At 42.6% G+C, this 60,948-nt stretch overlaps 1 protein-coding gene, 1 long non-coding RNA gene and 2 pseudogenes across 4 annotated transcripts in view; all 4 read left to right on the forward strand.

Moving 5' to 3' along the window:
* Window positions 1–14,343, forward strand: part of LOC309499362 (myosin-4-like) — a 14,857-nt pseudogene extending 514 nt beyond the window's left edge. The window contains exons 3-28 of the transcript XR_014211792.1: window positions 1,804–1,960; window positions 2,063–2,090; window positions 2,198–2,312; window positions 2,467–2,559; window positions 2,698–2,761; window positions 2,855–2,954; window positions 3,031–3,134; window positions 3,227–3,365; window positions 8,727–8,845; window positions 8,942–9,091; window positions 9,179–9,651; window positions 9,771–9,841; window positions 9,993–10,080; window positions 10,189–10,312; window positions 10,416–10,552; window positions 10,824–11,079; window positions 11,170–11,412; window positions 11,529–11,705; window positions 11,785–11,930; window positions 12,015–12,105; window positions 12,186–12,575; window positions 12,669–12,795; window positions 13,168–13,286; window positions 13,373–13,569; window positions 13,653–14,109; window positions 14,222–14,343. The product of XR_014211792.1 is annotated as a myosin-4-like (transcript). The remainder of the gene's footprint in view (window positions 1–1,803; window positions 1,961–2,062; window positions 2,091–2,197; window positions 2,313–2,466; window positions 2,560–2,697; window positions 2,762–2,854; window positions 2,955–3,030; window positions 3,135–3,226; window positions 3,366–8,726; window positions 8,846–8,941; window positions 9,092–9,178; window positions 9,652–9,770; window positions 9,842–9,992; window positions 10,081–10,188; window positions 10,313–10,415; window positions 10,553–10,823; window positions 11,080–11,169; window positions 11,413–11,528; window positions 11,706–11,784; window positions 11,931–12,014; window positions 12,106–12,185; window positions 12,576–12,668; window positions 12,796–13,167; window positions 13,287–13,372; window positions 13,570–13,652; window positions 14,110–14,221) is intronic.
* A 6,270-nt stretch (window positions 14,344–20,613) lies between these two features.
* On the forward strand, window positions 20,614–47,856 carry LOC309500132 (myosin-4-like; annotated as a pseudogene). The gene is made up of 40 exons (XR_014211793.1): window positions 20,614–21,214; window positions 21,418–21,561; window positions 21,645–21,801; window positions 21,883–21,910; window positions 22,020–22,134; window positions 22,307–22,399; window positions 22,547–22,610; window positions 22,704–22,802; window positions 22,879–22,983; window positions 23,045–23,209; window positions 23,369–23,487; window positions 23,582–23,731; window positions 23,817–23,836; window positions 25,702–25,865; window positions 25,918–26,208; window positions 26,317–26,387; window positions 26,542–26,629; window positions 26,738–26,855; window positions 26,950–27,073; window positions 27,180–27,316; window positions 37,768–38,023; window positions 38,114–38,356; window positions 38,468–38,644; window positions 38,724–38,869; window positions 38,953–39,046; window positions 39,126–39,512; window positions 39,598–39,724; window positions 44,147–44,265; window positions 44,358–44,554; window positions 44,638–44,821; window positions 44,928–45,093; window positions 45,204–45,328; window positions 45,433–45,741; window positions 45,862–46,065; window positions 46,151–46,276; window positions 46,368–46,538; window positions 46,667–46,771; window positions 46,850–46,945; window positions 47,028–47,577; window positions 47,670–47,856. The product of XR_014211793.1 is annotated as a myosin-4-like (transcript).
* On the forward strand, window positions 30,240–31,982 carry LOC309499386. Its single transcript, XR_014206230.1, has 2 exons — window positions 30,240–30,373; window positions 31,064–31,982. It is a non-coding gene; the product is annotated as an uncharacterized lncRNA (long non-coding RNA).
* A 2,194-nt stretch (window positions 47,857–50,050) lies between the features above and the next one.
* On the forward strand, window positions 50,051–59,072 carry LOC309500133 (myosin-2-like; the record flags this gene model as incomplete). Its single annotated transcript, XM_082171697.1, has 4 exons — window positions 50,051–50,086; window positions 57,036–57,185; window positions 57,289–57,432; window positions 57,517–59,072. 4 exons carry the CDS (start codon window positions 50,051–50,053, stop codon window positions 57,664–57,666), a joined length of 480 nt encoding a protein of 159 aa, XP_082027823.1. The 3' UTR covers window positions 57,667–59,072.
* Window positions 59,073–60,948: the final 1,876 nt, after the last annotated feature.

A 60,948-nucleotide genomic window follows, 5' to 3' on the forward strand; every position in this document is an offset into this window, starting at 1 on the left:
CTGATCCACATCTACCTATAGTAATACGACACCTATCACCATATACATACAGGGAACTACACTAACCTTTTCCACTGGTGGCACTTGCGCTACTAACTTTTTCAGTTACTGGCGCGAAACATGATTTGGTCGCACAAATTATTTATAGTAAGCCGCTCTGGATAATAATGAACAATAATGAAACTGTATTGCATACAGATGTGATTTTTATTTTACTTGCCATCTTTTAAACCACATGCCTTCTTGTTTTTGTTTTCTTTAACATTGGTTGGGATAGATTTACTGCAATAGAAAATACAGTACACAATAAAGTGCAAAATGGATTTCAACATGCTATGGTTTGCACAGATGGGCAGACTCCTGAACTCTTAAGTAGTGATGCACCGATGTGAAAATTGTGGCCGATACCGATAATAACCGATATTAATATTGCTGTTATGGGCGATACCGATATCGATATCTCTGTATAGAAAACAAATTTACTGATAATCAAATAAAGAGATATTTTCCAAAACATGTTTTCTTTTTTTCTTTTTTACTTTAGAAATGACTTATGTTGGGCACCTTTACCTGTGTGCAAAATATGTCACACATAGGACACACATGCCTTATATTGCATTGCATATAATGTGTGCTGGTCAACTTGTCTAAAATTAAGAAACCCCTAGAAAACAGTAAAAAACAAAACAAAACAAAAAACAGGTGTACAATAAAGATAGCACAGGGAAAAGGGCTTCTATTTGTGACGTGCTGTCTTTGCATTTGAACATTGCACATTTTAAACAGGACACGCATTAACCGCATAAATGTTAGCCGTACAAACATATTTATAGAAAACAGTTGACAATGAATAGACAGGAGTCCAATAATAGCATAACGAATCACTAATTCTAAAAATAATATCAAGTAGGCTAAGTTAGACGAATGCGACATATAACGAGGGCTGTGTTGTAAAACGTCCGTCATTTAACGAATTTTAAAAACACGGATGGATAATACAAAATGCTTTCCGACATTTTGACAGAAAAAAAACAAGCAAGAACAAAATTTAAACTATTGCCCGTCAATTTTCATTTTACAATTATCTTCTCTCTCTGTGTGCGCGCGTGTCCGTATTTGTGTGTGAGAGAGAGAGCTCGCGCAACAGATACAATGGTTGTATCCAACTTGATGTGTTGAATGCTCAAAGCACGTTATAAAACGTATTCTTAACATACACATTTCTGTTTTAATAAATGCTCATAGTAAATCATAGAATATTGCCTAAAACATAGGTACAAAAATAATCAGTGATACATTTGCGACCCATTTAAAAATTTGGTCGCAATGGCATTTCAAAAGGTCGCATATGCGACCATTTTGGTCGCAGTGTAGTTCCCTGACATATATAAGCTCCTTCAGTATTATCAGCAGCAGCTATCGCGTTTCTCAGGAGCTAATTACCCTCCTCCATCCCCAGCTCCTCCTCTCGCCCAGTCAGGATTTGACATTCTGATTCCCCTTGAATCAGAATAATTATCGAATAATGTTGTACTTTAAAATCTTGAATTAAATATATTTGCAAATTTTCATGTTGGTTCTGTTCTGTTTACCCCAAGGGGGATTATTGCTGCTCTCCCTGCTCTTATCCATGCTAGGCTGCATGGATGCGCAGGGAGTTCTCGCCCAGAACGGAACCATACCGCCAATCCAAACTGTATGCTAATTGTCAATCATATTTGACGGTAGTGGTCCTGACAGAAAAGCATTTAAGTTAATTGTGTCTGTGTTGTTGCAATCTGACCACGTCTCTGCTCATTTCAGACCTACTCTGGACTCTTCTGCGCAACTGTGAACCCCTACAAGTGGCTCCCAGTGTATGATGCAGAAGTGGTGTCTGCCTACAGAGGCAAAAAGCGTATGGAGGCCCCACCCCACATCTTCTCTGTCTCTGACAACGCATATCAGTTCATGCTGACTGGTAAGATCTGATTAAGGAGATCTGAATAAAATTTCAGCTGAAATTCACATTCACAGTTTTTTATAAAACAATTGCTAAAACATTATTACCCTTTGAATTAACACAGAGAGAACCAGTCTGTCCTGAATACGTATGTATCAAACCTTCAATTAGAGTTGTTGAGAACAGTTACATTTTCCTCTTGTGGAACTTCCACATGTCTTATCATCTTCTGTCTTCTGATCTCTCATAAACCAGTGGAGAATCTGGTGCTGGAAAGACTGTGAACACCAAACGTGTCATCCAGTACTTTGCCACAGTTGCACTGTCAGGTGGTGAAAAGAAGAAAGATACTACTCCTGGCAAAATGCAGGTATGAGATATAAAACTACACACATATTATTTTGAATGATGGTGATTTACACTTATCTCACATGATATGTGAATTTGTGAAGTGCCTTTAAAGAGTGTTTAGTCATTAAATAGAAAATAAATGAAAATAACTGAAAACCCTTCAAACATCACAGGGCTCTCTTGAGGACCAGATCATTGCTGCCAACCCTCTGCTTGAGGCTTATGGTAATGCCAAGACTGTGAGAAATGACAACTCCTCTCGTTTTGTAAGTTCACTACTTCTTATTTACATGTAGTTCAATTAGTCAGTTGGTTTGGATTTTTTTATAAAGAGATTTTGTTTTATTGTTATCATCATTAATAATAATAATAATAATAATAATTTTTTATTTTGTTTTAAACAGGGTAAATTAATCAGAATTCACTTCCGCACCACTGGAAAACTGGCTAGTGCTGACATTGAGACATGTAGGTGGACATGATTTCATTGATCCATCCTGAACATTTGTCTTTATCTGTCACTCTTCAGATGATTGTGACTCAAGTACATTGTCTCAACAGATCTGCTGGAGAAGTCTAGAGTGTCATTCCAGCTTACAGATGAGAGAGGCTACCACATCTTCTACCAGATGATGACCAACCAATAAGCCGGAGCTGATTGGTAGGTGCACATATTTCATTAAATGTTTCAGATAATATTGTAAGATGCTCTTTCATAAATGCTGTGTATTTTACAGACATGACGCTCATCACCACCAACCCCTATGACTTCCCCATGTGCAGTCAGGGTCAGATCACAGTGGCCAGCATTGATGATAAAGAGGAGCTGGATGCTACTGATGTGAGTCATTGCTGTTTGAATATTTACATATTCTATTTCAATATACAGTAGCAAAAAAGTTCCTAGAGCTCATTCTTCTCTGTAATTTTCAGAGCGCTATTGACATTCTGGGCTTTAGTAATGAGGAAAAGATGAGCATCTACAAGTTCACTGGAGCGGTGCTTCATCATGGCAACATGAAGTTCAAGCAGAAGCAGCGTGAGGAGCAGGCTGAGCCTGATGGCACAGAGGGTGAGACTACATTGTACTAATGTGTGTCATAACATGCAGTGCTTTGAATTGAGAGATCCGTATTTCTATTTTCACAAAGAAAAGGGTGGTTCCCTTTCAAGGGAACTCCCGTTGCGTCGAAAAGCTGACGCTATGGGAACGCTTTGCGTGATGACGTCTTGAAGCACATGTAAAATCAGTCCAATGGTGTGGCGGAACGTCAGAGGCGGGTGACGTCACGTACCAGGAAGCTATAAAAGCCGGCCCGAAACAGAAAACGAAAGCTTTCTGAGTCTTCAGTTGCGCTCTGTGTTGAATCTGTCCTTGTTATTTGGTGTTGTCTGTCTATATTATATATATATATTCAGTATGGCGAGCAAGCAGCAGTTTAGAGTGTGTGTCCATCCCTGCCCGCGTTATTTAACGGGAGGTGATACTCACACTCTTTGTGTTGTTTGTTTGGGTGAGGAGCATGCCCAGTCAGCACTCGAGGGTGGTGACTGTGTGCATTGCGACGCGCTTCCATTGCGCACGCTCCGATCCCGCTTGGCTCGGTTCAATCCCGATCGCGTTCCCGAGGGCTCGGGTCCCGCCGCGGCTGAGGCTCGGCGGCGATCTCAGACCTGGGGTTCGCAAATGGATCTGTCAGTGGATGTTGAGACGGGCTCTGCCTTATCTCAGCATCAATCTGACAGATCCAGTGCCTCTCATCAGGGTGTGGAAGCACGCATTGCGGTTTCTTCCCCCCCGATAGAGGCACCAATACTGCAACTGTCCAGCTCTGAGGAGTTGGATGTTGTGAGTATTGAAGCTGAGTCTGAGGATTCGCCACCTCAGTCTCATGCGTTTGAGGAACTGCTCGATGTTATTACTAGAGCAGTTGACAGACTATCTATTGAGTGGCCAGAGGATAGGCAGGACGTTCGTTCGAAAAGTAAGCTCGACGAACGCTTCCTGCCATCTCGTACACAGCCTCAGCGAAGAAGCCTTCCGTTTTTCCCCGATCTCCACACCGAGGTGTCGAAATCGTGGGGAAAACCGGTTTCATACAGAGTGTATGCACCACAAACATCCCACTATTCTTCCATTCACAAATATAAAGAATATGGTTATGGGGAGATGCCGAAGGTGGAGGAGACGCTTGCGAGCTATCTCTCTCCAGCAACGGCATCTTCCCTGAAAGCTCCTTCACTTCCCTCTAAGCCAGTAAAATTCACATCATCTCTGGTTCATAAATCGTATGCAGCCGCTGGTCAAGCTGCAGCGTGTCTGCATACGATGTCTATTATGCAAGCCTATCAGGCAGAATTATTGGGGGATTTAGAGGAGGGCGGGGGAATTGGTCCTGACACAGTGGCTGAACTACGCAGAGCCACAGATCTGTCTCTCAGGGCCACCAAGGAGACCGCTAAATCAATCGGGCGGTCTATGGCAGCCCTGGTGGCCACTGAGAGGCATCTGTGGCTCAATTTGAGCGATATAAAAGAGAAAGAAAAGCACGTTCTCTTAGATGCTCCGGTTTCCACTGTTGGTTTATTTGGTGATGCAGTAAACAGTGCGGTAGCTAAATCTCAGGAAGCTGCTAAACAGGCAGCTGCATTACAAAAACTTCTCCCCCGCCGTTCTTTCATTGAGGCTGCTGAGCGGGAGCAGCCTCACTCCTCTAAAAAGAGCGCTGAACATCGTGCCACTCAAAAACAGAGTGTGTCCTCTCGTGCTCCCCCACAAAAATCTCGGGGACACGGAGGGCGCTCTCAAACCCAGCAGTCTTCGAGGGGTAAAACGGATCTGCGGACCGTTATTACCGCCAAGAAGGCTGCTGGGAAAAAGTCCTGATGTCTGAGGGCTCAGGACAAATGAGGGTAGTCCCCCCGAAGCAGAGCGGTTAACACCTCTTTTCACGGTGCCCGTCTCTCTTCGGTGCCCTCAGGGGACCGTTCTGCCAACCCTGCCACCTCTGGTGTTACAGGGCGCAGCGGTCTCCGGCGAGCACATATCTCAAGGTCCACCCGGAAACGTAGTGGCCTCGGGATGCCCGTCCCCTCTGAGGAGGGTGCTAGAGCAGTCTGTTTGGTCGTTCCCTGCCGGTGCGCCGTTACAGGGCGACGAACCGACTACTCAACAGCAGGAGAAAAATACGGTGCCGTCTCTCTTCGGTGCCCTCAGGGGACCGTTCTGCCAACCCTGCCGCCTCCGGTGTTACAGGGCGCAGCGGTCTCCGGCGAGCACATATCTCAAGGTCCACCCGGAAACGTAGTGGCCTCGGGATGCCCGCCCCCTCTGAGGAGGGTGCTGGAGCAGTCTGTTTGGTCGTTCCCTGCCGGTGCGCCGTTACAGGGCGACGAACCGACTACTCAACAGCAACAAAATCCAGAAACCAGTCTCGAGAGACTGGTACCTCTAGTAGAATCTTTGACAGCGTGGAAGCTACTGTCAAATGTTTCTCGTTGGGTCCTGCAGACCGTGGAAAAAGGGTATTAGATACAATTCTATTAACGCCCACCGCGGTTTATGGGGGTCCTGCCCACAGTGGTGGGCCCCGAGCAGGTTCTGGTTATGGAACAGGAAGTAAACACTCTGTTAGAGAAAGGGGCCATAGAATATGTACCCCCCTCCAACAGGGAAACCGGGTTTTACAACCGGTACTTCATAGTTCCAAAAAAGGACGGGGGATTGCGTCCCATTTTAGATCTTCGAGTTCTGTACGAGTACATGCAGCTCAAGTTCAAAATGTTAACCTTGAGACAAATCGTGCCACAGATCAGGTCCGAGGACTGGTTTGTCACGATAGACCTCAAGGACGCATATTTCCATCCGTCCGTGTCATTGGAAGTTCCTAAGGTTTGCTTTCGGGGGCAAAGCATACCAATATCGAGTTCTTCCATTCGGCCTAGCTTTATCACCCCGCACTTTCACCAAATGCGTGGATGCAGCTCTGGCGCCTCTGCGCCTCCGGGGTATTCGCATCACGAACTACATCGACGATTGGTTGATTTTAGCTCAGTCGCATTAGATGGCGGTTCAACATCGAGATGTTGTTCTCGCCCATATGAAAGAGTTGGGGTTACGGCTGAACGCCAAGAAGAGTGTGCTTTCTCCATTTTAGAGGACCACTTTTTTAGGCGTGGTTTGGGATTCAGTGTCGATGCAGGCGCGCCTGTCATCGCCACGCTTCGATTCCATCCTGGCAGCTGTGAGAAGTGTAAAGCTAGGCCAGCTACTCACTGTCAAACAGTTCCAGAGACTGTTGGGTCTCATGGCAGCAGCTTCCAACGGGATACCTTTTGGACTGCTGCACATGAGGCCCCTGCAGTGGTGGCTCAGGACCAGAGGGTTTTTCCCCGAGGGGCAACCCATTTCGCACAATCAAGGTCACGCGGTGATGCCTACGTGCCTTGGTTATGTGGAAGAAACCTTGGTTCCTGTCCCAGGGCCCAGTGCTGGGAGCTCCTTGTCGTCGCAAACTGCTAACGACGGATGCTTCCCTCACGGGTTGGGGAGCGATCCTGAGGGTCGCTCATCTCAAGGTCTGTGGGAAGACCATCATCGTTCCTGGCATTCTATAGCCTAGAGATGTTAGCTGTCTTCCGGGCTCTGAGGAGCTTTATCACAGGTCTCAGGGGACACCATGTGTAGTACATACGGACAACACGTCGGTAGTCGCCTATATCAAGGGGGTTTGCGCTGGCATGCCATATCCTCTTGTGGTCCCAGGGGAAGTTGCTGTCACTCAAGGCAGCCTACATCCCCGGGGTCCAGAATATAGGAGCAGACACTCTGTCGAGACAGGGGCCGAGGCCCGGGGAATGGTGGCTCCACCCCCGAGGTGGTGGAGCTGATATGGAAATTATAAGTGGATCTGTTTGCGTCTCGAGAGACGTCTCACTGTCCACTTTGGTTCTCCTTCACGCATCCAGCTCCTCTGGGACTGGATGCTATGGTACAGACGTGGCCGAGGCTACGTCTGTACGCCTTTCCCCCAGTTGCTCTGCTCCCGGGAGTTCTGGAAAGAGTTCGCAGGGACCGGGTTTGCCTGCTTTTTATAGCCCCGCGCTGGCCGGGCAGAGTATGGTTTCCCGATATTGTGTCCCTCCTCGACGGGCATCCTCTGGAGTTACCCGTCAGGAGGGACCTTCTGTCCCAGGCAGAGGGCTCGATATTTCACCCTCGGCCAGAACTGTGGAACCTGTGGGCTTGGCCTCTGAGGGGGCCCAGCTCATAGAGTCAGGTCTCTCAACCGAGGTTGTTGAGACCATTCTACAGTCCAGAGCTCCCTCCACGAGGAAACTTTATGCCCTGAAGTGGAGAGTATTCACTTCTTGGTGTAGTGACCGTCGGTTGGACCCAGTCCACTGCCCAATTGGTACAGTGCTGGAGTTCCTGCGGGAACGGTTCACTGCAGATCTGACCCCGTCCACTTTAAAGGTCTATGTGGCGGCCATAGGTGCTTACCACAGTCCTTTGGGTGGAATGTCTGTGGGGAAAGACCCCTTGGTATCTCGTTTCCTTCGTGGCACTTGGAGGTCCTCCTCCCTTTCGAAATCGGACCAGGAGGCGAATAATTTGCTTTGCCCTGTTCGGGCGTTAGACGCGTATGTCCACAGAGCTGCCCTGTGGCGTAAAAGTGACTTTTGCTCCCCTAACAAGGGAGGTCCAGTGTCTAAGCAAAGGATGAGCAAGTGGGTGGTTGAGACTATCTCACTGGCTTATGAGGCGGCTGGACAGCCTTCTCCTTTGGCTGTCCGGTCGCTCTCTACTAGGAGTATGGCGGCCTCTAAGGCCCTTATATCAGGAGTATCGTTACAGGACGTCTGTGATGCGGCAGGCTGGTCCTCACCGCACACCTTCGTCAGGTTCTACTCTCTGGATTTAGACTCTACTCTAGGGTCTCATGTTTTGTCTTCTTAGTGCTGCTCACATGATTACACACAGGACAGACATTTGTAGCGTTGGTATAGACGTTCCCATAGCGTCAGCTTTTCGACGCAACGGGAGTTCCCTTGAAAGGGAACGCCTCGGTTACGACTGTAACCTCGGTTCCCTGAAGAGGGAACGAGCGTTGCGTCGCCTTGCCATATCTCCTTCATGCCTGTCAGCGCGACTTCAGACTTTACGAAGCTTTCGTTTTCTGTTTCGGGCCGGCTTTTATAGCTTCCTGGTACGTGACGTCACCCGCCTCTGACGTTCCGCCACACCATTGGACTGATTTTACATGTGCTTCAAGACGTCATCACGCAAAGCGTTCCCATAGCGTCAGCTTTTCGACGCAACGCTCGTTCCCTCTTCAGGGAACCGAGGTTACAGTCGTAACCGAGGCGTTTTCATTTAATTTTCAAGGCAAGAAAAGGGAAGTTTTTTTTTTTGCAACTTTTTAAATTGCAGACGCTGACAAAGTTGCCTACCTTCTGGGTTTGAACTCTGCTGATATGCTGAAGGCTTTGTGCTACCCCAGAGTCAAGGTCGGAAATGAGTTTGTGACCAAAGGCCAGACCGTGCCACAGGTATAGTAACATTTCCAGCATGCCATGTGTTTAACCTAAAATTCTGGCTAATTATTGCAGAAGCAGAATAAAATATCCACTCTATTCTACTTACAGGTGTACAACTCTGTTAGCGCCTTGGCCAAATCTATATATGAGAGGATGTTCTTGTGGATGGTCATTCGTATCAACCAGATGTTGGACACAAAACAACAAAGAAACTTCTTCATTGGTGTGCTGGATATTGCTGGCTTTGAAATCTTTGATGTAAGAATGATTCTTTTATCTCTTTTTATGGTAAATTGAATCATATTCAGAAGTCAGTAAATGTTATTCTGTTATTTTTTCCTCCAGTTCAACAGCATGGAGCAGCTGTGTATCAACTTCACCAATGAGAAACTGCAACAGTTTTTCAACCACCACATGTTTGTGCTAGAGCAAGAGGAGTACAAGAAGGAGGGCATTATTTGGGAGTTCATTGACTTCGGCATGGACTTGGCCGCTTGCATTGAGCTTATTGAGAAGGTTTTTACCGTTTTTTGAATTTATTCATTTCCATGGTCCATTCTCAAAATCGTACATTTTTAGTAATGAAACAACATTCTTTTATAAACAGCCCATGGGTATCTTCTCCATCCTTGAACCAAAGCCTGTCAAAGGCAAGGCTGAAGCCCACTTCTCCCTGGTTCACTACGCTGGAACTGTGGACTACAACATTTCTGGCTGGCTGGACAAGAACAAGGATCCACTGAATGAGTCTGTTCTGCAGCTGTACCAGAAGTCTTCTGTCAAACTGCTGGCTACTCTCTACCCACCTGTTGTTGAGGGTAAACAACTGAGTGTTAACATGATTATGTACATAATTTTAACCAAACTTTGATTCAGGGTTGCAGTCATTTCTTGTTTTTTCTTTATAATGTGTTATTTTGTCTATTTATCTGAATAGAGACTGGTGGCAGCAAGAAGGGAGGCAAGAAGAAAGGTGGCTCCATGCAGACTGTTTCTTCTCAGTTCAGAGTATGTGTTCGTTAGAGAGCATATGTGAATGATGAAATTGAAAGGACTTAAGAAGGAGTGACTGTACATCACCTTGCTTGAGTCTAGAACAGAGAAATCAACAACTAAGAGAATGTGAGTGAGAATGCTAAATCTTTTCATGATTAAACAGGAAAACTTGGGCAAGCTCATGACAAACTTGAGGAGCACCCACCCTCACTTTGTGCGTTGTCTGATTCCCAATGAGTCTAAGACTCCGGGTAAAGTAATAATGGACTAACAGATATTCTCATTTTAACACAATATTTAATGTAAATGTATTTAATAATGCTAATGTTAATTTACCAAGCTCATGATGTAAATTATAGGTCTCATGGAGAACTTCCTGGTTATCCACCAGAGGGACAGTTTATGGATAACAAGAAGGCCAGTGAGAAACTCCTGGGATCCATCGACGTGAATCATGACGAGTACAGATTTGGAACCACAAAGGTTAATATTCAGCTTTACAACTTTCAAAGATTCAGTTATCATGGTCATTTAGCTTATACAGGTAAATCATTATATTTTAATTGACTGTTTTACATGAATTCAGGTGTTCTTCAAAGCTGGTCTTCTGGGTACTCTTGAGGAGATGCGCGATGAGAAACTGTCTGCTCTGGTCACAATGACTCAGGCTCTCTGCCGTGGTTACCTGATGAGGAGGGAGTTTGTGAAAATGACGGAGAGGAGGTGAGGAATGTTCTCAAACTCTCTGATTTAACTATTTCAGTTAGTATAAAGCTTTTTCAGTTGGAAATTGTTAATAATGGGTTATCAATAAAAATATTTTTCTGTCTATGCAAGCCCATCTTCTTGTCAAATAGGCTTATAAATGTATTTAAACATACTCTAGACAAATATTTTTGACCCATAAATTGAAGGAAATATTTGTATTGACTGGTTTAAAAACAAGTCCATTTATCAATAATTCTGCATTTGTATTTCCAAATTGTTTCATAAGGGATGCAATTTACACCCTCCAATACAACATCCGCTCATTCATGAATGTCAAACACTGGCCATGGATGAAGGTTTATTACAAGATTAAGCCTCTGCTGAAGAGTGCCGAGACTGAGAAGGAGCTGGCAACCATGAAAGAGGACTTTACAAAATGCAAAGAAGATCTTGTCAAGGCTGAAGCCAAAAAGAAGGAGCTTGAAGAGAAGATGGTAGCACTGCTGCAAGAGAAAAATGATCTGCAGCTGCAAGTAGCATCTGTGAGTATTCTTGAATTGATTTAATTGAATTTAGGCTCCATTAAATTGAGCAATGTTGTTTCCAATGATATAGCAACATGTTATTAACAGGAATCTGAGAATCTCTCAGATGCTGAGGAGAGGTGTGAGGGTCTGATCAAAAGCACAATCCAGCTTGAAGCTAAACTCAAAGAGACAACTGAGAGACTGGAGGATGAGGAAGAAATCAATGCTGAACTGACAGCCAAGCAGAGGAAACTGGAGGAGGAGTGCTCTGAGCTGAAGAAAGACATTGATGACTTGGAGCTCACCTTGGCTAAAGTGGAGAAGGAGAAACATGCCACTGAGAATAAGGTTGGAGATTGAGTTGATTTAAGATTATACTTAATCTCTGTCTTATATGTTGATAAAGAATATAAATAGTAAAATATAAGCTTATTAAAAAAATAAAAAAATAAAAAATCACACTGGTCAAGAACTTGACAGAGGAAATGGCAGCTCAGGATGAGAGCATTGCCAAGCTTACGAAGGAGAAGAAAGCACTCCAAGAGGCACATCAGCAGACACTGGATGATCTTCAGGCTGAGGAGGACAAAGTCAACACCCTGACCAAATCCAAGACAAAGCTTGAGCAGCAAGTTGATGATGTGAGTTGATTATGCAAACATGTTATTAATTAACTGTGTTTTCTGCTGTAAACATATTTTATATATCATTGTCCTGTAGCTTGAGGGTTCCCTTGAACAAGAGAAGAAGCTCCGCATGGACCTGGAGAGAGCCAAGAGAAAGCTTGAAGGAGACCTGAAATTAGCCCAAGAGTCCATCATGGACCTGGAGAATGACAAGCAGCAATCTGAGGAGAAGCTGAAGAAGTAGGAATTCTTTGCAAATTCTTATAAAAAATAATGGTTTTCGTTTATTTCAGATCATTCATTGTTTTCTCATTTTACACACAGAAAAGACTTTGAAACAAGTCAGCTGCTCAGCAAGATAGAAGATGAACAATCTCTGGGTGCTCAACTCCAGAAGAAGATCAAGGAGCTTCAGGTATTTTGAGATTTTTTTCAAACATTACGATCATTATGATCAGATCACTAAGAATCGAATGAACTATTTTTCCTCCGTAGGCTCGCATTGAAGAACCGGAGGAAGAGAGTGAGGCTGAGCACGCTGCTCGTGCCAAGGTTGAGAAGCAGAGAGCTGATCTCTCCAGGGAACTTGAGGAGATCAGTGACAGGCTTGAGGAGGCTGGAGGAGCCACTGCTGCTCAGATCGAGATGAATAAGAAGCGTGAAGCTGAATTCCAGAAGCTGCGTCGTGATCTTGAAGAGTCCACCCTCCAGCATGAAGCTTCTGCTGCTGCCCTCCGAAAGAAGCAGGCAGACAGTGTGGCCGAGCTGGGAGAGCAAATTGACAACCTGCAGCGTGTCAAGCAGAAGCTTGAGAAAGAGAAGAGCGAATTCAAAATGGAGGTTGATGATCTTTCCAGCAACATGGAGGCTGTTGCCAAAGCAAAGGTTTGAGAACTGTTTCTAAAATAGATGTTTTCTTAACTGTTTTAAGGAAATATGTGGTTAAGATTCTTTGAGACGAGTCAAATGTGTTTACAGGCTAATCTTGAGAAGATGTGTCGCACACTTGAGGACCAACTTAGTGAAATTAAGTCCAAGAATGACGAGAACCTTCGCCAGATAAATTACCTCAGTGCTCAAAGAGCAAGACTTCAAACTGAGAATGGTAACAAGTGCACAATATCTCAAAAATATAAATATAAATATATATTTCCTCCACTAAAAATAACTTATATAAACACAGACCTATAGTGGCAAAATTGTTTACACACTGGCATTGGCACACATTAAAGAGATAATGTTAGATATGCAACTTTTCTGAGAGGAGTTTAAGTATGTTGTGGTTTAGTGTGATACAGTCAAACATAAACTAGACTGATAGTGCACTAAAACCCATCTGCAATTAGTTTATCAACTATAAAGAATTGGCTCTACATTCATAAAAAAGTTCTTCTTCCCTCCATTAATATCAATATAAACCATTTTCCTCACCATCATTACATCTTAAAAATGTTTTTGTAAATGTAAATCTCAATAGGTGAGTTTGGCCGTCAGCTGGAGGAGAAGGAGGCTCTGGTTTCTCAGCTCACCAGAGGCAAACAAGCTTTCACTCAGCAAATTGAGGAGCTAAAGAGGCAGATTGAAGAGGAGGTCAAGGTAATACAGCATAATTAATACATGCACATACTTGTCAATTACTTTACAGTAGAGACAAGCTATTATTATGTGACTTTGTCTCCTAGGCGAAGAACGCACTGGCCCATGCTGTGCAATCAGCCCGTCATGACTGTGACCTGCTCCGTGAGCAGTTTGAGGAAGAGCAGGAGGCAAAGGCTGAGCTGCAGCGGGGAATGTCAAAGGCCAACTGTGAGGTTGCTCAGTGGAGAACCAAATATGAAACTGATGCCATCCAGCGCACGGAGGAGCTTGAAGAGTCCAAGTATGTATATTATTGTATAATATTCCCAATTCTCACAGCTATTTTATAGATTGGAATTCAAAATAATGTGTATTACTTAACAGGAAGAAGCTGGCTCAGCGTCTGCAAGAGGCAGAGGAACAAATTGAGGCCGTGAACTCCAAATGTGCATCTCTGGAGAAGACCAAACAGAGACTCCAGGGTGAGGTGGAGGACCTCATGATTGATTTGGAGAGAGCCAATGGTCTGGCTGCTAACCTTGACAAGAAACAGAGGAACTTTGACAAGGTAAACTATCTGAGTCATTATATGATATTCTCTTTGAAAAATATTGCTGGAATGGGCTTTGTTAAACATATTATATACAAACCGATCCTAAAATATCTCCACCAAAGGTCCTGGCAGAATGGAAGCAGAAATATGAGGAAGGTCAGGCAGAGCTGGAAGGTGCCCAGAAAGAGGCTCGTTCACTCAGCACTGAACTGTTCAAGATGAAGAACTCCTATGAGGAGAGCCTGGATCAGCTGGAGACCCTCAAGAGAGAGAACAAGAATCTGCAGCGTAAGAACAAAACCGTTAAATTAGAAAATACTTCAATGTTCTAATTCTAAATGAGCTTTAAAAAGTAAACACATGTGATTATGATTACAGATAATGTTATTTCTTTCTATAGAGGAGATTTCAGATCTGACAGAGCAGATAGGTGAGACTGGTAAGAGCATCCATGAGCTGGAAAAGGCCAAGAAGTCAGTGGAGACTGAGAAGGCAGAGATTCAGACCGCCCTGGAGGAGGCTGAAGTGAGTATCTGAAGATCAATATGGAAATCTTGCTAGAACCATCATACTGTTTTGTTACTGAATATTTTCATTCTGATATTTAAATGTTGCTTTATTTGTCATAGGGTACACTGGAGCATGAGGAGTCCAAGATTCTTCGAGTCCAGCTTGAGCTAAACCAGATCAAGGGAGAGATTGACAGGAAGCTTGCAGAGAAGGATGAGGAGATGGAGCAGATCAAGAGGAACAGCCAGAGAGTCATTTAATCCATGCAGGGCACTCTGGACTCTGAAGTCAGGAGCAGGAATGATGCCCTGAGAATCAAGAAGAAGATGGAGGGAGACCTTAATGAGATGGAGATTCAGCTGAGCCACGCCAATCGCCAGGCTGTTGAGGCCCAGAAACAGCTCAGGAACGTTCAGGGACAACTCAAGGTATTTGACTTCTGTTCGACTTTGTGATGTATTAATATGTTTGTATAATCTAACTTTTGTTAGGTTAAGGTCAGAAAGCACATTGAAAGCTCATTCTAAAGCTATTGCTATGTTCAGGATGCCCAACTGCAACTGCGCAGAAACACTCTGATGCAGTCTGAGATTGAGGAGCTGAGAGCTGCTCTGGAGCAGACAGAGAGAGGCCGCAAAGTGGCTGAACAAGAGCTGGTGGACGCCAGTGAGCGTGTTGGGCTGCTGCACTTTCAGGTATGGGCATTTTGGTTTTACAATGAAATTAAGGAAATTGACAGCATCATTTAAAATGTTCAAACTTTTGCTTTCCATTTTGTAGAACACAAGTCTTCTGAACACCAAGAAGAAGCTTGAGGCTGACCTTGTTCAGATCCAGAGTGAAGTTGATGACACTGTACAGGAAGCCAGAAATGCAGAGGATAAAGCCAAGAAGGCCATCACTGATGTGAGCAACAGTAGCTGCCAAATGTTTCAAAAGACACTTGTGTACTTGAAACAAAATGTGGATCTAATGACTTTCTGTATTAATGCAAAAGGCTGCAATGATGGCAGAAGAGCTGAAGAAAGAGCAGGACACCAGTTCTCACCTTGAGAGGATGAAGAAGAATCTGGAGGTCACAGTGAAGGACCTGCAGCACCGTCTGTATGAGGCTGAGAATCTGGCCATGAAGGGAGGAAAGAAACAACTCCAGAAACTGGAGTCAAGAGTAAGATTGCCTTTATTCTGATGTTAATAGTTATGATCTGAAAGTTATAAATTGTGTAATGCTTTAATACTTGCATACATGTTTTCATAGACTGAAATAATTTTCATAATGTCTCCCACTAACTAGGTCCGTGAGCTTGAGGCTGAAGTTGAGGCAGAGCAGAGACGTGGAGCCGATGCTGTTAAAGGTGTCCGCAAATATGAGAGGAGAGTCAAGGAGCTCACCTATCAGGTACAAACAATGTGTAGTAAAATTCAGGTCACTATAATATGATTATGTTCTAGTCTGATCCTTGTTCATTATCTGCAGACTGAGGAGGATAAGAAGAACCTCAACAGACTGCAGGATCTGGTTGACAAGCTTCAGCTGAAGGTCAAGGCTTACAAGAGACAGGCTGAAGAAGCTGTGAGTATCTCATTTGAGAACTATAAACACCCTGTGAACATAATGGGCCCTATCTTGCACCCAGCGCAATTGACTTTGTACACCGACGCATGTATCATTCCTATTTTGCACCAGCGCAAAGCGGACTTTTCCCTCCACAGAAGCACGTCGGTAAGTTAGGAAATACACTTGCGCTCCCGGGGGCGGTGCAGCGCAAAGAGGAGGCGTGTTCCGGCACAAACGTTCCTTCATGCTATTTTGCAGGTTTAGAAAACAATTGCGCCACTAACCAGGAAAAAATTGTTTAAAGTCAGTGGCGCGTTGCGCATGTTATTCATATGGTATTTTAAGGGCGCATGCTTGGCCATAATCAATGTAGCGTGTGCACAACGCGCACTTTGATTCTCTCATCTACACAGAAGCAGCAGTTTTCATTTTTGCAAATCATACATTATTACGATAGATAGATAGATAGATAGATAGACAATTTATTATAAAAGCATATATCTAGCTTACACATTTACCCAAATTATCATACGCCTGTTTAACCGAAGTTAATTTGGGTGGGTTTCTCCATCCCCAATGTCCCTGACGAGAACGTCGGTCTCCTCGGCTGTGAACCGCTCCTGGCGCGCGCCTGACAAATCCGCCGTTATAATAGGAATCCGCTTTAGAACAAGCGCGCCAAGGGAATGTGAGATGTCGCTCTGATTGGTTTATTTCACGTTACGCCCAAACCACACCTATGAATAATGAAGCTACTTCAGACCAACCCCTTTTAGATTTGCGCCGGGCGCAAGAGTCATTTATCCCGCCGGGAAAATAGCAACAGCGCCCAAGACCCGCCCACAAAGTTACTTGCGTTTTGCGCTTGAGCTTTCCTTCCTGCAAGAAGGGTTGGAGCGAAGGCTGTCTCCCTCCACCCTGAAAGTGTATGTTGCCGCTATTGCCGCACATCACGACGCAGTTGATGGTAAGTCTCTGGGAAAGCACGACCTGGTCATCAGGTTCCTGAGAGGAGCGAGGAGACTAAATCCTCCTCGCCCTCCTCGCCCTCCTCTCGTTCCCTCTTGGGACCTCTCAGTGGTTTTAACTGCCCTGCAGAGTGCTCCCTTTGAGCCTCTGCAATCAGTGGAGCTTAAGTTCCTGTCAATGAAGAAAGCTCTCCTGGTTGCACTGGCCTCCATCAAGAGGGTAGGGGACCTGCAGGCATTCTCGGTTGACGAAGCGTGCCTGGAATTCGGGCCGGCTAACTCTCACGTGATCCTGAGACCCCGGCCTGGATATGTGCCCAAGGTTCCCACCACTCCCTTTCGAGACCAGGTGGTGAACCTGCAAGCGCTGCCCTTGGAGGAGGCAGACCCAGCCTTGGCATTGCTCTGTCCAGTATGCGCCCTCCGTGCTTACGTAGACAGAACGCAGTGTTTCAGGACCTCAGACCAGCTCTTTGTCTGTCATGGTGGGAAGCTGAAGGGAAAGGCTCTCTCCAAGCAAAGGTTGTCTCACTGGATAGTGGACGCCATTGCTTTGGCTTACCAGCAGCAAGGTCAACCATGCCCCCTTGGTGTGACGGCCCACTCCACCCGGAGTGTGGCACCCTCTTGGGGTCTAGCGCATGGCGCCTCGCTAACAGACATCTGCAGATCTGCAGGCTGGGCGACACCTAACACATTCGCGAGATTCTATAATCTCCGAGTGGAGCCAGTTTCTTCTCATGTACTCGCTTCAACTAGCCGGTAATAGATTCTGCTCAGGTGTCTTCGCTTGCTCGCCATTCCTCTCCACGGACGGGATACGTGCGATATTTTTCTCAGGTGAGCCTAATAAGTCCTGAGTCTCCTCCTGCACTGACGACGTCAACGCCAGAGTTATGCCACTGGCAGCTTTTGCGCTTGGCTAGGTGCCTCCATGTGCATGGTTCCCCCTCTGGGCGACCCCCACATGTGTATTTCCACTGTAAGCCTCTTTGAACATGTGTCTTTCCCTTGGCAAGCCACCTTGCCACCCTGGGGTTGAAATATTCCACCTGCGGCTGGACACCCCAGTGTTTCTCCATATGCAGCCCTCCGGGGTCTTATGTGTATTCCAAGTCCCCCCCTTCGGGTTGGGCAGGATTGCATATTTCCACTGATATATGCTTCCCAGTGTACCTTGGTATTCCTGTGTTAAGTAGGAGTCCTTCGTCCGTGCCAGTCTCACGACAGGGAGCTCAGACTTACGCAGGGCACTGGAAGAGAGTCGAGAGGTGGCGTGATTTCACTGGGAACCCCATTCGTCGTCATCCGACGTAACTCGGAGTGACAACGAAAGGGAACGTCTCGGTTACGTATGTAACCTTCGTTCCCTGAGTAGGGAACGGAGACGTTACGTCTCCCTGCCCCTTCCGCTGTACCGCTGGAACGCCTGAGTTCAGTCTCGGCTCCTCAGCGAAGACATATCTGCATGTTGCCAGCGCACTTCCTTATATACCCCCAGGGTGGGGCGGAGTTACGCTATGCAAATTCCACAGACCCATGGCATTTCTTTGCCATAGGCTCGTTTTATATACTCGAAGATGATAGGATTTCTAAGCGAAACCCCATTCGTCGTCATCCGACGTAACGTCTCCATTCCCTACTCAGGGAACGAGGGTTACATACGTAACCGAGATGTTTGTATTGATGCAAACATTTCTGAGCAATTGTAATTGTGAAGCATTAAACAAATATCTGTCTAATACTTGATGTACTAACCACATCTTACCTAACCTGATGTTGTCCATATTTCCAAATACACATGTGTAATAAAACAAAATATCTCAGAGTAAGGATGGTAATGCCTTGACAGAAAGAATATGCAATAAAATAAGAATGTATGTGTATTAGCTATGAGAATAAAATATGATCCTTGAAATCATGTATGGTCATGATTCATGAATAGTATGTGTGAGCGGGGTTTAAATTACTGCTTACTAGCAAAGATGATAATGATGATGATGAAGGTAATTATTATAATGATGACACAAACACCACATCCTCATGTGCTCTGTCAGTGATACATCTTATTATTCTTATGGTCTGAAATAAATTATTTGCCTTGTTGGTCACATGGATTTACCAATCTATGGCAAACTAGTCCAATGAAATACATAAGCTAACAGTATCAGGTACTCTTATTTGATGATGCAGCATAAGCATTTGGAATATGACATGGAGACTTTGCAAGCATTAAAGACATCTGTCACTGTCAGGACAAGAGCATATCATGTGTAATGTGGACTCATGCATTTTCTGTAAAGCTAATAGTTGTTATGCACTGCATGTATAGCTGTAAAGTTGAAACGATATGTATTGTGAAAAGCGCTATACAAATAAATAAATGTGAATATAAGACTTTATCAATCTTTATCAAAATTGACTTTATCAATTTTGTTGTATTATTTTAATTTAATACTGTGAAGCTGCTTTGATACAATCTGTATTGTGAAAAGCGCTATACAAATAAACTTGACTTGACTTGACTTGACTTGTCCATTGTTTGACCTTTTTATCTGACAGTCTTAAAGGTTATGTGTATATAATTATTTTAAATTAAAACATCAAGTTAAAAACATCAAAAAAGACAGTAGTGCAATTGTACTGGAGCCAAGAACTGTCATAGTTCTAACATCGCAGCCCTAAATACAGGTATTTTTATTTTTTTACATATAAGGCACAGCAATAAATCTGATACTTGAGAGTGCCTGTCCATGGAATGCAAACTCATCAAGCAAAGCAATAAAATGTAAAATAAATATAAACATAGGTACAGTAAATGCTCAGTTATTCAGATTACAGCACTGACACTGAATAAGTCAATAGAAAACATAAATGAGAAATATATAAATCCAGACACACTGATTTGTTAATTCCAATAACAGTTTAATAAAAAGACCAAATCATAGCAAATAACCTCATTCTAATAGTTACATTTATAGGAATTTAACTAACCAATATTAGAAGTTTACAAAAATCTATTTATTCACTTATCTGCTATAACCCATAGCTGAAATCCTTGAGGTTGGTTAGCAGTAATGGTCTTTATGACTAACATTTTGCATTTTTTCTTTACTATAAGGAATATTATCTTATGTCGACAAGTCTTGCTAAACAATACACTGAGACACATGAAGAGGAATAACAAATTATTCCAAGTGTTGCCTCTGTTTCATGTCATGTTTAATGTAATCAAAAATCTGCTCACCCCTTTAATTTCAAATGTGAATTTCATAAATTTTGTATCTTGCATATTTAAGCAAAGTACTGAGGTTAAACTCTTTTTAACAAGCTATCCTTAAGTATTATTTCCAGTTATTTATTCCATTCCCAACTATGGATAGCGCCAAATGGTCCATCTGACCAATTTCCTGACTCAAATTTTAGCCATATTTGGAGTTAGCCATATTTAAATTCTGCATTGCTTGCAAAGCAAGCGTAAAGAGCATGGGTGGGACTAGAGACCTTTGCGTTCGGAAGACCAGTCAAGTTTGCTTGTGGTGAGACAAAACTTTAATTTCTTTTTCAACTGTGTGTAAAGTAATTCATTTAAAAACATAAGTTGCTAATATTTTTATAATGTAGTTTTTAGAAATGAAAAAGCATGGTTTTAATGTATAATATCTTCCTGTGTGTATTACAGTTTCAGCCATTCATCAGAACTTGTGGCAGTGTGGTATGTTAAACTAAAGATGCTAAATTAAACTGGACATTTTATGGGAAAAATGAACATACTGAAAAAAGCATGAGTGATCTGGCCCAGTGTAGAAACACACACACATTTTATATAATCTATATCCATGTTTTACTAAAGGGTTCCTCAAATCTGGCCCTGGAGGGCCACTGCCCTGCTTAGTTCAAACCCTGATCAAAACTACCTGTAATTTTCAAGTAATTCTGAAGACATTGATTAGCTTGCTCAGATGTCTTTGATTAAGGTTGGAGCTAAACTGTACAGGGCAGTGGCCCTTCAGGGCTGGATTTGAGGGACCCTGTTTTACAATGTCCTTGATTTTACTTACAGTAGAAAATTAGTGATCAAATGTCTGTAAATTTACCCTGTTTACCTATGGATGTGACATTCTTTAAATTCCAGAAGTAAGCCGCCACCATGAGTACGGACGCGGAGATGGCCATTTATGGCAAGGCTGCCATTTACCTTCGTAAGCCTGAGAAAGAGAGAATTGAGGCTCAGAACAAACCATTCGATGCCAAGACTGCCTGCTATGTGGCTGATGGCAAAGAGTTGTACCTCTAGGGAACAATCAAGAGCAAAGAAGGTGGCAAAGCCACAGTTATTTTGCTTGACACTAAGGAGGTACATTTTAAAAGATGCTCATATTGCACAATGTCCCACACACACACACACACACACACACACACACACACACACACACACACACACACACACACACACACACACACACACACACACACACACACACACACACATATATATATATAATATATATATATATACTTTTTTTTGTCTATCTATTATCTGATTGATCAAATTCATAGGAGAGAACAGTAAAGGAGGATGACGTCTACCCAATGAACCCTCCCAAGTATGACAAGATTGAGGACATGGCCATGATGACCCATCTCAATGAAGCCTCTGTGCTGTATAACCTCACAGAGCGTTATGCTGCATGGATGATCTATGTAAGTTCTGAAACAACAAACAAAAGCATTTAAGTTATTTTTGTCTGTGTTGTTGCAATCTGACCACGTCTCTGCTATTTCAGACCTACTCTGGACTCTTCTGCGCAACTGTGAACCCTTACAAGTGGCTCCCAGTGTATGATGCAGAAGTGGTGTCTGCCTACAGAGGCAAAAAGCGTATGGAGGCCCCACCCCACATCTTCTCTGTCTCTGACAACGCATATCAGTTCATGCTGACTGGTAAGATCTGATTTAGAAGATCTGAATTAAAGTTTTTTTATAAAACAATTACTAAAACATTATTACATTTTGAATTAACAGACAGAGAGAACCAGTCTGTCCTGATTACGTATGTATCAAGCCTTCAATTAGAGTTGTGGAGAACAGTTACATATTTTCCTCTTGTGGAACTTCCACATGTCTTATCATCTTCTGTCTTCTGATCTCTCATGAACCAGTGGAGAATCTGGTGCTGGATAGACTGTGAACACCAAACGTGTCATCCAGTTCTTTGCCACAGTTGCAGTGTCAGGTGGTGAAAAGAAGAAAGATACTACTCCTGGCAAAATGCAGGTATGAGATATAAAACTACATACATATTGTTTTGAATGATGGTGATTTACACTTATCTCACATGATACAGTATGTGAATTTGTGAAATGCCTATAAATAGTGTTTAGTCATTACATAAAAAAATATATAAAAAATATAAAAATAAAAACTGAAAACCCTTCAAACATCACAGGGCTCTCTTGAGGACCAGATCATTGCTGCCAACCCTCTGCTTGAGGCTTATGGTAATGCCAAGACTGTGAGAAATGACAACTCCTCTCGTTTTGTAAGTTCACTACTTCTTATTTACATTTAGTTCAATTAGTCAGTTGGTTTGGATTTTTCTATAAAGAGATTTTGTTTTATTGTTATCATCATTAATAATAATAATAATAATAATAATAATAATAATTTGTTATTTTGTTTTAAATAGGGTAAATTCATCAGAATTCACTTCGGAACCACTGGAAAACTGGCTAGTGCTGACATTGCGACATGTAGGTAGACATGATTTCATTGATTCATCCTGAACATTTGTCTTTATCTGTCACTCTTCAGATGATTGTGACTCAAGTACATTGTCTCAACAGATCTGCTGGAGAAGTCTAGAGTGTCATTCCAGCTTCCAGATGAGAGAGGCTACCACATCTTCTACCAGATGATGACCAACCATAAGCCAGAGCTGATTGGTAGGTGCACATATTTCATTAAATGTTTCAGATAATATTGTAAGATACTCTTTCATAAATGCTGTGTATTTTACAGACATGACGCTCATCACCACCAACCCCTATGACTTCCCCATGTGCAGTCAAGGTCAGATCACAGTGGCCAGCATTGACGATAAAGAGGAGCTGGATGCTACTGAATGTGAGTCATTGCTGTTTGAATATTTACATAGTCTATTTAAATATGGCAGAAAAGATCATAGAGCTCATTCTTCTCTGTAATTTTCAGAGTGCTATTGACATTCTGTACTTTAGTAATGAGGAAAAGATGAGCATCTACAAGTTCACTGGAGCTGTGCTTCATCATGGCAACATGAAGTTCAAGCAGAAGCAGCGTGAGGAGCAAGCTGAGCTTGATGGCACAGAGGGTAAGACTAAATTGTACTAATGTGTGTCATAACATGCAGTGCTTTGAATTGAGAGATCCGTATTTCTATTTTTACAAAGAAAAGGGTGGTTTTCATTTAGTTTTCAAGACAAGAAAAGGGATGTTTTTTTGGCAACTGTTTTTATTTAAATTTTAACAGACGCTGACAAAGTTGCCTATCTTCTGGGTTTGAACTCTGCTGATATGCTGAAAGCTTTGTGCTACCCCAGAGTCAAGGTCGGAAATGAGTTTGTGACCAAAGGCCAGACCGTGCCACAGGTATAGTAACATTTCCAGCATGCCATGTGTTTAACCTAAAATTCTGGATAATTATTGCAAAAGCAGAATAATATCCACTCTATTCTACTGACAGGTGTACAACTCCGTTAGCGCCTTGGCCAAATCTATCTATGAGAGGATGTTCTTGTGGATGGTCATTCGTATCAACCAGATGTTGGACACAAAACAACAAAGAAACTTCTTCATTGGTGTGCTGGACATTGCTGGGTTTGAGATCTTAGATGTAAGAATGATTCTTTTATCTCTTTTTATGGTAAATTAAATCATATTCAGAAGTCAGAAAATTTTTCTGTTATTTTTTCCTCCAGTTCAACAGCATGGAACAGCTGTGTATCTGTCACATTCTGGGTTTTGTTTCTTGTTCCTGGTTCTCGTCTTGTCATGTGATTCCCTGTTTGTCATGTGATCCTGCCATGTGTCTTGTCATTGGTTTATCGTCTGATTATTATTCACAGGTGTCCCTTGTCTTGTCGTTAGTCTTGTGTATTTAAGCCCTCATGTTTGCCCTGTGTCTTGGTCTAGTATTGAATGTTTCTAGTTGTGTTTGTGCCTTGTCCAGGTTCTTGTTTTGAGTTACCAGTTTACAGTCTTTGTTTGATTTTAGTTTATTGTTATTAAAGTTGCATTTGGGTCCGCTCCATCTTGCCTCCAGAGGATTCATTCGTTACAGATAGTGATGGCCAGATCGAGGCCTCGTGAAGCAATGAAACAGTTGAACCAAATGTGCCATATTGTTTCGAGGCTTCGAATCAATCCGACACCCGTCTCAACGGTGACACCTAGTGGTCACTTGCAGGTGTTGATCTGAAACAACCTTGACGAGCCATTAAAAAAATGTGTTGTTTTTTTATTATTATAATTTTCTAATATGTGAAGATTGTAACCTATAGGCTCCTCACTGTGCATAATGTTATTTTGGTCTTGCAAAATGAATATTAATAAAAGAAATCAAGCCACAATGTCTCACTTTTTTAGAGATTTTTATTCAAAAATATTAATTTCTCTGCTGTGGAAGGACTTAGACTACTTCTTTTTTTACAGATAATTTCTCCAGCCTTTGAAAAAATCCTCTCACAAGGGACACTTGTTTCTGGCATGCAAAGATATATATATATATATATATATATATATATATATATATATATATTGTTTTGGTGATTTTCCTTTTATTGTGACAGGACAGTAGAGAGATGACAAAAAAACGAGGCGGGAAAGGTCCACGAGCCGGGACTCGAACTCGGGACGCCCGAGTGCAAAGACGCTACATGTCGGCTCACTGACCACGAGGCCATTGACGCAGACGGCGGAGATACTTTTTTTAGCTAGGACATACAAATGAGGAAAGATTACTGCTATCTCTTTCCAGTTTCATTTAAATTCCAGTTAAATTTAAATGCAAGCCTAAATAGCCTATAACTAATCAAATCGCACTATGTCACTATATCACCAAAAATCCGCTATCTCAAAATCAAACTCCTCTCACAAAAACCCACGAGGTCAATATGCGTTGATTTCACTTTTATACAGATGTGCGACTGTGTGGTCTGTTCCCGACCGTGTCAATCAAACGCTGATTCGGCGGACCACACCTGATGAAACACTTAGTGAAACACTTCGAGGCTTCGTTTGGCCATAGTCACGTGACATAGGTGTTTTGAATCACGCTTCGGATCAGTGTTTCGAAACATCTGCGCTTCGGGATCTTGCAAAGCTTCGGAACGACTGTTTCGCGTCAGCCATCCTTAGTTACAGAATACTAGACCAAAAACATGGACCCAGTAACTAAACTCTGCTCCATCTTCCAGGATGGCCGCCCTATAGAGGACTATGTGGGTGAGTTTGTGGCTTGTTGCCACCGGGCCCCGCTGGACAACAGGGAACTCCAAGATTGTTTTTGGATGGGACTGGATCAGGACGTGAGTCTTTATTTGCCTGAGGTTGACCCCAGATGGACTCTCGCTCAATACATAGATTTTGTTTTGCTATTTTGTGGGTCTCCCTTCACAGTGGGCGAAGCTGAGCCCGCTTTTCCTGTCAGCCCTGTCAAGCCCGGTAAACCAGAGCCCCGTAACCGCCCTGGATTAGATGCTGGGATCATCTGGCCCGAGCCCGCAAGCTGGTGTCAAATAGCGCCGATCTGTCATCTAAAATGTTCGACCCAGCCCTTATGTCTGTCAGGGGGCAGTCTGTCAGTCTGTCTATCAACTTCACCAAGGAGAAACTGCAACAGTTTTTCAACCACCACATGTTTGTGCTAGAGCAAGAGGAGTACAAGAAGGAGGGGATTATTTGGGAGTTCATTGACTTCGGCATGGACTTGGCCGCTTGCATTGAGCTCATTGAGAAGGTTTTTACCAGTTTTTGAACTTATTCATTTCCATGGTCCATTCTCAAAATCTAAAATTGTAATCTTCTCCATCCTTGAAGAGGAGTGCATGTTCCTCAAGGCTACAGACACTTCCTTCAAGAACAAGCTGTATGATCAGCATCTTGGTAAAAACAATGCTTTCCACAAACCAAAGCCTGCCAAAGGCAAGGCTGAAGCCCACTTCTCCCTGGTTCACTACGCTGGAACTGTGGACTACAACATTTCTGGCTGGCTGGACAAGAACAAGGATCCACTGAATGAGTCTGTTCTGCAGCTGTACCAGAAGTCTTCTGTCAAACTGCTGGCTACTCTCTACCCACCTGTTGTTGAGGGTAAACAACTGAGTGTTAACATGATTATGTACATAATTTTAACCAAACTTTGATTCAGGGTTGCAGTCATTTCTTGTTTTTTGTTATTTTGTCTCTTTATCTCAATAGAGACTGGTGGCAGCAAGAAGGGAGGCAAGAAGAAGGGTGGTTCCGTGCAGGCTGTGTCTTCTCAGTTCAGAGTATGTGTTTGTTAGAGAGCAAATGTGAATAATGATGCAATTGAAAGAACTTAAGAAGCAGTGACTGTACATCACCTTGCTCGAGACTAGAACAGAGAAATCAACAACTGAGAGAATGTGAGTAAGAATGCTAAATCTTTTCATGATTAAACAGGAAAACTTGGGAAAGCTCATGACAAACTTGAGGAGCACCCACCCTCACTTTGTGCGTTGTCTGATTCCCAATGAGTCCAAGACTCCAGGTAAAGTAATAAAGGACTCACAGATATTCTCATTTTGACACAATATTTAATGTTAATGTATTTAATAATGCTAATGTTAATTTACCAAGCTCATGATGTAAATTATAGGTCTCATGGAGAACTTCCTGGTTATCCACCAACTGAGGTGTAACGGTGTATTGGAGGGTATCAGAATCTGCAGAAAGGGTTTTCCCAGCAGAATCCTATATGGTGACTTCAAACAGAGGTATATATGACACCACATGAAAATACCATTTCCTGTTGGAGACTCTTTATTAGAAGATATAAAGCATTTTGATAAATCTTCCCATCTTCCATAGATACAAGGTACTGAATGCCAGTGTTATCCCAGAGGGACAGTTTATGGATAACAAGAAGGCCAGTGAGAAATTCTTGGGATCCATCGACGTGAATCATGACGAGTACAGATTTGGAACCACAAAGGTTAATATTCAGCTTTACAACTTTCAAAGATTCAGTTATCATGGTCATTTAGCTTATACGGGGGGTAAATCAATATATTTTAATTTATTGTTTTACATGAATTCAGGTGTTCTTCAAAGCTGGTCTCCTGGGAACTCTTGAGGAGATGCGTGATGAGAAACTGGCTGCTCTGGTCACAATGACTCAGGCTCTCTGCCGTGGTTACCTGATGAGGAGGGAGTTTGTGAAAATGACAGCGAGGAGGTGAGGAATGTTCTCAAACTCTGTGATTTAACTATTTCAGTTAGTATAAAGCTTTTTCAGTTGGAAGTTGTACAACAATGATTCATAACGTGCATTAATTTATAGTGTTAATTAGGGATGTGTTGAAAAAAATCGATTCACCAATTCTGAATCGATTTTCATATTAATTTCTAAAGATCGATCTGTAACTCAGAGGATCGATTTAATAATAGGCCTACATTTTCCCCGTGAACTTTAACTTTCCGCATCATTGAATTCACGCATGCGCGCGAGGTGGAAGGACATTAAAACAACGAACATATGGCGGTCAGTAACGTTTAGCAAGCGGTTGCTTTGAAAACTCCAGAAACGCTCAAAGCTGCGATCTGGCACCATTTCGGGTTCAGAAGCAAAGCAGAGAACGAGCTTGACAAAAGCAAAGCAATTTGCAAAGCCTGCCAAATGGAGGTGAAGTATTGTGGAAATACTACTAATCTCAGGAACCACATGATGCGACATCATCAAGACATCATATCCAAGCCCGCCACCGGACCGCAACAGATGACACTGAAACAAACTCTACAACTGCCAACTAATTCTGCACGCTCTGTCAAAATAACTGAGGCGATTGCGGGCTTCATTTGCAAAGATATGCGCCCGTATTCTGTTGTTGAGAACGTGGGATTCAGGCGGCTAATGAAGGTAATGGAACCAAATTATGTCATTGTGTCTCGCAAACGTCTGTCTGAAGAAGTGATCCCCAACATGTACCAGACAGTAAAAGATGGTGTAAGCTTAAGACCGCAGAGACCGCATTACGAGTGACACCTGGACATCCGTAGCTACGGAATCATACATGAGTGTGACAGCACACTACATAGACGAGCTCTGGAACCTCGTGTCTTACGTGCTGCAGACAACCGAAGTTCAAACGGACCATCGCTCTGTCAGTCTAGCTGAAATGTTAACCAAAGCTATGGAGGAGTGGGGGCTGATGAGTAAAGACCCAGCCATAGTCACTGACAACGCGGCGAATATGGTCCGTGCGGTTGAGATTACGGGGCTAACCCACGTCGGCTGCTTCGCGCACATAATCAACCTGGCCTCGCAAGCCGGTCTCAAACTGCCGAATGTTGCACGCCTTCTTGGGAGAGTAAGGCACATCGCAAAGTTCTTTCGTCGCAGTACAACTGCCACCCGTATCATCAAAGAAAAGCAGAAGCTACTGCAGCTGAATGCACACAAGCAGCGCCTCCGCTCCCACCACGCGCATCACGCGCTGTGCGTAGGGCACCAAGTGCTGAGGGGGCACCAAAAATAGCCTAATGAAAAAAATAAAATTATAATGCTGATATTATTTCATTAGCCTATAGAAATATTATTAGGCACATTTTAGCCATGTATATGTAACAAAAAAGGGGGAACAAGATAATTTAATTGCTCTAGTCTAGAAAGTACCGCCCCCCGTTCCCCGTTGGATGGTCCGTGCCGGTTGTTCGCGCGGGCGCCTTTGCGAATGCGAAGGACGCGTTCGCACCATAGACTGTAAAAAATATGGACAAAGCGTCTGTGACGTCACCCATAGACTTTCTGAAGAACGGGTTTGAAGCCGTTTATGGGGGGTATGGGTGGCGCCATCTTGGAAAATCTTGGGAAATCCTAACCCCGCCCACCTTCTGACGCAGCGCGCGTCACTCAGCTCGCTCTGCTACTTCGGTTATCTCTGTGTATATTTAGGCAACGAAATATGTTATAAAACACCATACTAACTCTTTTCGTTTTCATTTAAAGAAATCTTAAACATTATAGCCACACAAATGTGGTTCAGGCAACGCATATTGATTATATTCACTGCACATAACGTTTGCCTATTTATAACAAAACAAACAAAATATAAAACACAAACCTGCCTCTTTTCGTTTTAAATATAAAAATATTAAACATTTTAATATGGTCCAGGCAATATGTGCATTTGTACTAAACAACAGATGTTGCACTAAACAACATTACAGATCATATTCGTTGTATTAATTTAAAATGACAAAACTCAACCCAGTCTCTTTTTGTTAAATTTCAGTTTTATCAATATTAGCCATTATAAAAGTATAAGTAAAAGGTACAAGAAGCTATACAAATAAAGCAAACAATTCTGTCAAACATACAAAGTCAGCGCTCGATCTAGTCTAACCATACAATGGTAAAGTTAAATAGCTTATAAACTTATGAAACTTCCCCTCAGCCAAACCGATTGGCCAGGGAACAAATTATAGATTTACAAGACCAAAAATTGCCCGTTAGATATACACAAGACAAATTATATCTCTCATGTTTAACCACTACAGAGACGTCAGAGTCAGCGGCAAACGTCCGAACGACTAGCCGAGGAAAGGCTGTTCCAGGCAGGGTACATGAACGCCGAGCGCCCGGTCATCGCTGGATCTCACAACTGGATACAATTTTCATAAATCTTTATAAATAAACCACAGATTTGAGCTTTAAACAACTACATTCTCGCCTGAAAAACTCTTAACTACATTTCATGATACAGAAACAGTAGTATTATGTCAACTGTATTAAAAAATGGCGCTTCTTATGTTGTCATTCTCCGTGGCGCTGCCTTGTCAGCTGTCAATCAAGCTGTCAATCAAAGTTAACCACGCCCTTATTGTCATACATTTTATATCTAAATACGATCTAAACTAACGAGTTAGAAAAAAATTCACAGCCCTCATGGTTGTCAGGCACTCGGAACCTATCGAAAAATACAATAAAAGTCCATGGGACCAACCTGTAAAAACATGAATTTATGCTGTGAAAACGGACATTTTAACATGGGGGCTATGGACATTTGCTCCCTTTTGGGACCTCCCTCTAGCGGATTTTCGATGTATTGCAGTTTTTCGCACTTCCGGGTAGGCTTCATTTTTCAGATCAGAATGTTGGAGTAAGGGGAGGCTGCAGACCTGGAGCCGGTAGATATACGCCCCAAGCAGTTTTACGCCCCTGGCAGTTTTACGCCCCTGCTGTTCCTGATGCGTCCAGTAGGGGGAGGCTGTACATTGACACGAATTGATTGAGGTATAATAAATAATCCGCTAAAGTTATTGTTGTTTAGCAATGATGCAACATTTATTATTTATAAACGAATAGCTTGATAGAGCTAGGTAGATATCAATTCATTTATTTATATCAATGGATAGGTCTATCATTTATTTCGAGAGACAAAAAGTTCTGGACGGTCAGGTTGATGTTCTGTCTGGCTTAAATTTATAAGTTATAGCTTACCACGTGTAAGTTTAGCTGCCCCTAGTCTTCTCTACTCACTTTCAAAATTAATTTTCTTTTGAATGTTCTTTTGTTGCCCGTCTTTATCTTGCCTCTTCTGGTAAGACTCCTTTCTGGTTTGAGTTGTTTCTTATAAAATGAGATCTAACTATCTCATTTATATCTAAATATACATTTTTCTTAAAATAGCGTACTGATCTGGATTAAAATGTAGGCTGTGTGCACTTAAAGTGGGATTTTTCTTTGCCAAGTAACTTGCATGATGCATCCCAGTGTGTTTGCTTTAGCTATGGAAATATCTCTCTCTCTCTCTCTCTCTCTCTCTCTCTCTCTCTCTCTCTCTCTCGAAACTTTTATAAACTATAAACACCCATCTCTTTTTTAACTGCATTCCAAACCAATAGCTTCTCTAGTAAATAAATGACTTACAGAGACATACAAGGACATGTTTTTAATGTCATTTTTTAAATTTTCTCTGCACAGTCCATCATCAGTGGCCAAAAGAAATCAAAGTGTCTTGACACTTTTTCCAAAAGTGTTCCACCAACAAGTGCCTGTGCCATTGTACTTTGAAGATCAGGAGCAAATTGATGCAATCCACACTCATCTGACATAAATTCTGGGCAACACACACACACACACACACACACACACACACACACTGTGACTAGATCAAATTCACCATGGATGTCCTTTTTATATTTTTTTAAAGTTTAGCTTTTTTTAATGAAATACACACATGAAATGCAAATTAAAAAGGCAGTTTGTGTTCTCGTAACACTTTCTTTTATGTGGTCTGTGACTCATGGGGTCAGTGATTCTGCAGGGTCTCCAATAAGTATTATAGTTTATCTCAGTTGCTTTGGTGCATTTCTCAGATCACACCTGAAATCACATCATCTTTCACTTGTGCACATCATAAAAGCAATTTCTCATTTTATACAAATTGCAAATGCTTTGGTACATTCATGCAATTCATAATGTACAACTGTCTGCTGTTTCCTACATTATCAACTCTTTATGTCTTGTTGATCAAAATATAGGCCTATTATACTATTTCTCTGTTGAATTGTCATACTCCTCAAAACATCTAGGCATTAGTTCCTTGCAAAAGTCATTAAATGCAAAATGGCTGACTAGTTGTCATAAACTGTTAAGCATGTTTTCAATACATTTCTATTACACTTTATTTTGTAAATGTGTCCTGAATTGATGAATTGCGGAGGTGTATTTAGAATTTCACTAATGAAGGAAAAAATGAATTGATATAATGAATAATGATGAAATGTACAAAAGCAACTGTGATAAAAAATTAAGGATTCAGGAATTTTATACAAAATTTAACAGTGAGTCCTGCTGCTTTTGAATTTGACAAAATAAAATTCACCATGGATGTCCTTTTTACATTTGTTTGTTTAATTTTATTTCAATTTTTTATCAGTGAGCAGAAGCACTTTGACAGGAGGATAGAAAAACAGTTAAAGCAGAGTGGCAAGCCATAGGGGAGTCATCATAATTCATAAATGGTGTTGATAAATAATGTTTTTGTGAACAAAAATATTGTCTCTTTCTTATAAATGGCCCTTGGAATTTTAGAAAAGGGATAAATTGTGTTTGTCTTCATAAAATGCTATGAAGGACACTGTTTTGTAGCTGTATGATGACTAAGTGAATAGTACAGCAGATATTTAATCCAGGATCCATATGATTACACGGTGCTGTATGTCTAATGGGCTAAATATGTTTAATATCTAATTGTAACTTTATATAAATTCACAACAACATATTTCACTCAGTCTCCTGTATAAAAACATACAGTGAATATTCTATTATTATTAATTAGTATTATTATTATTACTATTTATTCAATATTAATGTATTCAATATTCAATTAACTATTCTATAGTAGGTCATATATCATTACTTGTCATCTGATCCAACTATGTGTGTTATTTTTTAATTCATGAAAACAAATAGTCTTCTGTATAGGCTGAGTGAAGCCCAACCTAATATCTAGAGATATTTTAATCCATAGTGCAGTGCAGATTTATACTAAAACGTTTAATATTTAAATTAACAAAAACCACAAATTCGGGCAAAATCTATGAACTGGACGGTTATTATTGTGTAAGTTTTGAGCATCGATTTAATGGTGTTATTTCGCAGCATATCCCCCTACTGGACGCATCAGGAACAGCAGGGGCGTAAAACTGCCAGGGGCGTAAAACTGCTAGGGGCGTAGATCTACCGGCTCCAGGTCTGCAGCCTCCCCATATAGGAATGTTGCCGCTTGGTTCGCACGGGCATGCGCACGGGCGCCTGACGAAGTTTGACAGACAGACAGTAGGCAACTTTTTTGGAAATGGCCCCGAAAAGACAGCAGGAGTCAGGATCTGAGAAAAGAAAGAAAAAGAAACTGCGAGATGATGCCCGTGCATCACTTGCAGGTAAGTCCATGTTTGATCATACGGGAAATGTGCTGCATGGTGCTGCTGCTAATCGTAATGCGCCTCGAACTTGCTGACGTTAATGTTAGCAAACTATGTTATTATTATAACTTATACCTTCGGTGCAAGCTAAATTGAGATTTTACTGTTAAACATTACCTATTTCACAAATAACTGACGCCAGCTAGCTGTTACTATCTTTCTTTAGATATTGAGCAGTAGTTTATGGTTTATTTTGACGTGACGGTGGTTAATACTTTCTCAGTAAGTTAACAGTTAACGTTAGCAGTCAGTGCAGTGCACATGGTAGGCTAACAATTCCTGTTAAATATATATATATATATATATATATATATATATATATATATATATATATATATATATATATAAAATATAAAATGTCTTTATGAATGATATAAAGCAAACATTACTGTTGAATTGTGTGCATTATTGCACCTCATTCTATTATGCTTTTATATTATATTAGATTAGATTTATCAAATAGTTGATAAATAAGGAATAAAGGGGGAGAACTGCTTGGCTGCCATGCTTTCAGTTTTAAATGTTTATAATTTTTTCCGGTATAAGATTCTTTGTTTGAATATTTTGTCTAATAAAAGTAATTTATTCAAAGTGACATTGAATTTGGGAAAAACATGTCTGGTTTATTTTGATATTTTTTTTTATTTTGCTATTCTGTTTACTGAAGAAAAGTTTGCACTTTCAAATGTGTGTGTGACTGTGTGTGTTGGCTATTCTACATATGTTTACAAAGTCAGCAAAGCTGTGAAGATTTTACTTTCTCTTTTTAGTGTTCTTAAGTTTTATACTGTGATGCTGCTATTGTGTTATTGGTATTGAGTTATATGTTTGGTAATAAAAAGTTAAACTGGCAAAAACAAACGTTTTTTTTTTTCTCGGGGTCGGGGTGGGGGGCATCATAAAGGAATTATGCTTAGGGCACCAAAATGGCTAGCAGCGGCACTGCACACAAGCTCAAAATTGATGTGGTGACTCGTTGGAACAGTGCACTAGAAATGCTTGAGCGCTTTTTAGAGCAGCAACCCGCGATCTCTGCCGCTCTGCTCTCACCTGATGTGTGGAGAAATGAAAAGGATCTTTGCAGCCTGAAGGAAGAGGACATAACAGATGCAGAAGATGTGGTCAGAGCTCTAAAGCCAATGAAGACAGCCACTCAAGTGATGTCAGAAGAAAAGTGCCCAACTCTCTCAGTGATAGCACCTCTGCATGCTCTGCTGCTGAAAGAGATGACCAGTCTCCCAGAAGACTCCAGAGTGGTTAAGGACATGAAGGATGAGATCAAGAAAAACTTAAGCACTGTGTGTGTGTGTAAACTTCATTAAAGACATTATTGTCCTCCTCAGGGGGGATAAATTTATCAAAATGTGTGAAATTTAAATTCCAGGTATGTAAACAAGAAGGACATGCTGTACGTAGCTTCAGCTATTGATCCACGTTTCAAAGCTCTGCCATTCCTGAATGAGGAGGAGCGAGACAGGACCTTCTCCAGACTGAAGCAGTGTGTGGGATGGAGGAAGATGCATATAATGTAAGTAATCATTTTAAAAAGAAACTCAGTGGAAAAAGTCCACTCTCTCTTTCACTCACACACACCTCCATAAAATACAAATTCTCTCTCTCTCTTCTTACACAGCAAGATGATGCTGCTGATGAAGTTGATGGAGTGGAGGAAGAGGTGGAACCCCAACCTCCGGCACCCAAGCAATCCAGTGCTTTGGAGTCTCTCCTTGGGGAAGCCTACAGACCACAACAGGAAGTAGGACCACAGAAAACTAAAGCGGCAGAGGCAGAAGACGAGATCAAAAGGTACAGGGCAAGGAGACCTGCGGGACTGCAGGACAATCCTCTCATCTGGTGGCGGGAGAATGAAAAGGAGTATCCTCTTTTGGCTCGCATGGCAAAGCGATATCTCTGTGTCCCAGGAACTAGCGTCACATCTGAGAGGGTTTTTTCAACTGCAGGTGATATCATTACTGCCAAAAGAAGTTGCCTTACACCTGGGCATGTCAATGAGCTACTGTTCCTGCAGAAGAATCTTTCCATTCCTGAGTGATGGCAGTTCACACTCTCGGTTAAGTCAAGTTTATTTGTATAGCGCTTTTCACAATACAGATTGTATCAAAGCAGCTTCACAGTATTAAATTTAAATAATACAACAAAGTTTGTTTCAAGAGGAATTTATTGATTGATAAAATTAAATTAAATATCCCCAAAATATCCCCACTTGTTATAAACTATAAAAGTAAATATAAACTTGTTAAGACAAGTTTAATTTCCAGTTTATTTTTATTTGCACTTTAATAGACAAGGTCTTTTCCAGTTTTTATTTATTTTTACCTACTATTTTAGTTTAAAATGACCAGTTTACACAAATACACTTTAAAGGCAATTTAATGTCTTATACCTGGAGTACTTGAAGGTTTTACACAAAACTGTTACACACTTGTGTTTTCTAAAGGTTTTGTAAGTTCAAATTTTATTTACATTCTGTGTAATGTTGTATGTTTACTGTGAAGCCAGTAACCAACAATCTGTTTACATTTGCACTGGCTTAGAATAAATGTGTTCTAAATGTTGATCATTAAAATAAAAAATAAAGGTGCATTTGCATCTGAACTGTAGGAGCTTTTTGGAAAATTCTTAATGTCATTTTTAATAATACATCAGGTTCGCGTCTAAATAATCGGTCTATTGCTGCTGATATACCTCTGCGTCCTCTGTCGTCTACACCAGTGCAAGTTTGTGAAAGCAGTTGTATCAACACTCTGGAAGGGGGATTGTTCTTTACAACCATCAATTCTCCATTAATTTGCAGTTGAATGTCTATAATAATAGTATCAATATGTTGCATAACTACAGTCCTGTAATTCAGGTAACAGCTGGAAAATAATGCTTTTTTCAAAAACACTTATCTAAATCTCGAAGATCGGATCAGATCGGATCGAATCAAATAATGATAATCGATTCAAGATCTTGAGAATCGGAATCGAATCGATTCTTGAAATTTGAATCGAAACCCAGCCCTAGTGTTAATGGGTTATCAATAAAAGTTTTCGGTCTATGCAAGCCCATCTTTCTTGTCAAATAGGCTTTTAAATTTATTTTAAAAATACTCTATACAAGGGTGTTTCTGCAACTACGGGCACTTTTGACTATCCCAATTTTAAAAAGATCAACCTCTATGAATTTCAATTTTAACCATCACAGTCTGCAATACATATAAAGATTTACACAAAATAGAATGTAGTCGTTAAGATTTTAATCTGGAACATGTTTATTTTTTATGTTTTTCGGGTCATCTTCTTAAAAAGTGTCCTTACCGCAATGTTACAATAACGTTCATTTTATACATTTTTCTTTAGTAATTTCTATATATTTTTTTTTACATATTTAAATAGCTTTTTCAAATTTGATGCAGTTTTGTAAATACTGATATAAAAAAATAATATACAAAATAGGGAATTTCATGTTTTTTTCTATGCCATGTAAAAAATTTACAGTAACCTTAGATGTCACTTGTTTCCATACACACAAAAGATGACATAATTAACTTTTTATGACAGATGTTGCAATTTCAATGTGTTAATCATCTCAACTTAAGTGTAAAAATATTTTTTTTGCAAATCAAAATGTGAAAAAAAAAAAGAAAATAGAGCAGTGCTGCGGTAATGACATCTTGAGTCGGTAAGGACAAATTTTTTTATGTAAAAAATGGCATGTTTATATATATATATACTAATAAATATACAAATATATACTTCAGTACTAATAATATACTGAATATTTGTCATTTAATATACAGTACACCTTGAATTTGTCTCTACCGCAACACAAGGTCTTTACCGCAACACCTAAATTTGCTGTGGTAAAGACATGTTGCGGAAATGACATTTTTGCTAATATTTTAGCTAATTGGCAGCTATCAAGGGCTACCACATTAGTTTTGAATCTTAACATCTTAATATACATGAATTAAACAGTAAAATACATTTATTTTTAAAATGTAGTTATAAATACACAATTATTAAGCTGAATGGTAAGGACGCACAATAAATACTAGAGCAGAAAAGATGTTTACCTTATTTTTTTGTTATCTTGTGAGTGAGGTAGTGTGGTGGTCCAGTCTGTCAGCAATGTGCTCAAGTGATAGTTTCTGTTTCCATAGAAACTAGACTTGTTTGTGTTCGATAAAATTTCATAATAAAAGCTTTTTTTCATTGTTGCGGTAAGGACTCAAAAGTGTGGGACAGGCACATTTAGTTAAAAAAATCATAAAAATGATCAGTAAATAATACAAAGAATTTTAAGATTCTGTAAATGAATCTGTATATTAAACAATTCCATTTGAAATAATGTCATATTGTAAAAGAATGAGCTAATTTTAAGTATCTCAACATTGAAACCACGGGTGTGGGACATGAGCAAAAATGGTGTTTGGACCTATAAATGCTTCTTAATTTTACATTAAATCATTATTTATTAATAATTATTTATGTCAAGGTGTGTATTGACACTACGTTTATATTTATGAAACATCAAATGACAAATTTTAACATAAATCTAAAATTTCACTTCTGGGACTTAAAAGTGCCCGTAGTTGCAGAAACACCCACAAATAGAAATATTTTTATTGACTGATTTAAAAACAAGTCCATTTACCAATAATTCTGCATTTGAATATCTAAATTGTTTCATTAGGGATGCAATTTACACCCTCCAATACAACATCCGCTCATTCATGAATGTCAAACACTGGCCATGGATGAAGGTTTATTACAAGATTAAGCCTCTGCTGAAGAGTGCCGAGACTGAGAAGGAGCTGGCAACCATGAAAGAGGACTTTGCAAAATATAAAGAAGATCTTGCCAAGGCTGAAGCCAAAAAGAAGGAGCTTGAAGAGAAAATGGTAGCACTGCTGCAAGAGAAAAATGATCTGCAGCTGCAAGTAGCATCTGTGAGTATTCTTGAATTGATTTAATTGAATTTCTGCTCCATTAAATTGAGCAATGTTGTTTCCAATGATATAGCAACCTGTTATTAACAGGAATCTGAGAATCTCTCAGATGCTGAGGAGAGGTGTGAGGGTTTGATCAAAAGCAAAATCCAGCTTGAAGCTAAACTCAAAGAGACAACTGAGAGACTGGAGGATGAGGAAGAAATCAATGCTGAACTGACAGCCAAGAAGAGGAAACTGGAGGATGAGTGCTCTGAGATGAAGAAAGACATTGATGACCTGGAGCTCACCTTGGCTAAAGTGGAGAAGGAGAAACATTCCACTGAGAATAAGGTTGGAGATTGAGTTGGTTTACGATTATACTTAATCTCTGTCTTATATGTTGATGTAGAATATACATTGTAAAATATAAGCTTATTTAAAACAAAAACAAAAATCACACAGGTCAAGAACTTGACTGAGGAAATGGCAGCTCAGGATGAGAGCATTGCCAAGCTTACAAAGGAGAAGAAAGCCCTCCAAGAGGCAAATCAGCAGACACTGGGTGATCTTCAGGCCGAGAAGGACAAAGTCAACACCCTGACCAAATCCAAGACAAAGCTTGAGCAGCAAGTTGATGATGTGAGTTGATTATGCAAACATGTTATTAATTAACTGTGTTTTCTGCTGTCAACATATTTGATCCATCATTGTCCTGTAGCTTGAGGGTTCCCTTGAACAAGAGAAGAAGCTCTGCATGGACCTGGAGAGAGCCAAGAGAAAGCTTGAAGGAGACCTGAAATTAGCTCAAGACTCCATCATGGATCTAGAGAATGACAAGCAGTAATCTGACGAGAAGCTGAAGAAGTAGGAATTCTTTGCAAATTCTTATAAAAATAAGGGTTTTCATTTATTTCAGATCATTCATTGTTTTATCATTTTATACACAGAAAAGACTGTCAGCTTTTCTGTCAGCTGCTCAGCAAGATAGAAGATGAACAATCTCTGGGTGCTCAACTCCAGAAGAAGATCAAGGAGCTTCAGGTATTTTGAGATTTTTTCAAACATTACGATCATTATGATCAGATCACTAAGAATCGAGTTAACGATTTTTCCACATTAGGCTCGCATTGAGGAACTTGAGGAAGAGATCGAGGCTGAGCGCGCTGCTCGTGCCAAGGTTGAGAAGCAGAGAGCTGATCTCTCCAGGGAACTTGAGGAGATCAGTGAGAGGCTTGAGGAGGCTGGAGGAGCCACTGTTGCTCAGATCGAGATGAATAAGAAGCGTGAAGCTGAATTCCAGAAGCTGCGGCGTGATCTTGAAGAGTCCTCCCTCCAGCATGAAGCTACTGCTGCCCTCCGCAAGAAGCAGGCAGACAGTGTGGCCGAGCTGGGAGAGCAAATCGACAACCTGCAGCGTGTCAAGCAGAAGCTTGAGAAAGAGAAGAGTGAATACAAAATGGAAATTGATGATCTTTCCAGCAACATGGAGGCTGTTGCCAAAGCAAAGGTTTGAGAACTGTTTCTAAAATATTTTTAAGAAAATATATAAAATGTGGTTTAGATTATTCGAAACAAGTCAAATGTGTTTACAGGCTAATCTTGAGAAGATGTGCCGCACACTTGAGGACCAACTTAGTGAAATTAAGTCCAAGAATGACGAGAACCTTCGCCAAATAAATGACCTCAGTGCTCAAAGAGCAAGACTTCAAACTGAGAATGGTAACACGTGCACAATATCTAAAAAATATAAATATAAATATATATTTCCTCCACTAAAAATAACTTATATAAACACAGACCTATAGTGGCAAAATTGTTTACACACTGGCATTGGCACACATTAAAAAGATAATGTTAGATATGCAACTTTTCTGAGAGGAGTTTAAGCATGCTGTGGTTTAGTGTGATACAGTCAAACATAAACTAGAGTGATAGTGCACTAAAACCCATCTGCAATTAGTTTCTCAACTGTAAAGAATTGGCACTACAGTCATAAAACAGTTCCCTTTCGTGGTCACTACGAGTTATGTCAGTGACGACGAATGGGGTTTCGCTTAGAAAGCCTCTCACCTTTGAGTATACAAAATGAGCCAATTGCAAGAAAATGCCATGGGTCTGCGGAATTTGCATAGCGTAAGTCCGCCCCACGTCGTGGGTATATAAGGAAGTACGCTGGCAACATGCAGATATGTTTTCGCTTCGAGCCAAGAGTTCTTTTCACTCCTACAAGCCATTCTGAATCATCTTCCTCTACGAGATGAGCGGCTCTTCAGTTTGTTGGTGTGACGGCGCGTTCCAGCGAGATCGCATTGCCTGCTGCTGATCTGTGCAGTGATCTGCCGACAGTGTGTGTGTTTCTCCCTGGGCGCTTCAGCACTCTGCTGAGCTTTTTCCTCTCTCTAAAAGAGCTGCACGCGGCACGTCTTTTTCAAGACGGCTCGCCCGTGTATTTACTGGATGTGGGCGCGTGATTCATCTGCCTAACGGTCACGAGCGCTGTTTCGCGTTTTGGGCTTAATCACGCTCGGCAGCACTCGTGGATGAGTCATGTTTTCATTGCGGGAACATGACCATCGCGATGTTTATAGATCGAGACTCAATGATCTCCGTGTGGGTAGAGTCCCCTCTGCCACACCCCAATCTATCTCTTCCGCGAGAGGGGATACTTTGGCTGGTGGCCAGGGTGATCTGAGGGTTACGGTGTGGCATAATACCGACAAGCATTCCTCGGGCCACGCCCCCCTCCACATCGCAAACCGCTGGGCTTCCGTGTGTGCCTGGTTCCTCTCGGGACCCAGTGTTTTCATTTGGTACTCCAGCAGATGGTGTCATGTCACTCACAGCATCAAAAGGCGGGCTTCATTCCTCTGGAAATGAGGATTCGACTGCGTTGCCTCCCTCGGGAGTGTCAGCGTTAGTCGAGTCAGATCCGGAACGGATGGCCATGCTTTCCCGTGCTGACTCGGGAGTTCTGTCAGACCAGGCCGCTGTGGAATGCTGGTCCTTCCCTGGCCAACACTGACAGAATGCGGAAACTCGACCACGCCCCCACGCAGGGGCGCTATGCCTCCCATGTCCGGGCTGGTCGATCCGCCACGCACACTACTGACCTCGTTCTACGGGCGACATCGGTACCTGCGTGTGGGTCCAGGAATGGGCTCAGCCAGGTTGATGTGAGGGGGTCTGAGAATTCATTTTCTCAGCTCCCCCATGTCCCAGGCTGGGCTCCTCGGCGTTGTGGTTGAGGACTGCACCCAACAGTCTTCAACCCTCCCCTGAAGCGGACTGAAGCCTTCTGCACCAACGGTCATCCGTCCGTGCGGTCTCCTTAGTCTGCTTCCTGCCGAGGCCGCCTCCCTGCGGCTCCTCCCCTCGAGCCTTCAACGGCCCAGAGCAGGAGGAGGATGCAGGAGGGTGGCACTGCCCATCTCCGCCCCTTAGCTGGCCAAACGCCGGGCTAAGCAGCACTCTCGAGACGGGCAGCTTGGAGTTAGCGCTCAAGTTCTTCTCAGGAGCTGGTAGCAGGGCCATTCCTTCCCCCGGTGGAGGGCCGGGGGAGAATCTCTTGTTTCAAGAACTGATGCCCCTTCCTCCGAGCTCCAAGAGGCTGTGGATGACAGTGCGCGCTGCTCACGAGCCTCGCCACTCTCGTCCCCCTCTGTCGCCAGACCCCTGCCAGAGCACGCCCCAGTGGAACGCTGGTCCTTCCCTGGCCTCCTCTGGCAGGACGCGGCTAATGACCGTGCCCCCACATCGGGGCCGCTATGCCACCCACGTCCGGGCCGGTCATTCCGCTTCGCTGCACCACCAAAGGTAAGTCTGTGGTCTGATGACCCTGCTGGCACAGTTCTTGGGAGCCTGGCAAGAGCTCCCAACCTGTTCTGCTGGGTCTCCCGAACCATCAGGCTCGGCTATGCGATTCAGTTTCGCAATGCCCCTATCATGAGAGCGGAGGTTGCCCCCCTACTGGCGAAGGGTGCGATCGAGACTGTCCCTCCAGCCGAAACGAGGTCCGGGCTTTACAGCCCCTACTTCATTGTCCCGAAGAAATCTGGTGGGTTATGGCCAATCCTGGACCTCCGCGTCCTGAACCGCTCCGTTCACAGGCTGCCGTTCAGGATACCTCGGCCAAACGCATTTTCTATGTGTGCGGCCACAGGATTGGTTTGCAGCGATCGACCTGAAGGACGCCTACTTCCATGTCTCCATTCGACCTCGACACAGACCGTTCCTACGGTTTGCTTCGAGGGGCGGGCATACCAGTACGCGGCTCTCCCATTCGGGCTAGCCCTGTCTCCTCGCGTCTTCATGAAAGTCGTCAAGGCAGCCCTTTCCTCTACGGGAACACAGGCTTCACATCCTTGCGAACACAGGGACCTAGTACTCCGGCACCTAGCTCGTCTGGGCCTTCAGGTCAACTGGGAGAAGAGCAAACTCTGCCTCGTGCAGATGATCTCTTTTTTTGGTATGGAAATCGACTCGGTCACCATGTGCACGCAGCTTCCGAGCGAGCGCATGCAGTCACTGCTGACTGTCAACACCGTGGACGAACCTCAGTTTTCTATGGGCCGGGGTGCCCTTTGAGCGAGTTTATCAGTATGTTGTTGTATCAACAGCGCCATGTGCAATAGACATCCTGGACAGGACCCCAGCGCCTTTGGCATGTCAATTGCCTCGAGTTGCTGGATATACGTCTCGCCCTGCACCGCTTCCATGCGTTGCTCAGGGGTCAGCACGTACTAGTCCGATCAGACAATACCGCGACAGTAGCGTACATCAACCGACAAGGTGGTCTGCGCTCCCGCCGTATGTCGCAACTCGCCCGCCACCTCCTCATATGGAGTCAGAAGCATCTGAGGTCGCTTCGAGCCATTTATATCCCGGGAGACCTGAACCGTGCAGCCGACGAGCTGTCTCTCAGCTGATTTGGGATCAGTTCGGGGACGCACAGGTAGATCTGTTTGCCACCCACGACTCGTCCCACTGCAACCTGTTTTATTCCCTGACCGAGGGCACGCTCGGCACTGGCGCACAGCTGGCCGCGGGGCCTGCGCAAGATCAGGGAGGACGAGGAGCAGGTCATTTTGGTTGCCCCGTATTGGCACAACCAGACCTGGTTCCCCGAACTAGTACTCCTCGCGACAGCACCTCCCTGGCCAATCCCTCTGAGGAAGGACCTCCTTTCTCAGGGACGGGGCACCCTATGACACCCTCGTCCCGATCTTTGGAACCTCCACGTGTGGCTCCTGGACGGGACGAGGCAGCTTTGAGTACTCTACCACCAACGGTGTTGGCTACCATCACTTCCGCTAGAGCTTCGTCCACGAGACATGCCTACGCGTTGAAGTGGAACCTCTTCGCCAACTGGTGTTCTTCCCGTCGTGAAGACCCCACGAAATGCCAGATCAGTGTCGTGCTTTCCTTCCTGCAGGAAGGGTTGGAGCGAAGGCTGTCCCGCTATTGCCGCACATCACGATGCAGTTGAAGGTAAGTCTCTGGGAAAGCACGACCTGATCATCAGGTTCCTGAGAGGAGCGAGGAGACTGAATCCTCCTCGCCCTCCTCTCGTTCCCTCTTGGGACCTCTCAGTGGTTTTAACTGCCCTGCAGAGTGCTCCCTTTGAGCCTCTGCAAACAGTGGAGCTTAAGTTCCTGTCAATTAAGACAGCGCTCCTGGTTACATTGGCCTCCATCAAGAGGGTGGGGGACCTGCAGGCATTTTCGGTTGACGAAGCGTGCCTGGAATTCGGGCTGGCTAACTCTTACGTGATCCTGAGACCCCGGCCTGGATATGTGCCCAAGGTTCCCACCACTCCCTTTCGAGACCAGGTGGTGAACCTGCAAGCACTGCCCTCGGAGGAGGCAGACCCAGCCTTGGCACTGCTCTGTCCAGTACGCGCCCTCCGTGCTTACGTAGACAGAACGCAGTGTTTCAGGACCTCAGACCAGCTCTTTGTCTGTTATGGTGGGAAGCTGAAGGGAAAGGCTCGCTCGCTTCTAAGCGAAACCCCATTCATCGTCACTGACATAGGGTTACATACGTAATCGAGACGTTCTTCTTCCCTCCATTAATATCAATATAAACCATTTTCCCCACCATCATTACATCTTACAAATGTTTTGTAAATGTAAATCTCAATAGGTGAGTTTGGCCGTCAGCTGGAGGAGAAGGAGGCTCTGGTTTCTCAGCTCACCAGAGGCAAACAAGCTTTCACTCAGCAAATTGAGGAGCTAAAGAGGCAGATTGAAGAGGAGGTTAAGGTAAATACAGCATAATTAATACAGTACATGCACATACTTGTCAATTACTTTACAGTAGAGACATGCAAATATTATGTGACTTTGTCTCCTAGGCGAAGAACGCACTGGCCCGTGCTGTGCAATCAGCCCGTCATGACTGTGACCTGCTCCGTTAGCAGTTTGAGGAAGAGCAGGAGGAAAAGGCTGAGCTGCAGCGGGGAATGTCAAAGGCCAACAGTGAGGTTGCTCAGTGGAGAACCAAATATGAAACTAATGCCATCCAGCGCACGGAGGAGCTTGAAGAGTCCAAGTATGTATATTATTGTATAATATTCCCAATTCTCACAGATATTTAATAGATTGGAATTCAAAATAATGTGTATTACTTAACAGGAAGAAGCTGGCCCAGCGTCTGCAAGAGGCAGAGGAACAAATTGAGGCTGTGAACTCCAAATGTGCATCTCTGGAGAAGACCAAACAGAGACTCCAGGGTGAGGTGAAGGACCTCATGATTGATGTGGAGAGAGCCAATGGTTTGGCTGCTAACCTTGACAAGAAACAGAGGAACTTTGACAAGGTAAACTATCTGAGTCATTATATGATATTCTCTTTATTGCTGGAATGGGCTTTGTTAAACATGTTTTAAACAAACCGATCCTAAAATATCTCCACCAAAACCAAAGGTTCTGGCAGAATGGAAGCAGAAATATGAGGAAGGTCAGGCAGAGCTGGAAGGTGCCCAGAAAGAGGCTCGTTCACTCAGCACTGAACTGTTCAAGATGAAGAACTCCTATGAGGAGAGCCTGGATCAGCTGGAGACCCTCAAGAGAGAGAACAAGAATCTGCAGCGTAAGAATGAAACCGTTAAATTAGAAAATACTTTAATGTTCTAATTCTAAATTAGCTTTAAAAAGTAAACACGTGATTATGATGACAGATAATATTTTTTCTTTCTATAGAGGAGATTTCAGATCTGACAGAGCAGATAGGTGAGACTGGTAAGAGCATCCATGAGCTGGAAAAGGCCAAGAAGACAGTGGAGACTGAGAAGGCAGAGATTCAGAACGCCCTGGAGGAGGCTGAAGTGAGTATCTGAAGATCAATATGGAATTCTGGCTAGAACCATCATACTGTGTTGTTAATGAATAATTTTATTTTGATATTTAAATGTTGCTTTATTTGTCATAGGGTACACTGGAGCATGAGGAGTCCAAGATTCTTCGTGTCCAGCTTGAGCTAAACCAGATCAAGGGAGAGATTGAGAGGAAGCTTGCAGAGAAGGATGAGGAGATGGAGCAGATCAAGAGGAATAGCCAGAGAGTCATTGAATCCATGCAGGGCACTCTGGACTCTGAAGTCAGGAGCAGGAATGATGCCCTGAGAATCAAGAAAAAGATGGAGGGAGACCTTAATGAGATGGAGATTCAGCTGAGCCACGCCAATCGCCAGGCTGCTGAGGCCCAGAAACAGCTCAGGAACGTTCAGGGACAACTCAAGGTATTTGACTTCTGTTCGACTTCGGGATGTATTAATATGTTGGTATAATCTAACTTTTGTTAGGTTAAGGTCACCAGAAAGCACATTGAAAGCTCATTCTAAAGCTATTGTTATGTTCAGGATGCCCAACTGCACCTTGATGATGCCCAGAGAGGACAGGAAGACCTGAAGGAGCAGGTGGCCATGGTTGAGCGCAAAAATACTCTGATGCAGTCTGAGATTGAGGAGCTGAGAGCTGCTCTGGAGCAGACAGAGAGAGGCCGCAAAGTGGCTGAACAAGAGCTGGTGGACGCCAGTGAGCGTGTTGGGCTACTGCACTCTCAGGTAAGGGCATCTAGGTTTTACAATGAAATTAAGGAAATAGAGAGCATAATTTAAAATGTTCAAACTTTTGCTTTCCATTTTGTAGAACACAAGTCTTCTGAACACCAAGAAGAAGCTTGAGGCTGACCTTGTTCAGATCCAGAGTGAAGTTGATGACACTGTACAGGAAGCCAGAAATGCAGAGGATAAAGCCAAGAAGGCCATCACTGATGTGAGCAACAGTAGGTGCCAAATGTTTCAAAAGACACTTGTGTACTTGAAACAAAATGTGGATCTAATGACTTTCTGTATTAATGCAAAAGGCTGCAATGATGGCAGAAGAGCTGAAGAAGGAGCAGGACACCAGTTTTCACCTTGAGAGGATGAAGAAGAATCTGGAGGTCACAGTGAAGGACCTGCAACACCATCTGTATGAGGCTGAGAATCTGGCCATGAAAGGAGGAAAGAAACAACTCCAGAAACTGGAGTCAAGAGTAAGATAGCCTTTATTCTGATGTTAATAGTTAAGATCTGAAAGGTATAAATTGTGTAATGCTTTAATACTTGCATACATGTTTTCATTGACTGAAATAATTTTCATAATGTCTCCCACTAACTATAGGTCCGTGAGCTTGAGGCTGAAGTTGAGGCAGAGCAGAGAGTTGGAGCTGATGCTGTTAAAGGTGTCCGCAAATATGAGAGGAGAGTCAAGGAGCTCACCTACCAGGTACAAAAAATGTGTAGTAAAATTCAGGTCACTATAATATTTTTATGTTCTAGTCTGATCCATGTTCATTATCTGCAGACTGAGGAGGATAAGAAGAACCTCAACCGACTGCAGGATCTGGTTGACAAGCTTCAGCTGAAGGTCAAGGCTGACAAGAGACAGGCTGAAGAAGCTGTGAGTATCTCATTTGAGAACTATAAACACCCTGTAAATACAGTATATTAAGGTACTGATATAATTGTATGTGAATTTGCAGGATGAACAAGCAAACACTCACCTGTCCAAGTTGAGGAAGGTGCAGCATGAGTTTGAGGAGGCTGAGGAGCGTGCTGACATTGCTGAGTCTCAGGTCAACAAACTCAGAGCCAGGGGGGCAGGGTTTCATAAAATATTGAAGCTTCCCCGGGTGCCGCCATTGATTAGCGGACCATCACCTGCTGTTAGAATTCCATTGACTCCCATTCATTTTGGCGTCACTTTGACAGCGAGTAACTTTACATCTGAGGCGTTTAAAGACTCCATTTGTCCATTATTTATTTCTAAAGAAACACGAAAATGTATAAAATGCTCCATTACCTTGTATCTTACGTTATGGCCCCGTAGAAGCAATTTTTTAAAAAATAGGCTAACGATTGCGTCATAACCATGCGACTCTCTTTCGCACAGTAGAGAGATTACCGTATGGACAGGAGGAGAAGCTCGCGGGCAATCGGGGGGACGTGGAGGCAAAATGACAAAGTAATTAATCAGAATGTCCAGTTTATATACTGTCTATGCTCAGAGCCAAGAGCCGTGATGCTGGAAAGGTAATTTATTTTTCTAATGCATGTATTTTCAAACTTAACATGTATTATCTTTTATTCTAATCATGTTTTTGTTCACTCTCTGTTTTTTCAAGGGCAAAGAGGCAGCTGAGTGAAAAACCTAACATACCATGTACACATCTCTGAAACTGAAATCAATAAACCTTGCACTTCAACAGCTTTCTTTTGTTGTAATTTTTCTTGATTTATTTATTTATTTACTCACTCACTCACTATTGTTTATGTTGTGCTGTTACCATGGGCGGAGCGGGACCAAAAAATCTACCGGGAAATTTCGTAGACCACCGGCCGGCCCTCGGTGGTCAAAAAAAATAAAACATTTTGCTACAAAATATAGCCTTTACTACTAACGTCATAGAACCCTTTGCATATGTGACCGTATGACTCGATCAGCTTACACTAATAAGGCCCGTACTCAAGACCCCAAATTTTCAAGCCTCCCCAAACAGGCTTTCAACTAAATGAAAAGGACGAGCAGAGACAAAACCACAGACTACAATTTTATTTATCAATTAATTACTAAAAACACATTGAGCTCAACATCAATGATAAAAACAATTTAATCACTGTGAATGAATCAGCCCAATGGGCTTCGTTTTAGTCGGTTCACATGGGCCGGCCACCTATACACTGGCCAAACACACACAAAAAGAAAAATGTACGAACAAAAGAACAATTAAAAAAAGAACAATTCACAAAAAAAAAAAAGATAAACTAAATAAGTTGGTTTATTTCTTCGGTGTTATGTCCTTGCATAAAACCTTTCACTGCTCAAATAATAAAACAAAATACAAATCAAACACTTCAAACCAACCAAAACCAAAAATACAATTATTATTTAAACCCACTCAGCACTCACCAAATAAACCAAAGTCAAAAAGAACAAAAGAACAAATAAACCACAATTAATCCGCTTTGTAATGGAGCAGTATCAATGTAAAGCAAGACAAAGAAATTATACAACCAACCCAAAATAACAAAATAAACAAAATGGATGAATTAGTTAATAAACAAACCTAATAATAATAATAATAATACAATAAAGCATACAAAACAATTTCAATTCAATTATATTGCACGCACACTTAAACAAAATACACAGATCACGAATAGACACAAATCAATGAAATTACGCCAGCGAAGTGAGCGAACACCAGGTGGCGCCAGAATCACAGACCACGGGTTTACAGCGCATCCAACGTGAGCGTTGTACAGGCAATAGGACACGTTCAATTCAATCGCGAGCATTCAATGAATCATCCCGCATCCCGAACTGGAAACGCTATTTAAGCCGCAGCAAAGCAGCAGCTGGCAACTTCTGAAAAACAATTTGACGAGGAAGCCCTGCTGGGAGAGGATGATTCCTGCTCTATCCTGGCGTCAGGCAGTGAGGATTGGGCGGGCTCTGAGGACCCCGCGCCCCCTGCCCACACACCGTCAGGCAAGAGAGCGTCCATCGAGACGGAGCTCATGCGAGTACTCGCCCGAGCAGCCCGCTCACAACCGGCTGGATGGCTTTTTCCTGCCTGGGGAGCGCGCTTCGCCTGCGTCCAGACCAGCGCCTTTTCTTCCTGAGCTACACCAGAGCCCGTCTACGGAGAGCCTTGGCACTCCCTATTTAGCCCCATTGTATTGATTTTGGTTGCAGTACCATTAGAATTCCACTGGGGGTGATCGCGGGCGAGTGCAGATTGAATGGGAGTCAATGGGGCTAGACGGCTAAATGTGTCTCTTTCACCCGATTGCCGTTGAGAAATCTCAGATTTTATTGTAGGTTTTGCAAGTTCAACATAGGTTATAGGTCGAAAGTTGAATGAACCAGTACTTATGTCCTTTCGATTTCTTACAGGTTGGGCCGTTGTTGGCCGGAACAAGCTAGCATTCTGCTAATGAATGACGTCATCACATTTTTTAACGCTTTTTTAGAGCAGATAAGTGAACTTAAAAATGCAATTTTCAGCTGAGTGTATTATCTTAGCCCCCCCTTTCGAATACAACATTTAAATTACTAGAAAAAAAATTATATCCTGAGAAAAGTGGGTTTTGAGGGGTATTTCGCCATAGACCTCCATTCATTCTGCACTCGCCCGCGAGCGCCCTCGCATGGATAGAGACGTGTTACTGCAACCAGTCCAGAACCCGGAAGTAAGCAGAGAGTGCCAATTCTCTTTATATTAGACATTCTCTGGCTACACGAAGAAGTCGCTAAGTCATGGAACGCCCCCTATTCAGCTAGAGTGCGTCCTGCTGTCTCTTTGGCATTCTCTGCAATACTCACTCACACATGCTCACTAACAATGCCAGGACGCACCCGACTAATCTAAAATTACGCCAAACAAACACATTAATCAATCATGTGAATTAAGTTAAATTCCCACGAACACCCATATTCTAAATTTATAATTCCCTCCCGTCTATGAGCCACCAGTTTAATAAAACCTACCTTTCCCGAGGAATGAAGGAGATACAAGATCACAAACAGGTCACATCGGTACAATGTCATGAGGAAACTAACTCTCACCTGTATCTATATAGCTACGTGATTACCTGACGTACACTTAATGCACTTAATGCAATCCGTGCGCGATTTTTAAAAGGGCCACGCAGACTATTCTTAAAGGGGCAATCCCACTTCACATAATTATTTTAAATATATTAAGAAAGCCACCGCTACTGGTCACATGGTCTATGGTTAGATTGATTTGTTTAGATCCAGTGAAATTGCTACCTTGACAACGCCACGTCATGTTTTAGGTTCTCTTACGAGAGGTCTCTCGTACTGCGTAAGATATCTTACGCTAGGGGAAAATCCTTTTCCGCGAGATATTGAAGCCAAAAATTATCCTTAATTTTTAATAATGCAAAACGCGTTGCGGCAGCATGCAGACATAAGCGAGACAGCTCGCGCGCCTATTGGCTGCTCTGCGGCAACTGCAGCAGCCTATCGAGCGAGGCCTGGCGTGACGCCAGACCCAATCAGGGTGCTTCGCGCCCACTGCGTCATGTCCCGCCGAAACGGGCGTGGTCTAGGCCTATAAATACCGCTCGCAGGCAGCTATTATCTGATTTTTCATCCTTCAAGCGAAGCACACGCATCGCTGGAGCTGGAGAAGAAGCCGCGCCGTCTGAGAGAGAGCACCTTCAGCGGGACGAGTCACTGAAGTCGCTGGCCGCGCCGCCTTCCTGCCTTCCTGCTGCGCTTTCCGGCGCTTATATCCTTTCTATTACTCTGTACTCTGTTTGTGTGTGTGTGTCGCCGCCGCGACACACATTCTAAAAGAGCTAGCGTCTTTTTCAAGATGCCTTCCTGCGGCTCGTGCAGAGCCACACTCAGTGACGGGGACCGCCACGTGGTTTGCGTTTCCTGCCTGGGTGAGGAACATGCAGTTCTCGCGCTCGCTGACGGCGGCTGCCCTCACTGCGAGCTGATGACTATGGCGACTCTGAGGACTCGCCTGGCCTTCTTCAACGAGACTGCTCCACCGCCCGCCGCGGCATTCGTTCTCGACGCCCCGCTTTCCACCACAGGCCTCTTTGGATCCTCCGTCAAGGATTTTGCGGAGAGATTCGCAGAGGTACAGAAAGCGTCACAGGCTATGAAGCACTTCCTCCCGAAGCGCTCCAGCTCTGCAGCAGGCCGTGCGAAACCGTCTGCACAGAGCTCACAGCCCCAGCCACCGTCCACTGCTGCCACTTCGCAGCGCCGCCAGGCCCGAAGCGTGAGACCGCGCTCCCGCTCATCTGGTCGCCGCCCCGCTATGCGTGGTCCGCGACCTAGGATTGCGGTGAAACCCGAGGCCCCGAAGTCGTCCTAGCACGCCTAGGAAAACGACGGTGTTCCAGTCCCGCTGCGGCCGGACTCACACCAAAGGTATTCGCTCGTCCAGTTCCAGCAAATGTGACTGTTCCAGTGTTTTCTGCAGCCAACAAGCCGGTTCTGTCACCCGCTTGCCTGCACACAAATGCCGTTTTCACGGCTACCCAGATAAATCCCCAAAAGAGTGTATTTTCTGGTGTCCCGGCCACGGCCGATGGTGTCTCATGTGTAGTAAGAATGCCCACTGCCCAGTGCCCATCCCTACACACAAGCACAGCCTGTCACACAGGGCTCGCGCACATAAAACCGACTCAGATCGGTTGCGCTTCAAACATGGTGAATGTGCCCACTACCCAGTGCCCACTAACGCCACGTTATGCATGTCTCACGGTTTCTGTAAAAACGAAACCAGCGTGCATTCGCTTCACTCAAGCGAACAATGCTTTCGGTGTGATAAGTGTGCCCGCTGTCCCGCGCCCACATCCACACATAGACATGACAGTTCCTACGGGAACCGCCCAGCCCTCCCCCTCGCGGCTAACCGCCGCAGAGGAGTCGAGCGCGGGCAATCTGCCCGCTGTTATCAGCGCGCCCCATGCCTCAAATGTCACGAGCACGACGCTTGTGTTGCAGCACGCTGAAGCTTCTCCATCGCTGAGCGAATGGAGCGCGCTTCGTATTCAACCCCTAGCTATTCATGCAGACGCATGGGCAAAGCTGCCCGGGGTTTCGAAGTGGGTGCTGGACATTATAAAAAGAGGCTATTCGCTACAGTTTCGCCGGCGCCCTCGCCGCTATGCGGCGCGCGTCGAGACCACGGTAAAAGCAGAAGTAGCACATTTACTTCGAGCCGAAGTGGCAAAACTATTGAACAAAGGGGCCATAGAGCCTCTCTCTCAAGTTCAGAGCGAAGGAGGGCTATACAGCAGATACTTCCTGGTACCGAAAAAAGACGGGGGTCTCAGACCCATACTAGATCTAAGGCAACTGAACACAGTGCTTGTAAAGCGATGGTTCAGGATGCTCACGACCAGACAAATCCTCGCGCAGGTTCGCCAAGGAGATTGGTTTGTGTCAATAGATCTGAAAGACGCGTATTTTCAAATACAGATAACGTCACGTCACAGGCGATATTTGAGATTCGCCTTCGAGGGCCAGGCATATCAGTACACAGTCCTGCCGTTCGGCTTATCCCTGGCACCCCGTACATTTACGAAGAGCATGGATGCGGCGTTCGCACCCCTCAGAATGAGAGGCGTGCGAGTACTGAACTATTTGGACGATTGGCTGATTCTAGCGCAATCGCGCTCAGTGCTCATAGAACACACGACCATTTTACTCGATCACCTCGAGATTTTGGGTCTCAGTGTCAATTGGGCGAAGAGCTCTCTGTCACCCAGTCAGAAGATATTTTTCCTGGGCACAGAGTTGGACTCGCTGTCCATGATAGCGCGACTAACACCACAGCGCGCGGTCGACATTCAACGCACAGCGAACTCGTTCCGCTGCGGCGCGTCTGTCCCGCTCAAGAGATTTCAGAAGATGCTGGGTCTCATGGCCGCAGCATCATCAGTACTCCAGCTGGGCCTGCTCCGCATGCGCCCGCTGCAGTTTTGGCTGAAAGCACGAGTCCCACGCCAAGCGTGGGCGTCCGGTTTGATTCGCCTCAAGGTCAATCAGAAGTGCGTCACAGCTCTGAAACCTTGGAGAGCAAACGACTGGTACCAGTCAGGTGTAAGCCTGGGGACTTCCTCGAGGGTGAAAGTGGTGTCCACGGACGCGTCCACCTCGGGATGGGGAGCACTGCTCGAGGGCAGACCGTTCTTCGGCCAGTGGTCAGAACGAGAGAGGCTCCTGCACATAAACTGCCTCGAAATGTTGGCAGTAGACAACGCGCTGACGCGTTTTTGTCCCCAAATAAAAGGACGCCACGTCCTGGTCTTTGGTGTCAGATCTCAGCATGCACGGCGTTTTGCATTGGGTCCCCTAGCGTAAGATATCTTACGCAGTACGAGAGACCTCTCGTAAGAGAACGTACTCGGTTACTAACGTAACCTCGGTTCTCTCTAGAAGAGGGAACGAGTACTGCGTATCTTGCCGTGCATGCACACGCTCTGGTTGCTTCGATGATGAAAAACCAGATAATAGCTGCCTGCGAGCGGTATTTATAGGCCTAGACCACGCCCGTTTCGGCGGGACGTGACGCAGTGGGCGCGAAGCACCCTGATTGGGTCTGGCGTCACGCCAGGCCTCGCTCGTTAGGCTGCTGCAGTTGCCGCAGAGCAGCCAATAGGCGCGCGAGCTGTCTCGCCTATGTCTGCATGCTGCCGCAACGCGTTTTGCATTATTAAAAATTAAGGATAATTTTTGGCTTCAATATCTCGCGGAAAAGGATTTTCCCCTAGCGTAAGATATCTTACGCAGTACTCGTTCCCTCTTCTAGAGAGAACCGAGGTTACGTTAGTAACCGAGTACGTTTTGTTCTATGCTTTCTACGGAGTTTGGAGCATTTCCCTGCCTCCTCCTCCATATTTTTCCTTTTGAGTCTGACCTTATCAGCGCCACCTTTCAGTTTTCTTTTTTGCCTTTCCATCATTTAACTCACTCACACGGACGTTAGACTTCCAAAACGTGACGAGGAAAAAGAGGTGTTCGGCGGCTTTTTACTTCAAAGGCCGGCCCGACAGGCTATGCCATTTGGGGAGGGGCCGCTCACTGATCCCCCTATGTTTTTGAAAATCCTAGACATGGTTGAGCACTTTTATATACTGTGTTGAGGCGCAGAGAGGCTGCACAATACAGTTTGACCAGCGGGAACTTCGGTAAGCGGCCGCACATCAGGCCGCCAGATGGTGTTGCTAATATAACTCGCAATGTATAACTATTATCAGACCGGCCCTTGCGGCCTCAAAACACTACCGGCCCACCGGGAAAAGTCCAGACTCTCCCGAGACTTTTGTTTTGTTTTTAAACTCTGCATAAGTAGGTTAGTTTAAATTATTATACACAACAATATAGATCAGCACACATGGCATAAATGTGTTTGTATTGATGCAAACATTTCTGAGCAATTGTAATTGTGAAGCATTAAACAAATATCTGTCTAATAGTTGATGTACTAACCACATCTTACCTAACCTGATGTTGTCCATATTTCCAAATACACGTGTAATAATACAAAATATCTCAGAGTAAGGATGAATGCCTTGACAGAAAGAATATGCAATAAAATAAGAATGTATGTGTATTAGCTGTGAGAATAAAATACGATCCTTGAAATCATGCATGGTCATGATTCATGAATAGTATGTGTGAGGGGTTCAAATGACTGCTTACTAGCAAAGATGATAATGATGATGATGATGAAGGTAATTATTATAATGATGACACAAACACCACATCCTCATGTGCTCTGTCAGTGATACATCTTATTATTCTTATGGTCTGAAAGAAATTAATTGCCTTGTTGGTCACATGGAATCACCAATCTATGGCAAACTAGTTCAATGAAATATATAAGCTAACAGTATCGGGTACTCTTATTTGATGACGCAGCATAAGCATTTGGAATATGACATGGAGACTCATGAGTTTAATGAAACAGGGTTAATGTAAAAATGCAGTCATGTTTTGGTCGATCAAATAAATCAGCATCCAAATAACAAACAGGCCTAAATTAGCAGGAGGCACACTGTACGTCTTGTCCACAAGTACAGCTAAGGCCAAAAAAATGGCAAGATTAAGAGAACAAAATACTGTCACTGCAATGTCACTTCCAAACAGTTTTGAAATCAGACGAGTTTCGCAAGCATTAAAGACATCTGTAACTGTCAGGACAAGAGCATGTCATGTGGTAATGTGGACTTTACTTTTCTGTAAAGCTGCTTTGAAACGATATGTATTGTGAAAAGCGCTATACAAATAAGTAAATGTGAATATAAGACTTTATCAATCTTGTCCATTGTTTGACCTTTTTATCTGACAGTCATACAGGTTATGAGTATATAATTATTTTAAAATGAAACTAAAAACATAAAAAAGACAGCCATGCAATTGTACAGGAGCCAAGAACTGTCATAGTTCTAACATTGCAGTCCTACATACAGGTCTTTTTTTACATATAAGGCACAGCAATAAATCTGATACTTGAGAGTGCCTGTCCATGGAATGCAAACTCATCAAGCAAAGCAATAAAATGTAAAATAAATATAAACATAGGTACAGTAAATGCTCAGTTATTCAGATTACAGCACGGACACTGAATAAGTCAATAGAAAACATAAATGAGAAATGTATAAATCCAGACACACTGATTTGTTCATTCCAATAACAGTTTAATAAAAAGACCAAATCATATAGCAAACCTCATTCTAATAGTTACATTTAGGAATTTAACTAACCAATATTAGTAGTTTACAAAAATTTATTTATTCACTTATCTGCTATAACCCATTAGCTGAAATCATTGAGGTTGGTTAGCAGTAATGGTCTTTATGACTATAGCATTTTTTATTTTTTTATTTTTTATTTTTACTATAAGGAATATTATCTTATGTGGACAAGTCTTGCTAAAAAATACACTGATATACATGAAGAGGAATTACAAACTATTCCAAGTGTTGCCTCTGTTTCATGTCATGTTTAATGTAATCAAAAATCTGCTCACCCCTTTAATTTCAAATGTGAATTTCATAAATTTTGTATCTTGCATACTTAAGCAAAGTACTGAGGTTAAACTCTTTTCAACAAACTATCCTTAAGTGTTATTTCCAGTTATTTATTCCATTCCCAACTATGGATAGCGCCAAATGGTCCATCTGACCAATTTCCTGACTCAAATTTGAGCCATATTTGGTGTTAGCCATATTTAAATTCTGCATTGCTTGCAAAGCAAGTACAGAGTAAAGAGCATGGGTGGGACTAGAGACCTTTGCCTTCGGAAGACCAGTCAAGTTTGCTTGTGGTGAGACAAAACTTTAATTTCTTTTTCAACTGTGTGTAAAGTAATTCATTTAAAAACATAAGTTGCTAATATTTTTATAATGTAGTTTTTAGAAATGAAAAAGCATGGTTTTAATGTATAATATCTTCCTGTGTGTATTACAGTTTCAGCCATTCATCAGAACTTGTGGCAGTGTGGTAAGTTAAACTAAAGATGCTAAATTAAACTGGACATTTTATGGGAAAAATGAACATACTGAAAAAAGCATGAGTGATCTGGCCCAGTGTAGAAACACACACACATTTTATATAATCTATATCCATGTTTTACTAAAGGGTTCCTCAAATCCAACCACTGCCCTGCTTAGTTCAAACCCTGATCAAAACTACCTGTAATTTTCAAGTAATTCTGAAGACATTGATTAGCTTGCTCAGATGTCTGTGATTAAGGTTGGAGCTAAACTGTACAGGGCAGTGGCCCTTCAGGGCTGGATTTGAGGGACCCTGTTTTACAATGTCCTTGATTTTACTTACAGTAGAAAATTAGTGATCAAATGCCTGTAACTTTACCCTGTTTACCTATGGATGTGACATTCTTTAAATTCCAGAAGTAAGCCGCCACCATGAGTACGGACGCGGATATGGCCATTTATGGTAAGATGGTCTCATTTACCTTCATAAGCCTGAGAAAGAGAGAATTGAGGCTCAGAACAAACCATTTGATGCCAAGTCTGCCTGCTATGTGGCTGATGCCAAAGAGTTGTACCTCAAGGGAACAATCAAGAGCAAAGAAGGTGGCAAAGCCACAGTTATTTTGCTTGACACTAAGGAGGTACATTTTAAAAGATGCTCATATTGCACAATGTCCTACACAGATATATATATATATATATATATGTTTTGTCTATCTATTATCTGATTGATCAAATTCATAGGAGAGAACAGTAAAGGAGGATGACATCTACCCAATGAACCCTCCCAAGTATGACAAGATTGAGGACATGGCCATGATGACCCATCTCAATGAAGCCTCTGTGCTGTATAACCTCAAAGAGCGTTATGCTGCATGGATGATCTACGTAAGTTCTGAAACAACATAAAAAAGCATTTAAATTAATTGTGTCTGTGTTGTTGCAATCTGACCACGTCTCTGCTCATTTCAGACCTACTCTGGACTCTTCTGCGCAACTGTGAACCCCTACAAGTGGCTCCCAGTGTATGATGCAGAAGTGGTGTCTGCCTACAGAGGCAAAAAGCGTATGGAGGCCCCACCCCACATCTTCTCTGTCTCTGACAACGCATATCACTGGTAAGATCTGATTTAGAAGATCTGAATTAAAGTTTTTTTTATAAAACAATTGCTAAAACATTATTACATTTTGAATTAACAGACAGAGAGAACCAGTCTGTCCTGATAACGTATGTATCAAGCCTTCAATTAGAGTTGTTGAGAACAGTTACATTTTTCTGTAACACTTTATAATAACGTTCAGTTGTAAGTCATTTATAAGTGTTAGTTAATGATGAACTAATCATTTACAAAACATTCATAAATGATTAGCAAGTAATATACTATCATTTTATTTATGTTTTGTAAATCCCGTTACAAGTAATCTACAAATGATTAGTAAATGATGAACTAATTATTTATGAAACATCACTATGCGTTCATAAATGATTAATAAGTAATATGTTAATCATTTGATGTATGTTTTGTAAATTCAAGTATAAGTAATTTACAATTGATTAGTTAATGATTAACTAATCATTTACAAAACATGAATATTTCATAAATGTTTAATAAATTATGTTAAATGTTTTTGTATGTATGTAACAATTAGAGCGTGCAGAAAGTGTTGTAAGTGCCTTGTATACACGTACAGATCATTTGTAACAGGTAAGTAACAGTGTTCAACACAATGATGTGTAAACGTATGAATAAATCATTTACAACACTTTCTGCATCCCCTAATCTAAAGTGTAAACTATTCATCACTTGTAAATGTGTTGCACATAATTCGTAGATAACATTCGTAGATCTTATGCCTTATTGATTCTTGAAGTGGTAATTTACGAATGATGTGCAACACATTTACAAGTGATGAATAGTTTACACTTTAGATTAGGGGATGCAGAAAGTTTTGTAAATTATTTATTCATGCGTTTACACATCTATAACAGGTGTTGAACACTGTAGTGTGCACTGCAGTGTAAGTGCTGAATGGTGAGGGTATAGACCGCTGTCTTCTCTAGTGTGTAATGTAGTGTGTGTACTGCAGTGTAAGTGCTGACTGGTGAGGGTATAGACCGCTGTCTTCTGTAGTGTGTAGTGGAGTGTGTAGTGTAGTGTGTACTGCAGTGTAAGTGCTGACTGGTGAGGGTATAGACCGCTGTCTTCTGTAGTGTGTAGTGTAGTCTGTAGTGTAGTGTGTACTGCAGTGTAAGTGCTGACTGATGAGGGTATAGACAGCTGTCTTCTGTAGTGTGTAGTGTAGTCTGTAGTGTAGTGTGTACTGCAGTGTAAGTGCTGACTGGTGAGGGTATAGACCGCTGTCTTCTGTAGTGTGTAGTGTAGTGTGTAGTGTAGTGTGTAGTGTAGTGTAGTGTGTAGTGTAGTGTGTACTGCAGTGTAAGTGCTGACTGGTGAGGGTATAGACAGCTGTCTTCTCTGAAACACATGGAGTCTTTAACCACTGTGCACCTGATGTGAGCAAAACATGAATCATTTAAAATCATTTATTAAACATTTATGAAACGCATAGTCATGTTTTGTATATGATTAGTTAATCATTAACTAATCAAATGTAAATGACTTATAACTGAATCTACAAAACATACATAAAATAATGAACATATTACTTATTAATCATTTATGAACGCATAGTCATGTTTCATAAATTATTAGTTAATCATTTACTAATCACTTGTAAATTACTTGTAACGGAATTTACAAAACATACATAAAATGTTAGCATATCACTTGCTAATCATTTATGAATGTTTTGTAAATTATTAGTTCATCATTAACTAACCACTTATAAATGACTTACAACTGAACGTTATTATAAAGTGTTACAGAAAAATGTAACTGTTCTCAACAACTCTAATTGAAGGCTTGATACATACGTTATCAGGACAGACTGGTTCTCTCTGTCTGTTAATTCAAAATGTAACATTTTTCTCTTGTGGAACTTCCACATGTCTTATCATCTTCTGTCTTCTGATCTCTCATAAACCAGTGGAGAATCTGATGCTGGAAAGACTGTGAACACCAAACGTGTCATCCAGTACTTTGCCACAGTTGCAGTGTCAGGTGGTGAAAAGAAGAAAGAGAGTTCTGGCAAAATGCAGGTATGAGATATAAAACTACATACATATTGTTTTGAATGATGGCGATTTACACTTATCTCACATGATATGTGAATTTGTGAAATGCCTATAAATAGTGTTAAAATGCCTATAAAAAATAAATAAAATAACATCACTGGGCTCTCTTGAGGACCAGATCATTGCTGCCAACCCTCTGCTTGAGGCTTATGGTAATGCCAAGACTGTGAGAAATGACAACTCCTCTCGTTTTGTAAGTTAATTACTTATTTACATGTAGTTCAATTAGTCAGTTGGTTTGGATTTTTCTATAAAGAGATTTTGTTTTATTGTTATCATTAATAATAATAATAATAATAATAATAATAATAATTTGTTATTTTGTTTTAAACAGGGTAAATTAATCAGAATTCACTTCGGCACCACTGGAAAACTGGCTAGTGCTGACATTGAGACATGTAGGTGGACATGATTTCATTGATCCATCCTGGACATTTGTCTTTATCTGTCACTCTTCAGATGATTGTGACTCAAGTACATTCTCTCAGTAGATCTGCTGGAGAAGTCTAGTGTCATTCCAGCTTCCAGATGAGAGAGGCTACCACATCTTCTACCAGATGATGATCAACCATAAGCCAGAGCTGATTGGTAGCTGATTGGTATACAGTTTATGGATAACAAGAAGGCCAGTGAGAAACTCCTGGGATCCATCGACGTGAATCATGACGAGTACAGATTTGGAACCACAAAGGTTAATATTCAGCTTTACAACTTTCAAAGATTCAGTTATCATGGTCATTTAGCTTATACGGATAAATCAATATATTTTAATTTACTGTTTTACATGAATTCAGGGGTTCTTCAAAGCTGGTCTTCTGGGAACTCCTGAGAAGATGCGTGATGAGAAACTGGCTGCTCTGGTCACAATGACTCAGGCTCTCTGCCGTGGTTACCTGATGAGGAGGGAGTTTGTGAAAATGACGGCAAGGAGGTGAGGAATGTTCTCAAACTCTCTGATTTAGGGAGCTGGCAACCATGAAAGAGGACTTTACAATATGCTCTCTCCTCGCCAGATGATGAGATTGATGCATATTTACTCTGCCCCGTAAGGGCTCTCAGGATTTATCTGGAGCGTTCTGCCTCGTTTAGGCAATCAGAGCAGGTCCTTATGCTTTGGCGGCCGCACTAAAGGTTTAACCATCACAAAACAGAGACTGTCGTTGTAGATTTAAATTTAGTCTTTCCCCTTATTATTAGATTCACAGGGC

Source organism: Leuciscus leuciscus (assembly GCF_965113295.1).
Source record: "Leuciscus leuciscus genome assembly, chromosome: 5".
NCBI classification, from domain to species: domain Eukaryota; kingdom Metazoa; phylum Chordata; class Actinopteri; order Cypriniformes; family Leuciscidae; genus Leuciscus; species Leuciscus leuciscus.